The sequence below is a fragment of the Homo sapiens genome, chromosome 9 (genome assembly GCF_000001405.40).
Source record: "Homo sapiens chromosome 9, GRCh38.p14 Primary Assembly".
NCBI lineage: Eukaryota > Metazoa > Chordata > Mammalia > Primates > Hominidae > Homo > Homo sapiens.
Window position 1 is genome coordinate 25,772,960 of NC_000009.12, and position 72,089 is coordinate 25,845,048.

The window sequence follows — 72,089 nt, forward strand, 5'->3', positions numbered from 1 at the left end:
TTTAGACCCAAGGGTGGAAAATATGTTTTGTTCATTTTTAAATTCCCACTTCCAAGCAGAGTGCTTGGAATGTAATTCAATTGCTGTTGCTTGAAGGCCTTAATGCCTTCATGATTTAACATAATTGAGGGTCACAATACCAATTTAGTAATTTTAATTCACCAAATTTGTGCAATAAGAATCTGGCATCTGCAGAGTTATTTAGACAGTATATGAAAACACAACATAGGCTGTATTTGGTAAAGGATCCCATGTTCAGGGAAATATGATAATATTTACATGAGTCTTTCATTTGCAAAACATTTTATACTCTTTCTAAAATTGCTCAACTTTATTCTTTGTTTAATAATTACTGCCAGGATTTGAGGTAGGACCACTTATGTAAGAGAAGCATAAAGTTTTATAAACTTTGAACAAAGTTACAGGAACTTAGATTTATTTGTTGTAGACATATGTGTTCATTCAAAAATATATACATATTGAACACCTATGTTTCTGGCACTCATGCATGTTTTAGTTATAGCGATGAACAAAACAGTGAGACATCCTTTTTCTAGTGAAGCTTATATAGTAACGGTGTTGACAGCTGTTGTGAGACCTCGGTTCTTGTCTCCTAAGCTTAAAAGAACTTAATTAAGAGATACATGGCAAAGCAGATGCAACATAACTTATCGTGAAAGAAAAAGAGTACTTTGAAAGTTAAGTGCAGAGTAGACAGTACACCCCGAGAGAGTTCAGGGTGGGCTACTCGTAAGGATGAGACAGCAAAGACTGGCACTAGGGAGACTCCTTTTGTGGAAGTCTTACATGATTAATCATAAGGAGGTGGGAAGAGGTGGGTGCACATGCGCAGTAGCTGTACATGCTTGTTTATACATTGCATGTCTCATTAGCATCTTAAATCTCCACCCAGGGGTGTGTTTTTTACCATCATGATGAGCAAAGGGTCAGTCTGAGGACAGGTAAAATCAAAGTGTGCATGCTGTCTACAGGGGAAATTCCCTACTGAAGATAGCTTTGCTTGAATGCACATAACTACGATGAGAATGCTGAGGCTCACTGTGTTGATTGTAGGGTCCCACGGTTGCCATGTCCCAACGACATGGTCACTTCCTTGACTACCTGTCCTGCCTCAATAGTAGTAGAGGCACAATGAAAAAAATCAGCAAAATATATAGCATATTGAATTGTTATAAAATTTATGGAGAAAACTAAAGCAGGAGAGGTGGAAAATGTTCCTGAAAAGTTGGCATTTGAGTAAAACCCAAACTTGATAGTGAGGGAAGAGTACTCCCAAAAGAGTCAACAGCAAGTGCAAAAGCCATAAAGTGCTACAGGTTTTGTATTTTTGGAGAATTAAAAGAAGAGAAGTTTGACCTATGTACGATGTGAGTAGGGAAAAGTAGAAGTTAAGTAAGATAGATGATAGGGAAACAAAGTGTAAAAAACTTCTCGGGGGCCATTAAAGGGACTTTGGCTTTTACTATAAGTGACATAAAAAACTAATGAGGATTTTGAGTAGGGCAGTAAAAGCTCAAAAGGAATTCCTTTTTTCTGAGTTCACTACACGTTCTAATAAAAATATTCAGTGACTAAATAAAAGTTAGTATCCATTTTAGCTGTTCTTATACATGTTTGAAGCTAAGCTTCTATTATTATCATTAAATGTATACTGTAAAAGATAAATGGCATTTGTGGCATCAAAAATTTTAATCCAGCCTATATCCTATCCCTTTACCATATAAACTTACATGGCTTCCCAAAGTAACACTGCGTGTGACCACATAGTTTCCTTTTGGCCACATGGTCAAAAAAGTTCACTTACTTTTAAAATCTATTAATACGATACATAAAATTAAAATGTCAAATGAGAAAAAACAATGCTGTCATCTCAAAAGTTCCCCAAATGAACATAATAAAATACAAACAATGTTTTGTTTAACAAAATCCTTCAGAAAATAGATGAATATAAATATGGATATTTCCCAACATAGTAAAGGATATTAAATTTAAGCCAAGAATTTATATTATAAACTTACTGTTGCTTTCTTATTAAAATTACAATGAGTTGAGTGTCCCTGGCAGTCAGAATTCTACAATGGCCTTCAAGTTTCATGCCCCCGCTACACCCAGTACACACACACACACACACACACACACACACACACAAAATCTCTTGTATAATCCCCTTCCATTGAGTACAGATCTAATTTATGAAAATGATGAAATATCACTCCCATGATTAGTTTACTAATCAGTTGACCTTGGGTTAATAAAAAGGGGTATTAACCTGGCGAGTCTGAGCAATAGGATTTATGACCTATTGAAACCATGAGATAATAATTGCCTGTTGTTTTAAGTTGCTATTCTGTGGTAATTTGTTATGCAGAAAGAGAAAACTGAAACAGACTGCAAAATATCACCATTGTGGTATTACACAAAAGAAAGCATATTTATCTAAGGAAAATTCTGTGGTAATTAAGTGAAGACTATTTGAACTAATATAAATTAATGTATATATACATGTATACACAGGTATAAAAAAATAAGCTCGAAAATGGACTCATTTCTTGGTAGTAATAAGATAATTCTAAAAACCTAAAACAAGCTAACAAAAAATACATTGGGTCCGTATGTTTAAATGCATGCGGCATTTCCTCTTTCAGTACCACATACTCCTCCTACAACCTCTCAAGCTTCATTTCATCAGAGACGCCTTCCCTAAATTTTATTAGATTGAAGTCAGTCTCTATATGCTCCTGGTGCTTAACATACCTCTTTCGTTTTATCAATTATGATATTAAAATTATATCTTTATATTGCTTGTTCTTTTATTATTATTTTCTCCAATGGATGACATGAAAATCTCTCTTTGGCTCAGTGTTTTTCTTCAGGACTTCTGTAGAGGTTAGCCCTCAAAAATTGTTATGAATATTTATTAAATGATGAGATAGAACATAAATGTTAATTATTCCTAAGTTAGTTTATAGGTTTGGTAAAGTATCAGTTAATGAATAGCACAGGTAGCCCGTAACAGAGACCCTTCATTATGTAGTGAAAATAGTCAACAAAAGATGAAGTAAAAGAGATGTTTAAATGTGTGTACCTGTGTGTGTTTCTGCATTTATTGTATGCCAAGTTAATTTCTGAATTATTGCACGTTACTTTTTTGTTGGCAAAATAAAGGCAGTGTGGTAAAGAAAAAATTGTCATGAATTTGATCAACCTCTATTTGAAGATAAGAAAATATATAAGTATTTAGTCATTCCCATCTAATGTAGAGTCTCAAAGGTAGGGCAATACCTTTGATTAGCTTTAAATCAATATCAATGATTTTATTCTACTGGAGTTAATAGGTATTTATGCAATCAAATAAACCAAGTATATGAACTCTCAAAATGATTATCACCCTTTTATAATTACAGGTAATTACTTATTAGTGTTAATTCTCACTATAGTTAATAATTTATTCAACAAACAGAGCAGACCAATAAGGCAGGACTTATGATGACATATAAAATCAACCCTAGGACACTTGATTAAGGAAAATGACCTTTTAAGGACTGAGAGATCAGTAGTGCCACCTGCAATATCTATGAAGGGGACCATAGTGTAGAGCCAATGAATGAAAAAGCAGGAAATGATGATAAAGAGGATATTTTTTCATAAGAATAGAGAGCAATAAAGGTAAGGTAAATGAACAAGAAAACAAAGAAAGTAAAAGCAAAATTAGCAACTGAGAAAAATGTGGGAGATGAAAATATTAATCACGGGGAAAAAAAGAAAGAGAAACATTCAAATATGAGGAAAGGAACAATGTCCATTATAGGAGAAACAGAAACTTATCATAGAAGGGAGAAAAATAACTGAGTAAAAAAATGAGAGGATAAAGATAAATATAAAGGCAATAAAAAAGTGATAGGCAAGAGGTAATGTAACCGAACGGTACAGACAGTAGAAAAGATGGTTAGAAAACTGATAATATTGGAATGCAAGAGGTAATGTAACCGAACGGTACAGACAGTAGAAAAGATGGTTAGAAAAGACTGATAATATTGGAATGCAAGGGAAACACACAGAGGAGACAGACTGAGAGAGGAAGAATGAAAGTGAGAAGGCCCGGGATACAGTAAGTCAATTTAAGAGAGAAAGAAAACGGAATGAGAAGAAAAATGAAAGTGGATGAATATAAAAGACAGTAGGGGGATATCTGAACATCAACAGGATTAATATTTCCAAGCAATTATTGTAGAAGCAAACAAATGTTCTTAAAATTCTTATTCTACTATAAGTCATAGGTATTCAAGTAATTAAATAAACTAAGAACATTACCCATAAATATAATCACCCGCTTTTACAATTACATGTAATTACACATTAGTGTCAATTCTGATGGTACTTAGTCACTTATTGAACATATAGAGCAGGCCAATAAATGAATGTAAGAAACGACAAAATCAATTCTGTGTGTGCTTGTGCACAGTTGTGCTTGCGAGTGTGTGGTGCTGTCTCTCCTCACCTTCCTTTCCAGCCCTGTTAGGAGGAACTCATTGTAGAGCCTACATCACAGTGTGAGGAACTGATGATTAATGAGGGAGAGTGTTTTCAAATCTAAGGTTCTTCGTGATCGCTAAACAGTAAAACCACAGGGAACAACAGCACACCTGTGCCAGTACTACCTAAAAATGAAAAATGAGAAGAGTGTTGCTTTTTCCTCCTTTGTCTTTCCATAGGAGAGAAAAATCTTTCAAAAGTTGATGGAGATTTTGACATCTGGTGCTAAGCCAAAGTCCCATAACTATTTCATAAATATGCTTCAAAATTTAACATGCTCTCTAGCTGGGTGCCTGGGAACTTTCCTGCATCAAAGTATTTATGAGTGATAGATAAACTACAGTTGTCAAGATGTTTATGGGTGTTTTCAAAAATGGTTTCATGTCCCCCTGCCAGATTTCTATGGGTAGCTTGAACATACTTGGTGCTGCATAGCAACCTGTACTACTAAATAAAAATAAAATTCTGAAATGTTGTTTCAAACATTCACTGAAGTCCATGTTATTTCTGTTAATGCCTTTGTCTTTTTAATGCAGCCCTTAGATTTCCCAATCAATTTTCACCGACTTTCTAATTTGGACTTCAGTAATATGCAGCAATCTCATCAGAAAATACATTTAGCACATGGCTAAATTACTGGGTTGGTATTTGATTTTCTTTGGCATTTTAAGATAGTCTGAGTAAACTGATAGTAAATGCTTTGGGGACAATAGACCTCTTTTATCAGTGTACAGCTTTCCACTCAGTGTTAAATTATTTCTTGAAATGGGTAGTTGGAGAGAATAATACTGAGAAGAGAAACATTAAATATGTTTGACTAAGCTAAGAGCCCCAGAATATATTTTAAATTAGTAGGTTCAGTATTATCACCCTTAATTTAGTTCAGTCACAAATATACTGTGTTGTGGGATAGCACATTTTTCAAATAAACAGGGACCAGAGTAGCAGAATTAGCTGACACTAACTGAATGGCAATTTTAAGGATTTATTTTTCTGTTGAAATGAGCTCCTAGCGATAAATGTAGAAGAGTCTGGAAATGGACTGGTACAATTCAGAAATCTACAGAAGCTCCTTCACTTATGATGAGGGTGCATCCTGATAAACACATCATAACTTGAAAAGACCCTAAGTTAAAAATGCGTGTAATGCCCCTAACCTATTGAACATCATAGCTTAGCCTAGCCTACCTTAAAAGTGATCAGAACAGTTACTGTAGCCCACAGTTGGGCAAAATAATCTAACACAGAGCCTATTTTACAATACAGTGTTGAATATCTCTTGTAATTTATTGGACGGTGAGCTGAAAGTGAAAAGCAGAATGGTTGTATGGGTACTCCAAGTGTGGCTTCTAATGAATGGGTATTGCTTCCACACTATTGCAGTAAAAAAATTGTGAGCCAAATAATAGTAAGTTGGAGGTCATCTGCATTTTTCTATATTTTGGTGACAAATTCTTGGTTTAAAAATAAAAACATCTAGGTGCAGAATTAGAGTGAAATATCAGGGTTGGAAGGGCAGTAGGGCATGGGGGTGACATACACCCAAGGACACATCTTTGAAACCTCACATTCTACTTTAATCTAGCCTTTCCTTTTTATTCCTCTTCTTCTCCTATGTGAAAGATGAAACAGTCCCTAAAGCCAATTTCAGCCCCTCCTCATGTTAGTTCTCAGTACTTCATGATTGTTTAAAATGTGTGATCTTTTCCCATCATTTCTAAAACCTCCTAGATATCTCGCCTTTTCACTGTTATTGCAATCTCTCCAGAACATTGCTGCTGACTTGCAACCCATTCTTCCCCTTTTTTTTTGTCTTTCCATTGGCAAAGTCACATGGTATAGTTGTGAGTCAATACCATAAAGGAACTTTAACATACATATGCATATCAGGATATCAGAGAAAATATGAAGAATAAAGCAACTGTACAAATTTGCAGCACCATCCAAAAAGTGGTAAAATTTCCACCACTGCTGTCTTACATAAATATATTTTTAAAGATTAAAAGCATGTGGGAAGATAAACTAAACCAATCTGTTTCATCTAAATCAGTATGATTTACTTTGTCTACATATTTATAGCCAATTTTTTGTCAAAGTTATTTATACATACACAAACACACACACATATATATATAAAATACACACACACACACACAAACGAATTCCTCAGCTAAGCATATTGCTATATAGATATAGTGTAATGGGTTTTGAAGGATAAACAGTTGTTCCTTTAGGAAACAGAAGAAATAGCCCAATTTTCAATCTACTGCATATATTTTAAGTGAAATTAGTGGGATGTCTTCGTGCAAGAAAGATCCACTAAGAAGGGCGATGGTTGATATTTGGTCTTCATTCAAAAAAGTTGCTTTGACCTCAAGTGAAAGTACTGAGAAGAACAGAAAACAATACTGTATGTTATATTGAGGAGCTGAAGCACATTTATTGTGACACTTGATGATAATATAATAATATGCCTTGGTACCATATTATTTGGTGTGCCATTCTTAGATCTTATGTTGCCATAACGACAGAATATGTGTGTGTGTTTAGTAGAAAGACAATCCTTTTTTCTTCCAGTCAATTTTTTCTTTGATCTACAGAACTTGCTTCTTTTCTCTGAAGTTTTCACAATACAGCATGATAGAAGGAGCACAGGTAATAATTACAGAAACTTCAAGAGAAAAAGAATACATGTTTTAAATGAAAGCGTTAAGCCCCTTGCCTTATGTCCTAAGACACTTAAAGATGATTGAAGTGATTCCTGTCTGTATCTATCATAATGCCCCTTTCCCCTTAACAGGGACAAACTAAAGATACAAAGGTTATGGCTTTCTTGATTAATCTATGTGACAGGGGCAAATTGCCTGTTTTCTTTTATTCCTTTTTTTTTTTTTTCCTATAGAGTGCCAGAGGCAGGGAATTCCTATGCTTCACTAGTGACTCATAAGAAAACTTAATAGAAGGTCTCTACTGCCTGCTGGCCCTGCAGTACCTGATTGATGTGGTCCCAAACTAAAGTAGGCTAACCTTCATTGAACCAAGCACTTCAGAGCCATGGGAAGAAGTATGGGGGAAGGAGTCCTTGTACTCTGGCAATGAGGAAAGTAAGTCTGCTATTTTGCTGTTAGTTGTGTTATCTATATTTTTGAAGACAACCTTTTGTTATCATTGTTACCTGTAGAGTTACTGTATTTTTGTAGTAAGTGTATTATCTGTAGTAACTGTATATTGTTGTTACTGTATTATCTTAGTAGTTAAAAAATATAGGTCTCTGTGAAACCCTCAGTTTTCTAGATTGTAACATGGATTTAATAACATATAATATTTTTGGTGAGAATTATGTTAAATAATCTATGCAAACGTTTAAAAGACTACCTACAAAAAACTTTGAGTATAATCAATGATAATTACCATAATTACATGAAGGGACGTGGAAAACACTGAAGGGGCTCTTTAGGCTACTGCTGAGCTGATGACATATACTCTTTACCCCTGAAGTCACTGTGCCCCTTTTCCTTCAGTACAGAAGAGTTCATCAAGTTTGCATTTGTTAATCCAGTTCACATTTGATAATCTTCTTGCTAACTATCACCCATGACCCCAAGCCAACACAGTAAGCTGTTAAGAGGCACTATGCTAGGTATTTAATACTTCGTAGCATTTACCATGGTGATGTTGGGCAGGGAGTTACTTATAAAACCATTATTTTAGATATTTTACAATTTCAAAGAAACATCACATGTATTTTCAGTAGCAAATATGTACACATATTTAATATTAGATATGAATATCTTATCAGTGGTCCTCAAATCCAGCTGTGCATCAGAATCACCATGGAGAGTATTACAAATGTAGGTTTATGGGTACCCCAACACTGATGTTATGATTTGGTAGGAAAAAAGTAGGGCCACAAAACCTACATCTTGACAACTTCTAAGACTAATCTGATATAAAATCCAGTTTGAGAATTAGAGTTCTGTAGTAGTTACAGTACTTAAACTTATATTAACTTTGTGGTAAACACACACACACTCAAACACATACACACTATTTGCTACTTTTATTTTCCTTCTCCTCATGTATTTACAGCAATGCTAAGAAAGAGACAATATGATACCCTACATAATAAAACATAGGATGTACTGTATTTGCTTTTAGCACAATTGAAAGACATGCCAGAAAAAAGTAGACCTGAGAGAAAAATATTCTACAATGCTTTGCAAAATTATCATTATTTTAATCATGTAAAAAGGACTGAATTTAATTTTTGCAAGTTTTTCTTTTCTTTGCATGTTAAGTATTGAAATATCTTCAATATTGTGATCTCTTCCAATGTATCTCAGGAAAAAGCAAGGGCTATATTCTATCATTGTGGCCTATCTTTGTATTTCTATTTATGAGGTAGGCCATCATTACAACGTTAAGTAATTAATGAGATATGACCAGTGAAATTATTATGGGGCTTTAAATCATTTAAAGTTTATTCAGTATTATTACATCTTTGACAAAGGAAAATAAAATTCATGATGAAAATGAGAATTACAACCTCATCTAAGCTAATCTAACTGTGGTTTTAAAATATCACTTGGATCAATTCATTAGCTCTCCCTGATAACTGTCAGTCTCAATATATAGGTGACTGACCCAACTTTATAGTATTCACCATAACTCCTTAGCTACAGCTGACAGTACTGAAAATTGTGTGGGATTATTTCTCCTGTGTGTAACGTGGTCCTGCATATTAACATTGGCTAGTTGAATGCATGTTCCCTAAAAGCATCCCTCCTTCAAATTTGAGCTCCATGTAATGTGTTTACATTTTATTTTCTTCAGTTTCAATTAACTGGCCAAATCCAACCTAACCTTGTAGAGGAAACAACTAGTAACAGTGTTATCAAAGGACTCAAACAGGCATGCGTGTTTAGACATTTGGTATATTCTGTTCTGCTTATGTACAGGAGATGGTTCATGAAGCCATTTGAAAAAGTTGCTTTCCCACTTACAAGCTAAACTCTGTGTGACAATTTTTTAAGCTATCCCCATGCATTCGAAGCACTTGGGGCTTTTCTTGCATTCTACATTTTTCAGTATGTGTGCCAGCTTGTCCTCTATCCTCTGAATTCACCCAGTTCAAGTCCTGGTTTTAAAAATTTTATTAATTATACTCTTTTAAAAGCAAATGTCATAAATTCTATGTAAGAATAAATACACAGTTGTGACTGCCCATTTTATTACAGTAACTGTGATACTAAGAAATAGAGAACAAAAGTATGCAAACTTGGGAATTAAAATGACTTAGATTTTACTCCATAAATCTGTGGTAATCTTGGGCCAGTTCTTATTACACTAAGCCTTTGTTCCCTCATATGTAAATGGGAATAAATATGCTTATCTTCTGCTTCACAATGTGGTTATGAGTTTAAAATAAGGCAATTTATGTGAGGATGCTTTGGAATTGTGAAGCATTATATAGAAAAATTATGTTATTAAAATAAGTAACTTCCAATTTAATATCTCAGTTGTATAGAGTAAAAGATTGAATAGGTTTTTGTATATAGCAGATTTGGCCAGGAATCAGTACCATGACTTCTGTGAAATATGGTTAATAATGTCTAAAAGTTAGGACTTCTCTGAAGATTAATAAGATCAAGTTTATCTCTTGACTGCCTCTCCCCTCCAATCTCTACTTCCTAAAACCCTGTTTTCCAAATCCATACATCTCAGGCTTTTGCCACAAAAGTTTGATTTTATAAGCATATATCTGTAAAAACACACACACACACACACACACACACATACACACATACACACATATATATAACAAGCCAACAAAAATCCTCCTCTCTGGTTTCCCATGGAAGCTATGTATCTCCATCATGAAATGTCACCATGATGATTTTATGTTTTTCACTGACTACTAGGTTATACCGTAAATTCCTTGAAATATAGGACAATTGACTTAATTTGCTTTATATTTTCATGATCTGACACCTCATATACTTAACACTCAATAAACATTTTTAGAATTAAAGTAAGTAGCTCAGCAATGGGCATTCAATTTCACATGAATTCATGTGAATTTGAATGCCCATTACTGAGCTACTGACTACAGAAACTGCGTTGTAATTCTTACTTATTAGATTAAATCCAACTTCTTCTCTGTTATTTGGAAATAATAAAAAAAACCCTGATGTTATACTGAGTGTTATAGTAAGATACATTTTATTCAGAGAAAGTGTTTTTCTGTAATAAGCTGTTTATTACAGTAAAATTCCGTTTAAAACTTCTGCTATGTATTAAGAATGATAACACTATTTATCCTTAAGATGTTTGTCCTACACCCAGAGGACATACAGTCATATATTATATTGGAAATATTATTCATGCCATTTAAGTTCCAGAACAACTGCAAGTCCCACCCAAGCAATTAATACATCTTTTTATACAATAGTCATACAATCCATTAAGTGTGTTTACCCACAGTGGAATTGTAACTGGGATGGACGATATGAAATCAACCTTATAACTTCTCAGAAACTCATAGTTGCACAATAGCAAGAATGAATAAAAAGGGAAGAGTCTCACTCTGCCCTCCTTTTTTTAATCTGTGAAATTTGAAACTAAAAAATTAATCGTTTTCTTCAAGTACAAGTAGGGTTTGGAGCTCCCATGGAGTGGCTTGCCCAGCAGCCTTTCATCCCCTTATTGAATCTCTGAAGATACATGCAATGCACAGTGAAAGCACTACCCTCCACTTTCTGCATTTTCTTGGTCTTTCCTTTCCATTCCCCTCAAAAGTATATAAAAGCAGATATCAGGGATTGAGGGAGGTAATGATCATGATTGGTAACTGAGGTGGGAAGCACTGCCTATGATCCTAAGAAATGTTACTTTCCCCCAGACAAACATTAACAGTGCAAGACACAGTGAGAGTCACAGATCCATGGATGGACGATCCTTTTGAGGACAATAGAGGGGGAATTTGGATAAGTTTCCTGAGTGAGAAACCTTCCAGATGGCAATCTGAAAGTTAGCTGTTCCTTCTCAAAACACAGAGCTTTCTCAAGAGAAAGATAACACCCTCTTTCATCAGAGCGAGCGAGGTAAGTTTTCAACAGAGTTATTCCGGAATTGGAAAACAAAATGTGTGCAAGGAGTTTGTTGTTGTTGTTGTTTGTTTGTTTGCTTACACAACATAGTAGAAATACCTGATGTTTTGCAGTTGAGGCAAAACATCCTCTAACACAAGAATACAATGTTTACAAGGCATCCGAGGACCTTTCCAATCAGGAATAACAGCACAGAACTCAAAGAGGTCAACACAGACTAGAGTACGAAGCAAACCAGAAGGGGTTATGAGTCTCATGCTCTACCAACTGAGCTAGTCAGGTGACCATAGAAGAGAAACAGGACACAGAAGTGACCCAATTACTTCCCAGTCCTCAAACTGGAGTTAGGACTCATCACTAATAAGGAAAATTGCTGATTATTGTTCATACTTGAATATGGTATGTAGGTGATTATGTATACATTTAAGTTAATCAGTCACTGCATTCATTTAACCATTTTGAAATTCAGTTGTTTTTAATACATTTATTTGATTGAAAAGTTAAGATTAAAACAAATTAAAAACCCAAATGTACATCAGCAATGGATCATTCTTACAATTCTATACAATTGAATACTAATAAACAATAAAAAGAAGAAGCTATAGTTACACTAAATAAGGATCTTCAGTAAAAGAAGTCAAACACAAGTTTATCTAATATTTTATTTATATTAAGTTCCAAACAAAAAAACTACTATACTGTGATACAATGGTACATATAAAAATGGATAATGATTTTTATGGGGTGTGTGTGACTAAAAGAGGCTATGGAGGTTGGGGGGCCTCTGGATGACGGTAATATGATTCTTTGATCTAGATGCTGGTTACTGGGATTTTATCACTTTGGGGAAATTTTACCAAGTTACAGAGAATGACCATTCATATGTCATCTTTCATTTGAAAGAGTTCAAAATAAATAAACACACAGGTCATGAATGTAATATATCGAAGAAATACATGGCAGGACAATTTTCTTGTCAACAGCTCTCACATTTGACATCCCAACCAGCATACTCCACACGTCAATGAACAATTTGCCAAATCCAAATATCCTAATATTTCAAATTTGATGCTTTGGTTCATTTTGTTCCCCCAGCTTGGATGATCTACCTTTTCTCTCCCCTGGAGAAACCAAGTTCAAGCCACAAAGCCCATATAATATTTCTCTGAACTTAAGAGCTCTTGATCTGAACATCTTTACATCTTTGATTATCTCTAAATGAACTTTTTTTTTTTTTGAGACAGAGTCTTGCTCCTTCACCCAGGCTGAAGTGCAGTGCTGCAATCTCAGCTCACTGCAACATCTGCCTCCCAGGTTCAAGCAATTCTCCTGCCTCAGCCTCCTGAGTAGCTAGGATTACAGGCACACGCCACCATGCCTGGCTAATTTTTGTATTTTTTTAGTAGAGGTGGGGTTTCACCATGTTGGCCAGGCTGCTCTCAAACTCCTGACCTTGTGGTCCGCCTGCCTCAGCCTCCCAAAGTGCTGGGATTACAGGCATGAGCCACCACACCCGGCCTGAATGAACTTTTTTTGGTGCCTATTCCAGTTTGTGTGCTTGTCCTACTCTTTCTCTTAAACATGAAGTTTCCTTAAGTCAGGGGCTATGCTTGCCATCTTTGTATTTCCATCTAAAGTACTTGGCATAGCTCCTGGCCTATATTAGGTACCATAGTCTGTAAATATTTGTACAATGGAATGATACTTACAGCCATTTTTGACGGCAATATCTTTATATTCCAAACAATTTTTGAGGTCATTCTGCAGTTCCTCAGAAGGCTATGATCTTTTAATCTATGGTCAAGGATAAGATTATTTGCGGTACTTCATCACAGTATAACATAACAGCAAACTTTAATTGTTTAATATTTCATTCTGCAAGATCTGCCTAATAGACGGAAAAAATGGTTCCTTTCTTATCGGAGTGAATGTTCCAGGGAGACTACTATATATATATGTGTATATATATATATATATATATATATACACATATATATATATGTATGTATATATGTGTGTGTATATATGTATATATGTGTATATATGTGTGTATATATATGTGTGTATATATGTGTGTATATATGTGTGTATATATATGTGTATATATATGTGTATATGTGTGTGTGTGTGTGTGTGTATGTATGTGTGTATATATATATATATATATATATATATATATATATATATATATATCCTGTAACTATATTGCAACAAAACAAATTATCAACTCCACTCACGCTGGGGCTGAAACTTTCTACCTTGATTTGCATTCACTAAACAACTCGGGCTAAGCCTAGCTCTAAGAATCAAATCATTACTATAAATGTAATGATCTGTTATGCTGCTCTCTCTCTCTCTTCATGATTGCTGTTTTTCTTCCTTGAACCTGGAACGCAAAGAATTAGGAGAAAGTTGCAAGTCTAGAAGGTGAAATCAAGGATATATTCTTCATACTATCACACAAAATTAAGGAAGCTGTGACAAATTTTTAATCAGAAGGGGCTCTATCTGCACTAGACAATACTATTCTCTTTAGGTCTGTTTAGATAGAGACCAGTTCTGTCTCTTGGTTGAGGGGATTATCATAATTTTCATTTTTTATTTCAGAAGGCTCAATGTCTCTACAATTTCTTTTTGTACCTCAGCAGTCAACTAAGTCATGCAGACAGTTTTTTACATAACCTTCCCACCTGCCACTTGTTTGGCACATTATACTGCTTGGGAGAACAGTGAACCAGCTGTAAACAGGTCCTGCAGAGAAGCTTCCAGATTGCAGCAGTTTAAGTTCTGATTGCTTGCTTCCCTCCTGGCTATGACATTGTTTTTCCCTAACATTGAAATACCATTATTTTCTTGATACAAACTTTGTTTACTGCTTGTGATCGTGTTGCCTAGGGTTTCGAAAAATTAGTGCCCCTTAAATAATCCAAGAAGAAAAAAGATCATCTAAGAGAAAGCACAGTTACCATGCAGTATCTTTCAAGGCTTGAAGCTGCACCGATTAGAATGCTTTTCTGTGGTTACATATCTTCATCTGCCATATTGGCTGGAGACAAAAAAAAATGCCTTCTCTCCATTTTACTCACACAGATTTCTAGAAACTGACTTTTGCTCTCAAATATGCAGTATGCAGAACTCCTTGAGAAATAACATTTATCTAAGATTGAGCCTTCACAATTGTAAAAATTAGTGCACTCATCATCTTGCAAAAGAGCTTTCAAATGAAACATAACAAACCTAACTGGAGAGCAGGAAAAAAAAAAAGGGGGTCAGGGAGACGGGACTGGATTACAGCAGCAGATAAATATTTTTCATTAAACATCAAAAACAACATCTGTTACTCTCTTTAATAGTGTGAAGATTTCACTTTATTAAGTTTGGGGTGGTTAATGACTTTCAAAGTAATTTGCAATTTAAACATGCCTCTATCTAGTGACTAATTCATGACAGTCTTCAGCATTAACTATCAATTTTATTAACGGTTTCTCTCTCAAAAGTGAAAAAGTGGTACATCATTTCCTTGAATTGTGATAATAAGAAATAAATGGATATTCTAAAAATATTTAGTCTGTGACTTTTCTCAATGTTTCCCATTTCTAAACTTTCCCCTTTTTATCCGAGAAAGGAATATCTGGGAACTAAAGAACAATTGATTAGTAAAAGCAAGAATCTCTTCTTTTCTCCTATATTATTTGTCTCCAAATTGCCAGCTGATGGTGGTCATTACATTTCTTGTAATGACGACTTTATTCACAGAGCCAGGCTCCGCCTAAGTTCTTCAGTGAATGCAGATCAAAGTAGAAAGTTTTAACCCCACAGTAATGCAGTTGACAACTTGTTTTGTTGCAATATACCTAGAGCATGGGTGAGATGATGAGAACTCAGAGTATGCTGAAGCCACAGTGCTTGCCTGTACATTCCCAACCTTCACTGTGAGTTTCAGCTTCAGCTTCTTATCACCCACTGGGGCTGTGCTCTCAACTCCAATGTGATTAGCTGATGCTCTTAGTAATGTCTTACCCTCAAAAAGGCTGGAAATTATTTCTTATTTTCAACCAATACTTGAAGTCAATACAACAGAAACATCAGTCCATTTCAAATTTGTGCTTATGATGTTCCTCAGGAAGACATGATACCACTGATAACCTCACCTTGGTAGTCAACCTGTTCTCTCCCTAGTTTTGCCTAATGTTAATGAGAGAATATTAACATTCTCTCTTTATCCACTTACCTATGTCAGTTAAGTCCCAGCAGGTTCCAAGTCAGCTTAGTGTATCAGTAATTTGAAATATATATTTCATTAAATATGAATATATATATATAAAATCAATTGTATCCTTTATTTCTTTATCCAAAACCAATTTTTTTTTTTTGGAATTCAGAGGAAACATGATTCCACATTTAGAAAAGGTAAGAGAAAGAAGAAAAAGAAGAAAAGAAAGCATTTTCTTTCACATGGAATATTGTATAATTGCCCCTCTTGGTACTGTTTATTTTTAAACTTAACTAAGTACGTTCAAATAGACCTCAGTTCCTAAATTTTTTACAAAATGATAATTATATTTCCCTTCAAAAGATCTATAAGATATTCAAATGAGGGAATTACTAAAGTCTTCTTTTACAGTATCCCCTAAAGATAGAATTGGTAGAGTCTGATGGGTGAAGAAAATAGTCTAAATCAATCCTGGTATTTCTTTGCAACCTCATATTTTATTTGAAAGATTCATGAAGATTTTGTATTTGACTCCCTAATGTAGGTGAGTAGGTCTTCTGTGTCTGCATTTAAGATTTTTCTTTTTTTGCATTAGCACAAGTTTTGAGCAACTTACAATATGCACTGTTACAGTTTTCTTCACGTTTCCAATACTTGGGTTTTGCTTAATCTCTTTGTTCTTTGAGTTTATAGTCTTCTCTGAAATTTGAAAATATGTTGGACATTATTTCTTTGCTTGACTTCTTTTGTATGTAGTTTAAAGAAGATACCACAAACTTGGCATTTAAAGTGGCAACCCTTTATTTGTTCACAGCTCTATAGGTCAGAAATCCAATAAGGCATAGAGAGGTCTTCTGCTTAAACTGTTGTGTCTGACTGGGTTCTCTTTTTTTTCCTCTTTCTTTTGGAGGCTCTGGGAACAAAATCTTCTAAAATCCTTTTTGTTGGCAGAATTTAGTTCCTTATGATTTTAGGACTGCTTTCCCCATTTCCTGCTGGCTATAAGCCAGGAGGTGCTTTTCCTCGATGCTGCCTGCTTTCCATGACACTTGGCCCCTTCTATCCTTGGGCCAGCATTGATATGCTGAAGCTTTCTTATGCATCAGATCTCTGACTTTCTCTTCTGCAACTGGCTAGAGAAAGCTCTCTTCTTTCCAACACTTTATGTGATTAGGCGAGGCCCACACAAATAATCTTCCCATTTAAAGGATAGTTGTGCCTTATAACCGAATCAAGAAAGTAAAATCTACTGTATTCACTGTCCTGGGGATTATATAGGGTGAATACACCAGGGGCTGAAAAATGTTGGGGCCATATTAGAATTCTATCTACCACCTTAGCTATTATTTTGTGCCCATCCTCTCTCTCATTGAGGGATTCTCATTACGTGCATATTCAGACTGCGATGCGGTCCTGCAGCTCGCTGATGCTCTGTTAATTTTTTTTAGTCTATTTTCTCTCTGAATTTCATTTCCAACTATTGCTGCTGCTATATCTTCAAGTTAACTACTCTTTTCTTCTACCATGTGAAATCTGTTAATTACAACCAGTGTATGTCTCACATGTTGTAGTTGTATTCCTAGAAGTTTGAATGGGGTTTTAAATATCTTCCATGTCTCTAACTTTTTGAATGTATGTAATACAATTATAATTGCTATGTTTAAGTCTTGACTATTAATTCTAAGGCATGTGTCCTCTCTGAGATGGTTTCAATTGATTATTTTCATAATTATATTCTGTATTCTCCTGCTTATTTGTAAGCCTGGTAATTTTTGCTTGGATATTAAGCATTATAAATTTTATTTTGTTGTGCCTAGATATTTTTGTGTTTTTATAACATCATTGATTTTTTTGTTTTGGTTTTTGTATTCTCTGGGACACAGTTAAGTTACTTGTAAAATACCTCATCCATTTGGACCTTGCTTTTAAGATTTGCTCTATAGGACTAGAGCAGTAAACAGTCTAGAACCAGAGAGGTGACAGAAATTAAGAGTTCAATTTTGGATGTCTTAAGCTTTAGGTGCTTGTTAGACATATGAATGATGCTACAGAATAGGTAGTTGAATATATGCGTCTAGTTTCAGAGCATAGATTAGTGATGGGAATATAAATTATCTTAATAATGCAAACAAGCAATTTAACACACACATAACTGTGTGTTATTTAACTGAAGGAGTCTAATCGATAGGACTGGCAGAAAAAGGACACTCTGACTTTTTATGTCGTTGTTGTACCATGGTTCAGTATTTTTTCAAAGTGTGGCCTCTGGATCAGCAGCATTACCACCTGGAAATTTGTTAATAATGCAAATTTGTGACTCTACCTCAGGCCTACTGAATCAGAAGTTTCAGGAGTGGGGCCAGCCATCTTTTTAAATAAACCCTCTGGATAAATCTGATAAACTTAAGTTTGAGAGCCACCCATTTTGCCAATAAATGCTAGAGAGTACTTTGTGGATTACTGTACTGTCATCTTAGCTGCCAGGTCTCAAAAAAAGCAGATGTTTCTAGATGAGGAATAGAGAAAGGACATTCTATGTCAGAGGAGCAACCCGTGAAAAGGCATTGGGTCTAAATGGCATTCACATCAATCCCTCACTATTTAGAGTAATTTATATAATCTTTTTTAATTGAAAGAGGCACTCTGAGCATCCCTAAGTGTCAGTTTCTAATCAGGGAATTCAGTGAAAATCCTTTTCCTCCTAAAAATTTTATCTGAGCTTTCTAGAAAATACAATGTTTCAAAATACAATGTCAAAATACAATGTTTAAAAAATCCCAATTTTACAAATGTTTGTACGGTTGAAATGTGTAAATTGAAGTAATAATTATTCAATTTCTAACCCTATATTTACTTTGAGACTATGGACAAATCAGAAATTCAATTTTCCAGATATTTTTACTACTCTAACTTTTCCTACAAGAGCTTAACACATGCCTAATACATGATAAGTATTTAACGAATACTAGCAAATATAATTTGTATTATTTCAAAAGCACTGACCGTTCCCTTGGTGCATTTTGAAGAGTGTCACAGGGGCTCAGTGATTCATAGCTAGTGTTCTAAGTAATCTCTTCCATTTAGGTAGTACGCATTTGCATACCATAAAAGTAGAGCATGATTAATTGCATTTATAGCCCTAAGAAAGTGCTATTTTGGAATAAATATGGCCTGCCTGTAAAGGTATTATTAAATACCACACTTTCTTCTTTCTCAAAAGTAAAAGATAGATATTACCTGTCTAACTTCTCCCTAGATGGGCTGGATCAGACACTTATAAGGGGAGCATAGTGCTGAGACAAGGTCTACGAGGCCAGAAATGTTAAATTGGCTGTCAGGTACAGGGATATAAGTTCAAGATTAGAAATAAAATATGAAGGCAAATGAAGACAGGAAATGGGGGTAGACGAAGAGTTAAGTAGGACCAAGCTGAGCCAGCCCAAGATTAGGTGAACTGACCTGGACCACTCCTCTCACCTTCCCAGAACTCCACCTTGATGACTGGTTTTGACAAAATGCTTTACTTAGGATCTGGTGCACACTCTCTTCCACTTCTTAAATAGATGCCTGTTTAATTCATGTTTCAAGCAATTTCAAAACAAAAATTTCTTACTTCAATACAGGTAGGTAATCCTGAAATGGATTAAAGGTTACTATTTCTGTCAAAAGCATCATTCCACTTATGCCTGGGCTCAATATTTTACAGTTATACTATTAATTCTCTTTCATTAGCCACATCTCCCTTCTCACTACTTTTTATTTTATTATTTATTTATTGAGATGGAGTCTCACTCTGTTGCCCAGGCTGGAGTGCAGTGGTGTGATCTCAGCTCACTGCAACCTCTGCCTCCCAGGTTCTAGCGATTCTCCTGCCTCAGCCTCCCAAGTAGAGACAGGGTTTCGCCACATTGGCCAGGCTAGTCTCAAACTCCTGACCTCAGCTGATCTGCCCGCCTCGACTTCCCAAAGTGCTGGGATTGCAGGTGTGAGCCACCGCGCCTGGCCTCCATTTTGTTTTTAATGTGGTGGAATACATTACATTTTTGAGTACAATACAAGACACTAAAAAAAGTGTAAAAAACTTATGATGCAGTTACATTACTCAGGCACCAGGCTTGGACCCACCCATGGTCTAGGAAGTTGAGTGGTAACCACCTACCATTAAAGTTTTTCATGCCAAAATGATATTTTTCATAAAGTGCTATACAGAAATCTGGGGTTTCAATTTGTTTACTCTTCAAAAACTTTAACAGATTGAAAACTCTGTTGTGGAGAAAACTGTGGATTGGTTGCAAATATCCTTGGAGGCTACCTCTGTGAAAAAGGGTGACTGCCCTCGGTCTGGGCAAGAAAGAAAATCAGCCTGTCAACTTTGACAGTAAAATGCCCAATGCAACTTCTTGTTCAGCTTGTTTCTAAAACATATAAATCCCTTGTTAATCAATAATACAGCACTCAGTCACTAATTTCAGAATAGAATTATGAATAAGCTGTGACCCAGCATTTCTCAAAGACTGCTTGGAACATCTAATACTTAAGAAAGATAGCTTAATAGGCATGTAAATCTTTTAATTCTCTAGGTTCAATAAATTATATCCTGACATTTAGATAACCAGAAATAAGGTACTAGAGTAATATTGCCTCAACTGTTCTTAGGAATCTCTTTGTTCATGAGAACATCAATTATGCACTGAATGATGCAAAATGCGGGAGATACTATTTTGGGTACTTTGGAATATCACAGGAAAAGGAAACACAAACCATTTAAGATGGCATTTTCTGACTGCAACTCTTAGAGAGGGTTAATAGCAAAAATTTTCATACATAGAATATTTGTGTATTTTTAAAAATCAGTATTAATTAATACTATTAATTAACATGTATTTTATAATCGATGTTGAGAAAAAAAGCAAAATAGTTCTTATTTTTATCCCACAGACTAATTTAATAAATATTTATTGATTGACTTCCATGTATAATAGAAATATGACGGGAAACCAGGCAGACATAATCCCCATCTCGAAGAAAAATATACTAAAGAAAGCTTGGGAAAATTACAATTAAAGACATAGCCATATTAAAGCTTTAAGACCGTTTGAAAAATTGTAAAATAATCAATTATAGGTAATGAAGCCTGAATAAAATAATGGGAAATTCATTACACCTAAAAACTTAGCCTATCGGAAGCTATTCTTTTTAAGGACATAATTTATCTTTTATCTTCCTGATACTAATATTTACTCTGAAAAAGACTGAAAAGTTCATATAATTCCTTCTTATTGGCAATGATGATGACTTTATTTCTCCAAATACAACCGTTTACTTTAAAAAAGTCAAATGACGAGAAATCCTTTACTAGTCCTATTTCTTATTAAGTCACATAAAGTGCAGAACTCGTTGTACATAATTATCTCATCGGATCACCTTTATTTCTCTACTCCTATTTTTTGTTGTGATTTTATATTGTCCATTTTTAGGTTACCTTCTTTACTGTATGTGGTTTCAAACTTGCAAAGACAGTTTTTGGAAGAAGCAAAGCATAGCAAACTTTATTAAAGATGTGCAAACACGTTGAAAATACATTCCACATATTAGGTAGAAATTCTCCATTCCATATTAAGTGTAGTTTATTTCTTAATTCCATATGAAGGGCAGTTATTTCCATATTAAGTGTAGTGGCCACCTACAACATTCACAGAGTGTATTACTTATGCCCTTTAAGAGCAAGCACCACCCATTATATATGCGTGTATATTTTTGTGTGACCTGTGAAAAACTCTATTAGGACCAACATCAGTTTTCCACTTTCTCTTTGTTAACGAAGAGACTTGATCATGATTTGGTGAAGTAGGTTTTGTGAGTGGCAATGCACAGAGGCCAGGGCAGTGTATCATGTATATTGTGTCCTCATTCTCTATATTCATAGCCTTCATTTCAGCTGGGGCTGGACATGTGGTCCAGTTTTTGCCAATGATGACAGAGAAAATCTGATGAGAGGATTTCTAAAAAACTTTTTCTTTCTTATAAAAAGTTCACAGAATTGTCAGGCACTGCCTTTTCCCCTACCTTCATTGATTAAGAGGCCACGTCAAAGATATGACATATATTTTGTGACTGTGAGACATTACCCAAGATGGAAGCCAACAGCCTCAGAATGTTGGAGAAAAGTTCAAGATCCCAGATGTCAGTGGGTAGAGGAAATGGGGAGATGTCAAAGGGTATAAACTTCCAGTTATAAGAGGAGTTAAGTTCTGGGAATCTAATGTACAGTAAGGTGACGATAGTTAATAATAATATATTGTATACTTGAAATTTGTCAAGAGAGTAGATTTTAAGTACTCTTATCACATATGCATAAAAGAAAATTATGTGATGTGACAGATATGTTAATTAGCTTGATTATGGATAACATTTCACAATGAATATGTATATGAAAAAATCATGTTGTACACATTGAATATATGCAATTTTTATTTGTCAATTATACCTCAATAAAGCTCAAAACAAAATACTGATGTTATGTCATTTTTAAGAAGCTGAACCAGCACTAGCAATATCTGCTATGGTCTTCTTACCATGTAAAAGAGATGAACAACCATATATTTAGAAAAGTATTAGTTGGGGTTTCAGTTTATGGCAGCTGAATGCGTTCTTAACTTATGCACTTTCATACCTTTTCATTAGTAGTACTCAATAAATAATTTTTCAAATTGTTCTTTAATCAAGATGTCATGTATGTTACTTGTCACCCTCCCACTCGAGTGATCTAAATTTGTTGCTCACTAATTTTTGCCAGAGCTAGTCAGTAGACCTTTAATAACTATTTATCAAATGAAAATGAATAAAATTTTTATAATACTCATTTATGTTTTCTTGCTACATAAATTTCCTTCTCTTTCCTGTAATCTTGAGGTCAATTTATTTTTCCAGATCATAATTTTGATCATGCCTTTTTTCCTGTTTATGTATGTTAAATGGCTCCCCAGAGTCTACAGAAATCCAAATTTGTTACTCCATTATTTGAAATCATTCAAAATCTACCCTTAATATTTCTTTTCAATCTAATTTCACATTATTGATTATAATCCAAACAAATGGCTGTCACTTTTTCTTACACAGCTTACCAACTTTGGGGAGGGGATACTAATTATTTTGCTGAAATGACTGACCACTCCTCATTTGTGCCTAGCAATCACTTGTTTCTCTTTTCAGTTCCATCTCACATTTTATCTCCCCCAGAAAACCTTTCTTTACTCCTCAATTTAATCTACCTCCACCAAAGTGGAAACAATATTCTCCTACTCTGAACTATGAAACAGTAACTTATTTGTGATTTCCTAATAACTTATAAATGCTGCTGAATATTATAGGTTTCTAAGTACAAGGCTTTTCTACTCTACTATATTTGGGATACTGTCTGTGCTTTTCTGAATTTTGTTGCGGTGTAAAACACAAAGAGGTAATGCAATATATGTATTGTAATATATATACAGAAACTATAAAAATCACAAATATAGAATCTGATGAATATTTAGGCACATGAATACTGTTATATAACTCCCACTTAAATGAAGATATAGAACAAAACCAGTATATCCAGAATCCTTTCTAATGTTTCTTCCCAGTGACCATCCCCTGTGAAAGGTAATCACTCCCCTGATTTCCATCATCATATATTAGTATTGCCTGTTCTTGAACTATATGTAAGTGTTATCATTTGTTATGGATTCTTTTGTGTTTGGCTTCTTGTGTTTATGAGCTATATTCATGTTGTTCATATGAATGTAGTTTGTTCCATTTCATGAATATAGTATTTTGTGTGAATGTACCATAATTTTTATCCATACATTTATTTTATTCAAACATAACTTTTATGTTTATTGGTAAACATTTGGTTTGCTTCCAGTTTTTCACTATTATAAATAATGTTGCTATAAACATTCTTATACAAGAGTTTTGGGAGCACATTAGATACATTTCCACTGAGTATATATCTGAGTGTAGAATTTCTGGTAATAGTGTGCGTGTAAGTCCAGATACTCTGCTTTGCAAAGTAAAAAGAAAAAAATTCTCCACTTGCATCACAGATGACTGTATATATGTGGATCTATTTCTGAGCTCTCCATTCTGTTTAATCATTTTCTTTGCCTGTTTTTATGCCAAACATCACACTGTTTCAATAACTATAGCTTTATAATAAATCTGAAAGTCTGATAGGGTAAATCTTCCATTTTTTTATTTCTTAATTTTCTCTACCATTCTTGTCAATAGATTAAAAACAATATAACTGTTATAAGTACATGGAACTATTTATTACAGATTAACTTAGGAACATCTGGCATTGTTAAAATTCTGAGTTTTCTAATTTATGGAAATAGTATATCCCTTCATTTGTTTAGGTCTTCTTACATTTTTTGTCATAATTATCTTGTAGTTTTCTACGTTGAGGTTTTGCACCTCTTTTCCTTAGAATTGTTGTTTTGTTTTTGTTTTTGTTTTGTTTTTTTTTGAGACGGAGTCTCGCTCTGTTGCCCAGGCTGGAGTGCAGTGGCGCGATCTCGGCTCACTGCAAGCTCCGCCTCCCGGGTTCACGCCATTCTCCTGCCTCAGCCTCCCGAGTAGCTGGGACTACAGGCGCCCGCCACCACGCCCGGCTAGTCTTTTGTATTTTTAGTGGAGACGGGGTTTCACCGTCTTAGCCAGGATGGTCTTGATCTCCTGACCTCATGATCCGCCCGCCTCAGCCTCCCAAAGTGCTGGGATTACAGGCGTGAGCCACTGCGCCCAGCCAGAATTGTTTTTATTTCTTTTACTTGCCTTATTGAACTTGCAAAAAACTCCAAATGATAATAAATTGAAGCAATTATAGCTGGAATCCTTGTCCTGCTCTCTTTCCCAACCTCTGTCGTTCAATATTTTATTGCTAATGTGACTTTTGCTGGAGGATTTTTGCATATATGCTTTATCGGATTTTTTTAGACTACGATTTCTGGTTTAATAACAGTTTTTAACATGAATAGGAAGGATTAACCTTCTAATCATAAGTATCTGGTACAGAAGTTATATATCCACACTAAACAAATTAAAAGCTGGTCAAAATATATGAAATGACTGTTTTTAGCTATTGAGACAAGTAGTGTTGGGCTGTGATTCCTCATAAACGGGAAACAAATTAGATGGTCCCTATTGAATTTTCAGCTTTCTTCATGGTGGCAATTTCCAGTCTCCAGTGCAAGGAGGGGAAACTGAAGGAGAATAAGGCGGTTACATTCAGTTAGAGCCTGAGAGCAGAATTTGGTTAGGCTGAAGCAGCTGGAAACTGTGGAATGTAATACCAGAGAGGAGACTGCCACACAAAGAACTCTAAAAATGTGAGCAAAGATCCCCTGTACTCTGTTGTCAAATACTAAGCTGTGCATCAACAATGTTGCTGCATTATATGTGGATATGGCCAACACCCCAAAATATGGTGCTTCTGTCTCTCCCAAAGCATAGAATGAAGTTGTTCTCCAGAGTCTCCTTAACTACCTAAAGTCTGGACCTGTCACAGAAGAAAACAATGACCTCTGGTCACTTTCCTAAATTTTCATTAACTGAACTCTTATCACAGGATGAGAGACTGAAGTCTGGCCACATACCTGGGCACACTTTTGTCACTAACCACTGTCTCTTCTGTGAGCCCAAAAGACTTCCCTCCAGCCATCGTATGTTCTTCAAGCTCATTGAATTTCCCTAACAATCATTTACTACCCCGCGAAAATCATCCACACTTCCCCATCTCACTTTTCCCTAAGAAGGAGAGCATGTAACCATTCGTATCCCATTGCATAGTAATCACTCTGTGATTCTCCCCCAGGTACATTAGTAACTTTGTATGTCTTTTCTCCTATCAATCTTCCTTTTTTTCAGTTTGATTTTCAGCAAACCTTCAGAAGGCAAAAGGGAAAGTTTTCCCATGGGCCAACGTGGATATGTTTCTGTAATAGTCTGCTCAGCCTTCTACAACAAGATGTCGCAGACTGGGTGACTTAAACCAGGGATCCTCAAACCCTGGCAATGGATCGGTACGGGTCAGTGGCCTGTTAGGAATCAGGCCACGTAGCAGGAGGTGAGTGGCCAAGCAAGCATTACAGCCTGAGCTCCGCCTCCTATCAGATCAGCGGTGGCATTAGATTCTCATAGGAGCACAAACCCTATTGCTAACTGTACTTGCAAGGGATCTAGACTGCATTTTCCTTATGAGAATCTAATGCCTGATGATCTGAGGTGGAATAGTCGCATCCAAAAACCGTCCTCCACAGTCCCCTCCATGAAAAAAATTGTCTTCCGCAAAGCTGGTCCCTGGTGCCAAAAAAGTTGGGGACCGTTGGCTTGGACAACAGAAATTGGTTACTCACAGATTTGGAAACTGGGAAGTCCAAGATCAAGGTACTTACTGATTTGGTTCCAGGGCTCTTTTCCTGGTTTGTAGATGGCCATATTTTCACTGTATACTCATATGACCTCAACTTTGTGTACGTGTGGGGGAGAGAGAAAAAAGCTCTCTGATATCTCTTCTTAGAAGGGCACTTAATCTAATAGGATCAAGGCTCCACCTTTAAAACTTATAGGCCCTGTCTCCAAAAAGTAGTCAAATTAGGGGTTAGAGCATCAACATATAAATCCGGTGAGGGGGTTGGCAGGAGGTCCCAATTTTGTCCATAGGAGTTTCTGTTATTTGTTGCCCTCCCCTTTCATGTGTCTTACTGTACCTGGTAATTATCGCCTGAATGACAGAAATTATACATATATAATTGTTATCTCTGGGCCATATTCTCTTCTACCACCAATGATTCATCTTCCTCTAGGAGGCAGCTGGAGTATGAAACAGATTACCTTAATGCAATCAAGACCAATCAGATTTACGGTTGGTTTATTGGGGTCATAAGGCTCAGATGCTTTTTAATTTGCCTCCACTCCTAAGGCATAGCTCTGCAGGGTCTCTAGCTGGAGACCTAACTACCGTTATTGTTTGATCAGATACTTGTGTATGCTGAAACTCTTCTCTCACTAGCAGCAGCTTTCTGTTTTGCTTCTTAGCCTCTTTCCATGTTCACCTTAAAGTATTAGGATATTCCTCAAAAGAAAATACCCAGAGTGTTCCCTTTTCCCCATCTCTGAAAACTCTGAGACCATTGTCCCCAAGTCTTACTTCTTGTGTCCTAAACAAAAATTATTCGCCAGCCCCATGCAATTACCAAAACCTGCTCAGCTTATCTGTTTTGGTTATGGTCCTTTGTCCTGTTTTTCAGATTCTCACTTTCCCAAGACCATAACCTGGCAGATTCCCTGAGGGGAAAATGTCTTCTTATCCTCTGTTTTTGATTTTCTGCTTCCTCATTTGCCTTAGCAGCAATATGGTCTTTTCAATTTGATTTTTAAACATTTTATCCAGCTTTTCTAAATGTATTGACTGAAGTACTGGTCTGCCATGAGCTGCTGCATCAGAGCCAGAAGTGAAAGTATGACTCTGACATGTCACTTAGTACCTAATATATAATAAATGTTAGCTAAATCTAAATATTTAGTGACTGAAAACAAGAATAAACAAATGAACAGATTAAAAATACTTTTTTTATTTAGTAAAGAGACCTTGATCAAAGTGCTGAATCTAATATTAAATTTTCTTGGAAATTATAACAATGTTCAAACTATCCTATCAACTGTTGCATTTTTTTTTCTTTTTTGTGGGGGGGTGCAGGGGTGTTATGTTACAGAGGTTATAGTAGAAAGAAATTCTGGGGACAGGATATATACGAATATTTCACATTTTCTTCTTCCACCAATGTAATAATTGAGAACTGGAAATATTAGTTAAATTAGTGTAAGAATACGTAGAGAAGCTTAATCTGTTCTGCTAGTTACTATAATTTACAAAAGGACAAGAAGTATATTAGGTTAAAATTTCTTAATGTTGGGTTAATTGTAATAAATAAGAGTTCTTTAATTTTAGAGCACCTGATTAGCTTTATTTAACATATGAAATGCTAGTCAATGAAAATTAAAAAGGGTTAATGTTTTGACATGCATATTTCATTATTTAGCCTTATATTTCTAATATTTTCAATGCATATTAATAAAATGCGTTGAGTACTTGGCATTTCTCCTACAAAGAATAAGAAGGTAGACAGTACATGAAGATTATGACCTCCTATTCTAGTTTTCCTCCAATTTAAATTTAGCAAATCTCAGTTTAATATTTATAGATAAATGATGGACTACAGGTAACTTCTAGCTACTGTGGAGTTAACATGATTTTCAGATGCCTATTTAAGCCATGATAAATGGAAAATGTCTAAACCTTAATTTCTTTCTTCTTCTTTTTTTTTTTTTTTTTTTGAGACAGGGTCTTGCTCTGTCACCCAGGCTGGAGTGCAATGGCACGATCTCAGCTGACTGCAACCTCCACCTTCCAGGCTCAAGTGATTCTCCCACTTCAGCTTCTCAAGTAGGTGGGACTATAGGCACATGCCACCACACCCAGCTAATTTTTGAATTTTTTATAGAGACAGGGTCTTGCTATGTTGCCCAGGCTGGCCTCAAACTCCTGAGCTCCAACGATCTGCCTGCCTTTGCCTCCCAAACTGGTGGTATTACAGGTGCAAGCTACCGCCCCCAGCCTAAACCTTAATGTTAAATCTACTCTCTTACTTTAATTTACAATTGAGCCTAAAGAATCAAGATTAAGTATAGAAAAGTGCTGATGGTCTTTGATTTGAAGAGGCTATAAATGTAAAAGAAAAATTGCACTGGACAGAGTTAAACAAGAAGACTTTATTCAAGACGACTGCAGTAGGGAAGACAGATTGAACTCAATCCCAATGAAACAAAAGGCAGGAGAGTTTTTAAGCACTGGGATGAGCTAATGAAAAAGAACCAGAGAACTATAGGCTGATGTGGTCCACTGTGTTTGCTAATTGGTGCTTATGGAAGTTAGGTTCCTAGCCTCCCATCTAGACTGGGAGATAGGAGTCCTATCTTCTTTGATGATTACATTTCAAAGGAATAGTTCCCAGGTCCTTGAAAAAGAAATGCCTAGATTGTAAAACTGGAAAGAGGTTGGGAGAAGATTTACATCTCAAAAAGTCAGGAAATTATTTACAATAAAAAATTGTCTGAGGTAGGCTGGGAGCAGTGGCTCACTCCTGTAATCCCAGCACTTTGGGAGGCCGTGGCAGGTAGATCACTTGAGGTCAGGAGTTCTAGTCCAGCCTGGCCAACATGATGAAACCCCATTTCTACTAAAAATACAAAATTAGGTGGGTGTGGTGGCAGGAGCCTGTAATCCCAGCTACTCTGGAGGTGGAGGTGGCAGTTAGCCAAGACCGCGCCACTGAACTCCAGTCTGGGTGACAGAGCAAGACTCCATCTCAAAAATAAATAAATTAAAAAAAAATTGTCTAAGGTAAATTAGGATGTCAGGGCCCCTAATATCAAGAAGAAACCTATTTAATGTTTAGTCAAGCTGAGGGTAACATTAAGGCCTTCTTGGTCACAATGTACACAAAACCTGTGGGATCCCATATAGAAACTCTGTCTCTCTTTTTTCCTCAGTCCATATTTGGAATAACAACAATATAACACTCCTTTGGTAGTTATATTTTCTCACCTTCTTTACAGAAGAAGAAATCCTTACTTAGAAAGGGTAAGTAACTTGACCCTAATGACCTAGCTGGAAGTGACAGGTCTCTGTGAGATTCAAGAGTCTATTTTCCTAACCATTGTGTTACAGAGATGAAGTAGACCTAATTGTGACATCCTTTTCCTCTTTTATGCCCTTTTTATTTATCCTTATGTTGCATTTATCCAAATTAATTCAATGGGGCAGTCTAACAAATCTAGTTTACATTTCATTAATTATGGGCATGTTAATAACAACTCTTAACCCCAAACATTACCACAGTTCAGGGACAAAGGTTATTAAGGAGGATATAAATTCTCTATATGTACTGGATGGCTCCCAAGGAAACAGGATTGGCATGTTTTACTATCAGTGTTATCAGAGTCATGTTGTAGGCAGCTCCCTTCTATCAAGTCAACAAATAAAATAATGGTAACTACCTTTTTTGATGGATAACATGTTAGCCTCTGTGCTAAGAGATTTGCATAACTTTTTTCATTTAGCTGACCTAGGATCTAGAGAGATAGCAATGTTCTCCATTTTAAAAGTGAGAAACCTGAGTTTTAGAGAAGCTAAGTAACTTGCACAAGGAGAAGTCACTTTAGCAATATTCATAGTTATTACAGTTTCAATCTGGAATTGAATTTGCATTAGCTCATTCCCGTGGCTGTGCTCAAGGGCTACCCTCTACTGCTCTGGTTCTGGGCAGTATGTCAGCTTCTTCCCTCTTTTCTTTCTGAAGGAGACCGCAGAATGTCATCCCAAAATATGGCACCCTAGTATGCTTAAGTATTTTGAAATGAAGGCCCTTGGAGATCAGCAGGTGCTAGGAGAGGCTTTTCCCCTATCTGCAGAGGGACTGGGCACACCCAAAAAGAAAACAATTACCTTCTGTCCCTTCCCTGAGTTTTCATTAAGTAAACTCATATTGTAGGGAGTGGGGAATGTAACTACACATGGACAAATTTATTTCATCAGGAGCCACTGTCTATTCCCCTAGACCCATTCAGTTTCCAAAGAAACTAACCATTGGTTAGGAACCATTGTCTGAGCATTGGGCCTATTCATTTCCCCTAACATTGTTTACTCTAGATTTCCTAATCTCCCTTCCCCTGTGAAGAAGGTTTTAAAAGTATATGCACTTCATTTGGTTTTGGATAATCATTCTACGGTGATTTTTTTTTTTTACCCACGCATATTAAAATAAATTTGTATGCCTTTTTCTCCTGTTAATGTGACTTTTGTCAGTTTATTTTCAGCAAATCTTGACTGCAAAGGGGAAGTCTTCCCTCTTCACTCCTATGCTTCTTTCTTTTCTTCATTTTTTTTTCTGCCTTCCAATTTACCTTGACTACCTTTTTTTCAATTATCTCACAATCTTGAATAAATCAACGTTTAGTAGTTATGTAGTTAAGCACTTTTACATTTGAGCAACGTGAATAATGTAATATAGTTGACTTCTTAAATGGAAGGCCTTCCCTTGGGCTTTTACAGTAATTTTAAAAAGAGAAAAAAATAAATTTTTATAAATGGAAACAAATTAAAAATATTTTCTGTCACAGGTGTAAATTTATACTAAATTTCAATTAAAATACAACTACTTATATATTTCATAAATTTGTGGTAGAGGGCATTGATAATCAAATATATTGATGTTCAGAAAAGAATACCTCGAAATTTGTCACTTTGGACTTCAAACAGAGCAGCTGAAGAGCAGCAAAGGCAGGGAAAGGGCTTTCTCTGATCTACCCTTAACCGACTAAGGTAAGTTCCTCCAGAAGACATACAATTATCAATCAGGGAAGGTTAAATCAGGAAAAGAGACTACAAGTCTGACACCTCCATTGAGAGACTTTAACCACAGCTACCATCAATTCCTCTGAGGGTTGCTTCTGAGAAACTTTATCTGCATAGTAAGACAGCCTTGTTCCCAGTGCAGTTTCTCCCCTGACCCTCCCATGGCTTGTCACCATCTCCCCCTGAAAAGCCCCCAGACCCTATTCTTTCTCTAGGATATAAAACTTCAGTCATTTGAGGGCATAAAGGTATAAAATCCTTAATCATCGAGTCTTTCTTTGAGTCTCACATTTTATGGGATGCCCATGCATGTGGACATAAAGAATTTGTTTGCCTTTTTACCTCTTAATCTGTCTACTGTCAAGTTTATTCCAGAAATCTAACTTTCAGGGGGTAGAAGAGAATTTTCTTTCACTCCTACAAGTGCATTCTTTAAATTGTACTTTTACACCTTCAATAAAATGCTTAGGAATTCCTACGTCAGTACTTTTTAAATCCCGGCTAAAGAACTGCCTAAGTAGTTAAAAAAAAAAAAAAAGAAAAAAGAAAAATACATTCAAACCCTACCATATAGCCACTCTAAAGTGTCAGGTGTCTGTGATTAAAAACATCCCCACTATTGATTGTGATATATAGCCTGGGATTGAGAATCTCTGCCCAATTTGTTTTTATTAACATTTTAACACATTGATCAGTTTAGCTTAAAAATGATTTAAGAAGTATTTGTTTTGCTTCTGTGCTATATAAATAGCCATGTTAATGTTTCTGGATGTTCACCAAATATTTTCAGTTCTGTCTTCTGGGTATCTGATTGGATTGTACTTCCCAGCTGTCTTGTTGTTGAGAGGAGCAGTGTGTCTAATGAAATTGTGCTTCTGGGGCAGAATACTTAATTGCTAGTTTAGTTAGGCCTGAGCTACTGAACATACACTAGGCAGTGCAGCAGCAGCACCATCAATTGAACTCTTCTTAGAAATGTAGATTTTTCAGGGTCTGCCCTGATGTACTGAATCAGAATCAACATTTTCATAAGATCCCCAGGTGACCTCATGCAAGTTAAAATGTGAGAAGCCTTTCCCTAGAGTCCTAGCTTTCCCTAGAGTTCTAGCTTTCCCTTGTACTATGGCCAGCAATATTTGAGGTGGTAGCTGATTTCTTGGCCTGGAACTCTGAGTGACTATGGTGGGCAGGACTCCCTGCCAACCAGCAATGGGCATGTAGCATGAGCTAAACCTTTATGTTTTCAGATGTTTGTGTAACTTGCCTTTGTAGCATAACATATCCCATACTAACTAGATACCTTGGATGTACAGGATTTCCTTGCCTTTCTCTTCAAACTCACTTATAAAATATACAGTGTCAAATCTAAACCAAAAATCTGTAAAAATGTTCAATTTAAACACAGATTTTTATCACAAAAGGCAAAGATTTAGATTGATAGGAAAATAAATTCAAGACCAGAAAGAGATAGGACAGGACAGGAAAGGTTCCTTCAGATTGTTGAGGAAATAGCTGAATTGAGCTTATAAGCAGCCAAGAAGAATGGCTGCCTATGTTTTGGTATTTGAAACTCTTTGGTATTAAAACCAAGGCCAAATGTGTGAGTGACGGGTTGAGGGGTATTTTCACAATTTGTCAGATGGGCAACTCTGTTTACTAAGCAAAGGAAAAAGCAGGTGGATTAAAAAAGAGAGAGCAGGAAATGGAGAGAAGAGAGAGGAATACAAATAGTAACAAAGGTTTCCAGCTTACCACAGCTTGCTCTTTATTTCAAACCCAGAAAATAGCTCTGGGCACGTTAGCCTTGATGAACTGGAAAAGTTCCACACATTAAGGTCAGCAACCCTGACATAAGGCCATATCGAGAATGAATACATCTTTTCGATGAAGGGCTAATCTTGTACAAACACATTGCAGGGTGTTTTCAGGTCCTCTAATGACCCCCCGACTCTCTCTCGCACCATATTGTTAATGGAGAAGATATTTGTGTTAAACATTGTGCAGATTAAACTGGTGGATTATTTTCCCTGCATTTAAAAATATCACTGTGCCCCGTGGCCAGACCATTCCTAACTGAGAAATACAAAATGCAACTGAATTTTTCTTTGCTTCATTAAAGGAAGCTTGAGAAAATTTAAAGGGACTGTTCAAATGTCTTCCTTAAAATATGCCTATTTCTAGGGCACCCTATGATACCAGTGGCTTCAGAATAGGAGTGAGATTATTATAGACTAGATGACAAATTTATTTAATCATTGTGGTATCCATTTATTTAAAAACTGTGCATGCTCTCTTTGTACCAGACACTGTATTAGGATCTGGTGACATAGTGGGATAGAAGGACAAAGCCACGCTCTTATGAAGCTTACATTCTAGGATAATTCTTTGCCATAAACATAAACCAAACACTTCCACTAGAAATGCTGACCAATGCCTGGATTCTCTGGTAAGTTTCATGAACTCACCCTGCTTGGTAGCATGACATCATTTTATGATATACTAACTTCTACCTTGCTTGACATATCAATGTCTCTATTTTTTTACTTACTCAATCTTTTAACAGACCATTTATTTAGCACTTCCTGTCATAAAACTTAATCTTCTGACAGTGCTGCTTTCCCAATGCATCTTTATCAATACTGTTTCCAACGAAGTGGGTAAAACAACACAGTGACAAAAGAAATTTGCATATCAGTTCTCGGCTCACACTAAAAATCTATGCTACATCCACAAAGGATGCCAACTATTGACAATACCCAGGAGGCAATCCTGGGACCAAACCAAATGGGCCCATTACCAAGAGTGCTGTTAAAATCAAGCTCCAGGCTAGTAGGAAGGAATAATGTATTGATGGAGAAATTAAGCAAGTGGATCATGTATGGATGATTTGTGGATGGGAGAAAGATAAAGAAAATAGACATTGGGGTGGAGTGAGCTAAGATAATACATGTGACTTGGCCAAGTGCCCGTTTGAAATTAATGTTGCAAAGATTGAGTGTTCATGCATCAAACGATTTTTGTACACAGTTTTATTGATTGCTCTAGGCCTGGATGTTTCCTTAAAGCCATGAAACTAGATTATAGAAATTAGCAAGTGCAAGAGTACAGATGGGTAGGATTGCAATGCCAAATAATTTGCCAGCGTATCCACAACTGTTGCTTCTCTTATAGTGCTGTTGAAAGAATCAAAGGAGAAGATATCTATGAAAGTGTTTTACAAACCAGAAAGCACTTTACTTACGAGAAGTGGTGCTATTGTTTGCTATTGTTATTATTACTGTGCTTGTTTTAATGTAACCTAGACACTGTGGTAGTGTGTCCAGAATTGGTTCCTTCCGGTGGGTTCTTGGTCTCACTGACCTCACGAATGAAGCTGCAGACCCTTGCAGTGAGTGTTACAGTTCTTAAAGATGGTGTGTGCGGAGTTGGTTCCTTCAAATGTTTGTGGCCTCGCTGACTTCAGGAGTGAAGCTGCATACCCTTGCAGTGAGTGTTACACAGCTCTTAAAGGTGGCCCATCCAGAGTTGCTCATTCCTCTTGCTGGGTTCGTGGTCTCGCTGACTTCAGGAGTGAAGCTGCAGACCTTCACAGTGAGTGTTACAGCTCTTAAAGGTGGCACGTCTGGAGTTGTTTGTTCCTCCGTGTGGGTTCGTGGTCTTTCTGGCTTCAAGAGTGCAGCTGCAGACCTTCATGGTGAGTGTTGCAGCTCATAAAGGTAGTGTTGACCTGAAGAGTGGGCAGCAAGATTTATTGTGAAGAGCAAAAGAACAAAGCTTCCACATCGTGGAAGGGGACCCCAGCAAGTTGCCCCTGCTGGCTCCGTGGCCTGTTTTTATTCCCTTATTTGGCCCCACACGCATCCTGCTGATTGGTCCATTTTACAGAGTACTGATTGGTCCGTTTTACAGAGGGCTGATTGGTCCGTTTTTACAGAGTGCTGATTGGTGCGTTTACAAACCTTTAGCTAGACACAGAGCACTGATTGATGCATTTACAATCCTTTAGCTATACACAAAAGTTCTCCAAGTCCCCTACCCGATTAGCTAGACACAGAGTGCTGATTGGTGCATTTACAAACCTTTAGCTAGACACAGAGCATTGATTGGTGCATTTACAATCCTTTAGCTAGACAGAAAAGTTCTCCAAGTCCCCACCCAACCCAGAAGCCCAACCGGCTTCACCTCTCAGTAGCGTGGCTTTTATGTCACAAGGTCACTGTTTCCTGGAAAAACTCATTCTGATTTTGTTGATGCTATCATTCAGATATATTTGTGATAGGTAACTCTGAACTTTCATTGTTCTTAATGCTCTTGCCCTGCTGAGCTAAAATAGGGCAGTGTGCCTTCTGCCCTGCTTCTCAATGAAACTGCAAACGTGGGTTATAAATTGAGACCTATTTATGATGAAGAAAATAGGAGGATGAAAATACAGTGCTTATCAACCTGTCACAATAGGAGGAGGCTGGAAAGTAAAGTGTCATTCTCATGCTTTTCTCAGGAAGAAAACTGATTTTCCTTTCAAAAAATGTCAAAAGGAAAACTTTCAGGCTGTCACTTATGGCCTGTATTTCTAGAACCTGGCCCAATTTGGCTACTGCAAGGCTTTGTGAACACAGCCATCCAGAGGATGCTGTTTAGAGGGAAGGAGGTAAGATATTACCAGGATAGAATGGTGATACGCAAATGCAGGACCAGAGGACAAGAAAGCAGATATACAGAGAAAACAATTTTGGTTGTCAAATCATTATGTTAAGTTAACCCATGAATACTTATACTAACTGGAAATACATAGGGCTACTTCTCTGTCTTTGTGTGTCCACACTCCTGCTTGCAGATACATGCACTCATGCATTCTGCCCTAAATTAGATTTCTCTAGAAGGAGGTCCTGTAAGTAGAATCATGTAAAAGAAGTTTATCTGGAAAGTGGTCCTAGAAATTACCAGTAGTGGAGTAGGAAGACAAGAAAACCTAATCAAGATATGTTTGTCGGCTGGTCACTGCTGCAGGCAACTCAGACTCTATTTCTGGCAGGGACTCCATATCTTGCACACCTCTGGACAAAAGTGCAAAACACACATATAATCCTACATGAGGGGCAAAGAAACCAGGACATTTATTTATCGATTTCTATTTATCTTTGGTTAAAGGCTATCCTTTTTTTTTTTTTTTCATTTTTATTATACTTTAAGTTCTGGGATACATGTACAGAACATGAAGATTTGTTACATGGGCCATGGTGGTTTGCTGCACCCATCAATCCATCATCTACATTAGATATTTCTCCTAATGCTATCCCTCCCCTTGCCCCCCACCCCTCAACAAGCCCCAGTGTGTGATATTCCCCTCCTTGTGCCCATATGTTCTCATTGTTCAATTTCCACTTATAAGTGAGAACATGCAGTGTTTGGTTTTCCATTCCTGTGTTAGTTTGCTGAGAATGATGGTTTCCAGCATCATCTATGTCCCTGCAAAGGACATGAACTCATTCTTTTTTATGGCTGCATAATATTCCATGGTGTATATGTGTCACATTTTCTTTACCCAGTCTAACATTGATGGACATTTGGGTTGGTTCCAAGTCTTTGCTATTGTGAATAGTGCTGTGATAAACATATGTGTGGATGTGTCTTTATAATAGGATGATTTATAACCCTTTGGGTATATATCCAGTAATGGGATTGCTGGGTGAAATGGTATTTCTAGTTCTACATCCTTGAGGAATCACCACACTGTCTTCCACAATGGTTGAACTAATTTAAACTCCCACCAACGGTGTAAAAATGTTCCTATTTCTCCACATCCTCTCTAGCATGTTGTTTCCTGACTTTTTAATAATCACCATTTTAACTGGCATGAGATAGTATCTCATTGTGGTTTTGATTTGTATTTCTCTAACAACCAGTGATGATGAGCTTTTCTTTCATATGTTTGTTGGCCGCATAAATGTCTTTTTTTTTTTTTGAAAAGTGTCTGTTCATATCCTTCTCCCACTTTTTGATGGGGTTGTTTGGTTTTTTCTTGTAAATCTGTTTAAGTTCCTTGTAGATTCTGGATATTAGCCCTTTGTCAGATGGATAGATTGCAAAAATTTTCTCCCATTCTGTAGGTTGCCAGTTCACTCTAATGGTAGTTTCTTTTGCTGTGCAGAAGCTCTTTAGTTTAATTAGATCCATTTGACAATTTTGGATTTTGTTGAAATTGCTTTTAGCGTTTTATTAATGAAGTCTTTGCCCATGCCTATGTCCTGAATGATATTGCCTAGGTTTTCTTCTAGGGTTTTTTGTCTTAGGTCTTACGCTTAAATCCTTAATCCATCTTGAGTTGATTTTTTTTTTTTTTTTAAGACGGAGTCTCCCTCTGTCACCCAGGATGGAGTGCAGTGGCATGATCTCTGCTCACTGCAAGCTCTTCTTCCCGGGTTCCCGCCATTCTCCTGCTTCAGCCTCCCAAGTAGCTGGGACTACAGGCACCTGCCACCATGCCCGGCTAATTCTTTGTATTTTTAGTAGAGATGGGGTTTCACTGTGTTAGCCAGGATGGTCTCGATCTCTTGACCTCATGATCTGCCTGCCTTGGCCTCCCAAAGTGCTGGGATTATAGGTGTGAGCCAACGCACCCGGTCCTTGAGTTGATTTTTGTATAAGGTGTAAGGAAGGGGCCCAGTTTCAGTTTTCTGCATATTCGTAGCCAGTTTTCCCAACACCATTTATTAAATAGGGTATGCTTTCCCCATTGCTTGTTTTTGTCAGGTTTGTCAAAGATCAGATGGTTGTAGATCAGATGGTGTTATTTCTGAGGCCTCTGTTCTGTTTCATTGGTCTATATATCTGTTTTGGTACCAGTACCATGCTGTTTAGGTTACTGTAGCCTTGTAGTATAGTTTGAAGTCAGATACCGTGATGCCTCCTGCTTTGTCTTTTTTTTCTTAGGATTGTCTTGGCTATAGGGGCTCTTTTTTTTTGTTCCATATAAAACTTAAAGTAGTTTTTTTCCAATTCTGTGAAGAAAGTCAATGGCAGCTTGATGGGAATAGCATTGAATCTATAAATTACTTTGGGTTGTATGGCCATTTTCATGATATTGATTATTTCTGTCCATGAGCATGAAATGTTTTTCCATTTGTTTGGGTTCTCTCTTATTTCAGTTAAAGGCTATTCTTTGAGACAATAATATCCAGGCCCCTTCATCTTCTGTCCTGCTGGGTTGGAGATACTCTTGCTATTAGAATAATCTTGAGGAACTGTCTGAGTGTTTTCAGGAGGAAGCAGGCAGTGTTTACTGAATAATGAATGAGAGGAAATATGGGGAAGTTATTGAAAGTTTCTGCTATGCACACCATTGTTCTCAGACTCTATGATATTTACCTGTGATTTTTCCTGAAGTCAATCTTTATTATTCACTTTCACCAAATATCACCTGTGGAAGGGCACTTCACACTCCTGTATTGGATAGGGAGGCTTTTCCTCTATATTGCTACTTTCCATTCAAGAAGCACTGTCTAATAGAAATGTAAGCCACCAATGCAAGCTATTTAAGTATTTTTTCCAATAGATTTTTTTAAAAAATAAATACAAAACAGCTAACATTAAAGTAACTTAACACTACATTTTATTTAATCCAACATAACTAAAACACTGTTTCAATATGTAATCAATACAGAAATACTAATTAGATATTTTACTTTTTTCCTGCAAAGCCTTTAAAATAGATGTGTATTTTACACTTAACAGCACATTTCAATTCTGACTACTGCATTTCTATTACTCAATAGCCATGTAAGGCTAGTAGCTATCATATTGGACAGTGAAGACCTGGGTCCATCTCACTCTCCATCTGAAATATGGGGAACTTATGAGTATCTTAATACTTTGGGGGAATGAAAGATGGCATTCCTGCTGGACATTAAGCGAGAGATGTACTGACAATGTCCATGAGAATTTGTCATCAGTTTTCAAGGTGGCTATATAATAATGCCCAAAATCAGATATACGTGCCCTTTTAGACATCCTCTCTCTTCCAAAACGAAACAAAACAAGAAAACAACAACCAAACCTGGACTTGGTACTACATAAGGATTCACACACAGCTCCAGGAATGAGTGTTGAGGAAAACCTTACATTCATTGTAATTATGTTTCCACACTTTGGCAAACTGAGAAGGGAAAATACATGTGTCCTCTCCATGACCTATCTTTCCTATTTACACTCTTGTGTAGTCCCCTCTTATATTGTATCAGGATTGGTCTGTGTGAACAGAATAAAGCATAAGTAATAGTCATTTCTAAGGTCAGATTGTAAAGAAAAACCTTCTTGCTGTCACTCCCACAGCTCATTCTAGGGGAAACCAGCTGCCATATTAAGAAAACAGTCCTATGGAAAGGGCCATGGAACAAAGAAGTGACTTCTGCCAACAACCTCATGAGTGAACCTAGAAGTGGCTCATCTAGTCCTGGTCAAATCTTATGGACTGTGGCTCCAACTGATAGTGTGACTGTAACTTCATAAGAGACGCTGAACCAGACCACCCAATAAGACACTCCCAGATTCCCTACTCTCAAAAGTTGTGTGAAATAATCACCCCCAGTTGTATTAAACTGCTAAGTTTTGGGGTAGTGTGTTACACAGCAATAAATCATAAATACAACATCCAAGCAATAAATTTCTATGATAAATACATATGAAGAGTAGATCTCTGTTTATAGGCTGAGATTTGTGTTCATTACAGTCCTATTGAAAGGAATAAACATGAACCCGAGGTTAGAAGATGAGGCCACACTGTGACAGGAAGAGAGAAGAATGTGAAAAACATTATAGAAAGAAAAAATATTTTCCAGAATTTCTTTAAACAGAACAAAAATACCAAAAAAAAAAAAAAGACCCACACTTATTTTCATTGTTTCCTAAGCTCTTGTAAATCACAGGGTCAGGATTGATTTATTACAAGGAAGTTCTAGGTCTAGAAGTCATCCCAGTGTTATCCAGATCATCAGCAATTAAGAGAATAAAAGGAAAATGGGGGAAAAAGTTCTTCCTCATAGGGCTGAGGACATATTCTGAGACTATATAGCAGAGTCAACTGAAAGTAGCATTGTAACCCCTGACTAGAATTTCACCTAGTATTAAAGGAGGCTTTGGTTCTCCCTGGGGCCTACATTCCAGAAATGTCAACTGCAATTCTAAGGAATATTAACTACATTTCTTAGGAAGCCATGCCATTGGACTTAGTGTACAGAATGCTTTATGTGAGCTTTATTAATCTTATTAAATAACATGTCTTTGCCATTCATTGATTAGACATACAAATCATTCATCCCCAGAAGGAATTGCAAAGGAATCTAAAGTCACTCAAAACCCAGGCTTGTGCTGTCTGTGGTTGTCAAGGTAACAAACGTCTGACAATTCCAAGCTACCAGACCTCGGCAGACTATTTTGAAGCCACCATAGGTATTAGCCAGCCTTCCACCTTCCACTTCATATAACAGTTTCCAGAGGCATTCTCAGGAGAACTAATCAAGATATTAAGTTTATCCACAGACAACTAGAGTGCCAACACCCTGTAGCAAGTTAGAAGAAATAAATAGGATATTCTTTATGTTCAACCTTGGATGCTCAGTTCTTCAGCACTGAACCAGAGCCCCCTATGCTATCAGTGCTTATTATAGCAGCTGTATTCAGAGGAATAACTAAAAAGAAGTGAACAAAGTCTGGAGATGCTAATTCTACTTGCTCCTTTATATTGAGCACAGCTATAATTATAGATGGTATTATTTCTTAAATGTTTAAAATAGGGCCAGATACTTTAAATATTACCTCCTGTTTTAAATATTACCCTATGCAAAATGGGTATTCTCATGCTGGTTTTAAAGATGAGAAAATTGAGGCTCAGTGTGTGGTTAAGTTCTTACCAATAACACACAACTACCCAGTGACAGAGCCTAGATGTGAACTGAACACTGACTTCAATGGGAGTTCTCATATTCACTGTGCTTTTTCTCACTTCCACTTTGCTTCTTCCTGAAATTGAATCTATCTCTTCCTATTTCCTTTTTAAGACCACATTGATTACTAAACATTTTCTCCCCATGTCTGCAAATATGCTATTAAAGACAGGTAAGAATTGGTGTGGCATGGGTGAAACCCCGTCTCTACTAAAAATACAAAAAATTAGCTGGGCGTGGTGGCGGGCGCCTGTAGTCCCAGCCACTCGGGAGGCTGAGGCAGGAGAATGGCGTGAACCCGGGAGGCGGAGCTTGCAGTGAGCCAATATCACGCTACTGCACTCCAGGCTGGGTGACAGCGAGACTCCGTCTCAAAATAAATAAATAGAATTGGTGTGGCATAAGGGTTGAACAATCAGCATAGATCCCTTATATCTTAGTACAGGAAAAGGTGCCAGAAGACACTGAAATGCCACGGGTTGGCATTCAGTCTCAGAACTGAAGGGTCCTGAGGGAACCATGGAGAGGAAAGCAGGATTCTCAAGGGCTCAGGACAGTCTTTTTCTATTTTAATAGGGGGTGTGGTCTTATCACTGCAGGATGGCTGAATGTAAGCACTGACTGCCTGAACAAATTAATAATCGCAAGACAGAATTCTGACCTTATGAACAAGCATTTTGCTCCAGAATTCCTACCAGAAAAAAAAATGTGGAAGAATTTGTGCATTCTGTGGGAATATGTATTTAGTTTCTCACAAAGAGACTGGTCATATTAGTACTAAGAATATAACACAGCTGAAAAGACAGCTAGTGGTTTTAGCTACATAACCTCAGATTCCTCAGAGATGAAAAATTCTGTATTGGATACTAGAAACTTATAAATAAGTTGCTTTCATTGTTAGTTTCTTATGTTGTATGTATTTTTTTTTTTTTATTTACTTTTGAGACAGAATCTCACTCTGTCACCCAGGCTGGAGTGCAGTGGTGCAATCACAGCTCACTGCAGACTCGACCTACTGGTTCAAGTGATCCTTCTGCCTCAGCCTCCTGATTAGCTGAGACTACAGGCACACGCCACCACACCCGGAGAATTTTTGGATTTTTCGTAGAGACAGGGTTTCGCCATGTTGCCCAGGCTGGTTTCACACTCCTGGGCTCAAGTGATCCTCCTGCCTTGGCCTCCCAAAGTGCTGGGATTTTAGGCAGGAGCCACCCCACCCTTCCCTATGTTGCAAGTGTTTTTAAAGATAACGTCACATGTATTTTTAAAGATAATATTCACTGAAGAATTTTTAAAAAATAAATAGAATTTGGTCTTTTAAAATGAGTTTCACATTTTGAGAATAAATATATTAGTATACTACTTTGCTCATTCAACAAAAGTCAGGTCACTTTGTCATGATCTTCTTTGATAAGCAAGTAGTACAATAATGCTGCATTTGAGATAGTTGGCAACTACATGGGAAGAGGAAGAAGAAGGAGAGAATATTCCAAATGTCTGCAGTGAGATGCACTGAGAAATGTTGTTGAAACTAACCTATACTCTCAGGCAAATGAACACCACTTCTTGGGAAAGTCCATTAGTGGGGCAAAAACTATGAGAATCTGTGTCAGTGTATTTCCTTAAATGATGCAAACAGAAAGTCCTACATCATTAGTAATATCCTAAAAAACCTTTATTAGATCTAACTTACTATTAAAAATATCTTTAAAAACATTTTATATCTGATTATACAGCTGTGAAAGGATAAACAAATAAGCTATAAACAGGTGAAAATAACTTAGAAATACCTTTAAATAAAGTAATAAAAACCATACTCGCCCTTTAAATATTTCTGTGCAATTGAATACATTTTAGTGTCCAACATGAAGCATTTCTCTTGCAGGACTTTGCTGGTTACTAGACATTTCGAGCTGACCAAGGGAATAAAAGTAAGCATTATTTCTTCTGGGCCCAGTCGTCTCCATTTAATAGAAACACACCCATTGACGAACAATAGTTAATACTATCTTAGGCATTTTGCTAACTGATTTCTAAATTTTTGGTTAAGCCATTATTAATTTTAACATTTGAATTATTTTTTATACAGTGAATCTTATATCATCTTGTCACTGCTGCTGCTCCTGCCATTGTACCCGAAGAACCTTGGATAGCCATGATTTTAATGGAAAACTGCCTTGGACACTGTGGCTGCTAGCTATTATTGTCTCTTCTCATTTTCTTTTCCATGCAACTTTGTGGTCCTCTCACAAAAATACAGTTTGTACATACTTGACCTTTGATCTCAGCCACACACTTGCTTCGGTCAAAGGCATGTGGGCATAGGGACAGTGTGCCAGTTCCAAGTTTAGCTTTTGAGAGGCCTCACTTGCTTCCAATCTGCTTCTCATGCTCCTGTCACTGCCATGGAAACAACTTCCTCTGTCTTCATCATGGCCGCCAGACTGAGCACACATGGAGAAGAGCTGCCTTAGCAAACCCAGTCAGCCCCACAGCCATAGTTGAGCTGCCCAGGCAAATCCAGCCTACATGAGCAGACCCGGCACACTTACAAGTGAGAGAGATGAATTCTTATTGTCAAATGACTCTAAGATTTTGCATTTGCTTGTTACACAAAATTTCTGGCAATAGTTGACAGATACAATAGAGGTGGCTTTTTTGGAAGGAATTAATTAGAAGTGGTATGGTAGTGATCCAAATGACCTTATTTTCTTCCTGATGTAATCCTGCCAGTTTTGCTCTCTGTTCAAATTTTGTAAACTTTATCTTATTTATTTATTTATTTATTTAAGACAGAGTATCACTCTGTCGCCCAGGCTGGAGTGCAGTGGTGTCATCGTGACTCACTGCAATCCCCGCCTCCCAGGTTCAAGCAATTCTCCTGCTTCAGCCTCCCAAGTAGCTAGGATTACAGGCACACACCACCATGTCCAGCTAATTTTTGTATTTTTAGTAGAGACAGAGTTTCACCATGTTGGCCAGGCTGGTCTCGAACTCCTGACCTCAGGTGATCCGCCCACCTCGCAAATTATGGAAACTTTAAACTCCTTAAATGACAGTAATAGAAAGGTAACTTAATTCAATCTACAAAAGAAAATAAAAATAATTTTAAAACTATAGATTTAATGTTGTCAACCAAATATATAATAGCTAATTTAACTGATTTTTATTATCGTTTCAGTTTTTTGGGTAACAGAAATACTATCACACTATTTTAAAGAGAAATGTCTAGATTTAAAAGGAGAAGACCACTGGAATTCAGTAATTATAGAGGGCTTCAAAACTTACATATTCATATTCTTCAATTTGATTCTATCAAAATATTTACACATTTTCTTGAGAGAGTGCATTTGGGGGATAAAAAGTAAGTGTAAGTTTCCCTCTCTAAATATTAAATGTATCCAGTTTACTACAACAATGCAATGATACACCTTACTAATTCACAAGCCTTATTTGAGAAAATCATGGAAATTTGCTTTGGGTCTAAATATTTTAAATGGTCCTTCTTTCATATTATATTTTGGGTTACACAAACTGTAGCTTTATATATTACACGCAGATGTAGACATGACTCTCTCTTCTCAGCACAAGCCTGGAAATAACGCAACCTGCCAAAAAAAAAAATAATGCTTTGCGTCTCAGTGTAAGTTTCTAAAGAAGAAAAATAGCAGAGCTCTCAAATTTCTTCACTGTAGAAAAAGGTTAATGCAGTTCCAGACAGAGGTCAATGCATTGATCAGTGTAGCTTCAAATAAGGAGGCAGGTCTTTTCATAGTGTTTACAGTATGTCTCAAAATTATCAAAACATTGTCCATTTTACCGTGGATTTTTAATTCATTAAGCAAAAATTTCTATTGAAAAATCTTCTGCAGAACAGTAATTGCTGCTAAATAATTCCATGTGTAGCTACATAAGATATATTTATTTTAATGGCACCTTAGAACTTTTGTTTTATAAATGCCATATAAAATACGTTAATTTTATTGTTATGATATAAAAATGAAGGACTGTGAACACAATCAGTTGGAACTGAAACTTAATAGAAATCTAAGAATTTGTGGGAAGTTAAGACATTTTTCTTCCCCATCTCCCACCTTCTGTCTTTTAGTGACTCTTAGAATGCCACCATTCTGCTTTTTTGCAACTCAACAAACAAAGGAACCAAACTCTTATCATTAGTTCACATTATTGAAATATCTCTGGATCAGTACCAATGTCTTTTTTTAAAAAACATGTTTCTACCCATCACTTACTGCCTCTGCTTTCACTAATCACTTTTTCATTAATTTTTCATTCAACAGCTATTTATTAAACACATATTCTTTTCTAGGCACTGCCTATAAAGCAGTTTATAAAGAAAGACATGGGCTTAGCACTCTTGGAGTTTACAGTATAATAGAGGAGATAGATGCTAAGTGCATATATATGGAGATAAAGAAATAACTTCAAATAGCAATTAATGCAGTGAAGACAAAGAAATTGGGTTCTCTGAAAAAGAATTAAAAAATCGAAACTTAAAATTTAGATTGGATGCTCAATCTATAAAGAATTAACATTTAAGCTGAGACCTGAAGTGTACAAAAGAACTGGCCACATGGAGACATTTCCAGGCAGTGGAGAAGGTGCATGCAAGAATCCTGTAGCAAGAGACAGATCTGTGCTATGTCTCTGAAATTTTGGACAGAGTTCCTTCATACCTTCATTTGACTTTTAGGTCATGGTACTTTATATTTTTATTTTCTCTTAAGGTGTATGTTCTGTTTTCAAAGCTGCTTAAGGGCAAAGTAATTGTTTAGAGCTATTTTTATCATCCACCGTGAAACGACCCTGCTTTCCAGCATCACAAACTAAAATGCCTCCAGAGTTAAGACTGGAGGAAAGTTGATGAAGAATAAGCATTTTATTCTTAATTGGGAGGAGGAGATTTTTATTTTCTCACTGAATCAGTCCAGTTTTCAGTCAGGAAAACAGAAGTCATTCTGTGTATTCTGGGTATATAATACAGCTGCTTTGAACCTCACACCAGCTCAAGATCTACCCAAACATCTATCTCGCCTTTCTGGAGATGTTGCTCTTCTTTCTTCTAACTCTGATTCCGATACCTCTCTTTAACAGACCAGAATCTGCATTTCACAGGAAAGTAGGTTCTGGGAAATATAGTTCTCAACTTCTCTTCTTCAGTGCACCTTTTCCACTTAGCATTTATATTTACCTTTGTAGCTGTTTGTAGGCTTCCAGATTGCAGTGATTAAAACAACACTCTGATTCTATCCAGCATGGTGTGATTATGCTTTAATCAACCAAAAACATGCCTACCTCTTCTCAAAAATTAGAGATGCAGATTCCATGATGCCTATTATGTATTCTTCTTTGGATAATTTTCTGCTTTTTTTATCTCAGTAATAATTTCTCTTTGATATCCTTTAATTTAAAGATTAAATTTACAGTATTAATTGCTGTTAACATCTTTAACAAACCTTGTAATAGTATGGGAAAGAGAAAGTGGGAAAATGGTTGATATAAAAATATGCACATAACCAAATAAGCAAGAAAAATACCCTGTTATTTCCCACCACAATCCCTATTTTTCATGTGGTAACATGTCATAATTTCTTCCACTACTGCCCACTCCATGTTCCCTTTGTCCTGAGCTAGTACCTCAATGTATCGGGGTTCTTTATATGGTGACCCAAATAACCATTCAAGAAAGATCTGAAGTACAGTCATGCACTGTAGAATGATATTTCTGTCCATGATGGACCACATATGTGAGGGTTGTCCCATAAAATTGTAATACTGTATTTTAATGTACCTTTTCTATGATTAGATACATAAATACATACCATTGCTACCATTGCATTACAGTTGCCTACAGTATTAAGTACAGTAGTATGCTGTATAGGTTTGTAGCCCAAGAGCAATAGGCTATACCATATAGCCTAGGTGTATAGTAGGCTATACCATCTAGGTTTGTATAAGTACATTCTATGATGCTGACACAATGACAAAAACACCTAATAATGAATTTCTCAGAATGCATCCCTGTTGTTAAACAATACACGATTGTGTTAGTGTTCTTGCCTAAAATGGGTTTTTGTATTTAATGTTCTATTAAATGTTATTACTGGACATAACAATACCATGAAGTGTCTTGAGGAAACCTCTGACCTCCACACCATCTCCTCCATGCCTCTGTTTTGTAGATAATCAGAATCAATTATTCAAGTCAGAATAGTAATCCACTACTTTGCCTATTAGTTTGGTGGCAGAAAAAATTCAATGACCAGGTGGAATTCTCAGCTTCCAATTCAGTGGAACAATTGTTCTGTCTCCAGATGAAAGCATCATTGTTATTAAGTCCTTTATGCAGGTAGAAACTGAAGGTTTGGGGACAAGAAGCGAAAATATTGTGACTGAGTTATAAGGGGAAATAAAGAGAGAAGCCACTTCCAGTTCCACACCTTTGTTCCAGATCCTGTGTATTCTGACAGTGGGAAAAATGTCACCATTTAAACATTAGTCAGAAGTTGAGAAAGTATGCCTCATCTTGTAGCAGAATACTTCATCTCAGGTGGTTACTCAGGTATTGCCATAACTAAACCTTCAATACACTGTCTTGCCTGCTTCCACTAGGCCACTGTTTTAGATGTGATAAAGTCAGTGAATGAATTCCAGCGGTGTAAGTGCATTATCTTATTTCTTTTGTTGTTAAATGAGTACATTGTTCAAAAGCAGTGTTTTGTGGAATACCTTGATTGTAACAAAGCATTCAGTAAATGCTGGTAGTGGCATTTGAGACAGAGAAGGCTAATCTACATACAGAATAAGAATCCATTCCAGTAAGGACAAATTGCTGCTATGTCCGTGATTGAAGAGGTCCAATGTAATTGACTTGTTCTCATGTGGTTGGTCCTTAACTGCCATGGGGATTAAATCTATATCAGGAGTCTAGTCTTGGTTTCTGCTATTGGCAGGTGGGCAATGCAACTGTAGTGGTAGCTAGAAAATTCGTATCAAGGTAAGTTTGTTATGAAAAAAAACTCCATCCCTGCCATCACAGTCACTTTGTGCATGAATGCATTAAACATACACAAGCTGGACGTTTTTTTCCACATTGACAGAGAACGTTTTGTGGAAAAAATTCACGTAAGAGACAGGTATCTTTATTCTCGCTTCCCCTGACAGGTACATTGACATCTGTCTTCACCAGTATTCAAATTATGTTTCTTTAAAATGCATACTATTGCCCATAAATAAAAAAATAAATGAAGTTTATTTTTGTGACTTCAGGTTGGTCTTTCTTCTTCCTTATTCTTTTTTAAAATTAATTATCTTTCCCAGCTTTATTAAGGTAAATTTAACAAATAAAAATTGCCTATATTTATGGTGCACAGTGTGATGTTTTGATATATGTATACATTGTGAAATGAAATGATAAAGAAAAAATAATATATCTATCACCTAAGACTTATAAATTTGTTATAGTGAGAATATTTAAGGTCTACTCTCTTGATAATTTCAAGAATGTAGTAACTGTAGTCATCATGGGTACAATAGCTCTCCAGAACTTACTGCTTTTAATTGAAACTTTTTATCTTTTGACCAACATCTCCCCAGTACCCTTGTAACCCCCATTAGACTCTCAGTTTATATAAGGTCAATTTTTTAAAATTCCATGTATAAGTGAGATCATGCGGTATTGATCTTTCTGTGCACATCTTAGCATAATGTCCTCCAGGTTTACTCATGTTGTCCTAGATGACAGGATTTCCATCTTTTTTTTAGGCCTTAATGGCATCCCATTGTGTTTTTTTAATTTTTAATTTTTGTGGGTACACCGTCAGTATATATATTTATGGGGTACATGAGATATTTTGGTATAGACATTCAATGCCTAATAATCACATCATAGAAAATTGGGTATCCATCCCCTCAAGCATTTATTTTTGTGTTACAAGCAACCCAATTATACATTTTTTAGCATTTTAAAATGTACAATTAAATTATTATTGGCTACAGTCTCCCTATTGTACTGTCAAATACTAGGTGCTGTTCATTCCTTTTTTTTTAAATACCAAATAACCATCTCCACCTTCCCCTCCTCAGTCCTTCTACTACCCTTCCCAGCTCTGTTAACTATCCTTCCATTCCCTGTCTCCATGAGTTCAATTATTTTGCTTTTCAGACACCACAAATAAGTGAGAACATGTAATGTTATGTCTTTCTGTGCATGGCTTACTTAATTTAACATAATGACCTCCAGTTCCATCCATGTTGTTGCAAATGAGAGAATTTCATTCTTTTTTATGGCTGACTAGTATTCCATTGTGTATATATACCACATTTTCTATATCCATTCATCTGTTCATGAACATTTAGATTGCTCCCAAATCTTGGTTATTACAAATAGTGCTGCAACAAACATGGGAATGCAGATATCTCTTTGAAATACCGATTTCCTTTTTTATCGGTATATACCCAGCAGTGGGATTGCTGGATCACAGGGTAGCTCTATTTTTAGATTTTTGAGGAACCTCCAAATTGTTCTCCCTGGTGGTTATAGTGTACAATGGTTTCCTTTTCTCCACATCCTCGTCAGCATTTGTTATTGCCTGTCTTTTGGATATAAAACATTTTAACTGGGGTGAGATGATATCTCATTGTAGTTTTGATTTGCATTTCTCTGAGTTTCAGTGATGTTGAGCATCTTTTCATATGCCTGTCTGCCTCTATTCTTTTGAAAAACATCGATGCAAACATTTTGTCTATTTTTTGAATCGGATTATTAGTTTTTTTCTATAGAGTTGTTTGAGCTCCTTATATACTTTAGTTATTAACCCCTTGTCAAATGAAAAGTTTGCAAATATTTTTCTCCCATTGTGTGTGTTGTCTCTTCAATGATAATTGTTTCCTTTGCCGTGCAGAAGCTTTTTAACCAGGTGTGATCTTATTTCTCAGTTTTTGCTTTGGTTGCTTGTGCTTGTGGGGTATTACTTAAGACATTTTTTTTTTTCCCAGATCAACGTTCTGGAGAGTTTCCACACTGTTTTCTTGCAGTAGTTTCATAGTTGGAGGTATGAGATTTAAGTCTTTAATCCATTTTGATATTTTTGTGTGTGTATGGTGAGAGACAAGAATCTAGTTTCATTCTTCTGCATACGGGATATCCAGTTTTTCCAGAACCATTTATTGAAGATATTGTTTTCTCCTCATTGTATGTTCTTGGCATTTTTGTCATAAATGAGTTCGCTGTAGGTGTGTGTGAATTTGTTTTTTTATTTCAATTTCATTTATCTCTTCTCTGATTCTTACTTATATTCTTCTTCTGATTTTAAGTTTTATTTGCTCTTTCTTTTCTAGTTCTTTAATATGCATCACTAGGTTATTTATTTGAAGATTTTCTTTTTTTCAATAAGGGTACTTATAGCTGTAAACTTTTCTTAGTGCTGCTTTCACTGTATCTCATAGGTTTCGGTATGTTGTGTTTTCAGTTTCATTTATTTCAAGAAATTTTCCTTTTTTAGATAAGAAATACTGTATTTGTTTCCTTCTTTATTTTAACTTTTATTTTAAGTTTGGGGATACAAGTGTAGGTTTGTTACACAGGTAAACTTGTGTCATAGAGGTTTGTTATACAGATTATCTCATCATCCAAGTATTAAGCCTAATACGCATTACTTATTTTTCTTAATGCTCTCCCCCTTCCCATCTTTTGTCCTTCAAAAGGCCCCAACGTGTGTTGGTCCCCTCTATGTGGATCTTTTAGCTCCCACTTATAGGTGAAAATATGTGGTATTTGGTTTTCTGTTCCTGGGTTCGTTTGCTAAGGATAATGAATGGACTTCGGCTCCATCCATGTCTTTGCAAAGGATATTGTCTTGTTCTTCTTTATGGCTGCATAGTATTCCATGGTGTATATGTACCACATTTTCTTTATTTATCCAGTCTATCATTGATGAGAATTTAGGCTGATTCTATGTCTTCGCTATTGTGCATTCTGCTGCGTGAAAATATGCTTGCATGTGTCTAAATACCATGCAACCCAGCAATCCCATTACTGGGTATATACCCAAAGAAATATAAATCATTCTACTATAAAGACACATTCACACTATGTTCACTGCAGCATTATTCACGATAGCAAAGCAATTTTTCAATTTTCTTCTTAATTTCTTCATTGACCCACTGGTCATTCAGGAGCACATTGTTTAATTTCCATGTTTTTTTATGGTCTCCAAAATTCCTTTTGTTATTGAGTTGTAGTTTTATTTTATTGTTATCAGAGAAGATGTCTGATATTATTTTAATTTTTTGAAGGTTTAGGGTGTGTTTCATGACCTAACATATGATCTATCCTTGAGAATGAACCATGTGCTGAGAAGAATGTGTATTCTGCAGCTGTTGGATGAAATTTTCTGTAAATATTGATTACGTCCATTTCATCTGTAGTGTAAATTAAATCTGATGTTTGTTGATTTTCTGTCTGAGAGATCGGTCCAACGATGAAAGCTGGGTGTTGAAGTCTCTGGCTATAATTGTATTGAGGTCTATGTCTCCCTTTACCTCTAATAATATTTGCTTTATTTATCTGGGTGCTCCAGTGTTGGGTGATGTATGTTTATAATCATTACATTCTCTTGCTGAGTTGACCCCTATATCATTTTATAATGACTTTCTTTGTCTCTTCTGGCAGTTTGTGGCTTAAAATCTATTTTGTCTGATGTAAGTATAGTTACTCTTGCTCTTCTTCGGTAACATCATGAAATATATTTTTTGGATCCCTTTATTTTTAGTCTATATATATCTTTATAGGTGATGTGTGTTTCTTGTAGGTAACAGATCAATGGGTCTTGGTTTTTGATCCCTTCAGTTACTCTACATCTTTTGATTGGAGAGTTTAGTTCACTTACATTCAACGTTGTTAAAATTCATAAGTAGGGGCTTACTCCTGCTATTTTGTTATTTGCTTTCTGGTTGTTTTGCAGTCTTCTCTTCCTTCTTTCTTCCCTCCTATGTATCTTTTAGTGAGGGTGAGGATGATTTTCTTGATTAGTATATTTTAGCTTCTTGATTTTTATTTTTTGTGTATCCATTGCATGTTTTCTGATTTGAGGTTACCAAGAGGTTTGCAAATACTATGTTACAACTCATAATTTTAAAGTGATGACAAAACTTAACTCTGATTGCATATAGAAACAAGCAAGCAGACACACAGAAAGAAAACTAATAAAAACTCTAAACTTTAACGTCATCCCCTGCTTTTTAACATTTTACTGTTTATGTTTCATTGTCCATGCCTTGAAAAGTCATTGTAGTTATTGTTTATGAATGGGTCATCATTTAGTCTTTCTACTTAAGACAAGAGTGGTTTACATACCATCATTGCCGTGTTATACTATTCTGTGTTTTTCTATGTTTACTATTATCAGTGAGTTTTCAACCTTCAGATGATTTCTTCTTGCTCATTAACCTCTTTTTATTTCAGATTGAATAACTCTTTTTGGCATTTCTTATAGGACAAGTCTGGTATTGATGAAATCCCTTAGCTTTTGTTTGTCCTTCACGAATGGAACATATTTCACTAGATATACTATTCAAGTTTTTTTTTTTTCCTTTAGCACTTTAAATATGCCATGTCGCTCTCTCCTGGCCTGTAAGATTTCCACTGAAAAGTGTGCTGCCAGATGCATTGGAGCTCCATTGTATGTTATTTCTTACTTTTCACTTGATGCTTTTAGGATCCTTTCTTTGTCCCTAGCCTTTGGAAGTTTGATTATTAAATGTCTTGAGGTAGTCTACTTCGGGTTAAATTTGCTTAGTGTTCCACAACCCTTTTGTACTTGAATATTGATATCTCTCTATAGATTTGAGAAGCCCTTTAAAAAAACTTCTGCTGGGTGCAGTGGCTCACACCTGTAATCTCAGCACTTTGGGATGTTGAGGCGGGTGGATCACCTGAGGTCAGGAGTTTGAGACCAGCCTGGCCAACATGGTGAAACCTTGTGTCTACTAAAAATACAAACATTAGCTGGGCATGGTCGTGGGCGCCTGTAATCCCAGCTACTCAGAAGGCTGAGGCAGGAGAATCGAACCCAGGAGGCACAGGTTGCAGTGAGCCAAGATTGTGCCAACACACTCTAGCCTGTGCGACAGAGCAAGACTCAAACAAAATAAAAAGATCTACCCCTACCTCATTATCTACCTCCTCTTAGTTTGCTCTTTTGAGGTTTTTTCTTATAAGTGTATTCATTGTATTTTTTTTCTTTTATCTCCTGTGACTGTGTATTTTTAAATAGCCTGTCTTCAAGCTCACTAACTTCTTCTTCTGTTTGATTGATTCTGTTATTAGGAGACTCTGATCCTTTCTTCAATATGTCCATTGCATTTTCTAACTCTAGGATTTCTGCTTGGTTCCTGAATCTTTTTGTTAAATTTATCAGATAGAATTCTGAATTATTTCTCTGTGTTATCTTGAATTTCCTTGAGTTTCCTCAACATGGCTATTTTGAATTCTCTGTCTGAAAGGTCATATATCTCTTTCTCCAGGATTATTCCCTGTTGTCTTATATAGTTCATTTGATGAGGCCATATTTTTCTGGGTGGTGTTCATGCTTGTAGATGTTGGTTGGTGTCTGGGCATTGAAGAGTTATACATTTATTGCAGTCTTCACAGTCTAGGCTTATTTGTACCTGTCCTTCTTGGGAAGGCTTTGCAGGTATTCAAAGGCACTTGGGCCTCAAGCCCATCAATGATGTGGTGTTTTTTGCAGACTCAAGGAGGTACCCCCTTGGTGGTCTTAGAGAAGATCCAGAATAATCTCTGGATTACCAGGAAGCTGATCCAGAGATTACCATTTTCTTTTTCCCTTACATTTTCTTTTTCCTTACTTTTTCCCAGACAAATGCTGTCTCTCTCTCTGTGCTCATCTACCTAGAGCTGGGAGTGTTATGATGCAAGCTCTTCTGTAGTCACCACCACCGGGACTGTGCTGGGTCAGACTTGAAGCCACAGTAGCACTGGGTCTTGCCCAAGGCCCTTGCCTTCAGGATGGCAAGTTCCCCCAGGCCCTTTGGCATGTCCAGAGATGCTGTCTGGGAGCAAAGACTTAGAGCCAAAAGCCTTAGCAGTTTACCTGATGTATTCTACTGCAGCTAAGCTGGCACCCACACCACAATACAAAGTCCTTCCTACTCTTCTCTCTCCTCTCCACAGGCAGAGAGGCCTCCCCCTGTGGCCACCACCACCACTGGTCCATGGTGGTGACTGGTTTTTGCCAGGCCACCATGATGTTCGCTTAAAGCCCAAGGGCTCTTCTGTCAGCTTGTGGTCAATGCTGCAAGGCCTGGAACTCACCTGTAAGGGTAGTGGGATCCCTTCTGGCCCAGGTAAGGTTCAGAACTGCTGTTCAAGATCCTAGGCCTGAATGTGGGTACTCCAAGATCATGACTATTGCTCCACCTTACTGTGGCCAAGCTGGTTTTTAAGGTTCAAGACAAAGTTCCCTTTACTTTTCTCTCCACTTTTCTTAAGCAAGAGTTTTTCACCATAGCCACCACAGCTGGGAATGTGCTGGATCACCCACGAAGCCAGCATGTCTCAGAGCCCAAGGCCTACAGCATACTTCCTGGGAATTGCTGTTAATTATTCAGGGCCCAAGGGCTCTTAAGTCAGCAGGTGATGAATCCTGCCAGGACTGGGTTCTTCCCTTCAAGGCAGTGGATTTTATCTTTGTTTTTTTTTTTTTTTTGGCCCAGAGTGAGTACAGAAATGTCATAAAGGAGTTAGTGCCTGGAATAGAGGCCTCACGGCTCAGCCCAGTGCCCTATCCTACTGTGGCTGAGCTGGTATTCAAGATCCAAGTCAAGGTCCTCTTTACTCTTCACTCCCCTCTCCTTAAGCAGAAGTAAGGAGTCACTTTCATTGCTGCAAGCTGTACTGCCTGGGGTTGGGAGAGTGATGGCCCCACACTCCCTTAAGCCATGGCAGCTGGTGTCTCGCTAGGTCATGTGCCACTCTAGTCCACTGGCTCTAAGCCCAGTCTAGCATGCGGAATTGCCTAGAAATTGCAATCCATGTGTCCTAGGCTTCAAGTTTACCTGAGAACCCAGATCACTTCAGTCCACAGTGGCAAGGCTTACTGAGAAACTCAAGTTCCAACCATTGCTGTGAGCGATTCCCTTCTGGCTAGGGCTGGTCCAAATGCTTTCTCTGTTCATGGGTGCTGGCTGACCTCAGCACAGCTTTATTCTCTGCTGTGACACAGCAGCACTGAGTTCAATGTAAAGTACTCAATCACTGGTCTCTCCCTCCCCAAAGTGCACAGATTCTCTCTCCATGCCACATGGCAGCTGCTCATAAGGGAGAGGTGGTGTTGGAGATTCAAGGCTGTCTTTCCATTCCTCTTCAATGCTTCTTGTAGTGATATGAAGTCAAAAATGAGGTACTGTGATTGCTTGCCTGATTTTTGTTCTTGTGATGGTGCTTTTCTGTGTGCATAGTTGTTAAAATCTGGTGTTGCCACAGTGAGGTCTGGGGGTGTGTACAATGGTGTGGGCTTCTATTCCACCAGCTTGCTCCACCCCTCCATTGTGTTTAAAATCTTCAATGTATATAAAACCACATTTTCTTTATCCATGTGTCCATCAGTGGACACTTAAGTCAATTCCATGTCTTGGCTACTGTGAACAATGCTGCAATAAACATGGGAGTGCAAACATCTCTTTGACAAACTGACTTCATTTATTTTGGATATATATCCATAAATGGGTTTCTTGAATCATATGGTAGTCCCACTTTTTATTCTTTGAGGAACCTCTGTATTGTTTTCCATAATGACAGCATCCCTTTACATTTCCAACAACAGTATACGAGGGTTCCTCTTTCTCCACATCCTTGCCAACACTTATCTTTTGTCTTTTTGATAATAGCCATTTTAACATGTGTGAGGTGATGTATCACTGTGGTTTTAGTTTACATTTCCTAATGATTAATAATGCTGAACATTTTTAATATACTTTTTAGCCATTTGAATGTCTTCTTTTGAGCAATTTCTATTCAGATCCTATCCCATTTTTTAAATTGGCTTTTGTTTTGCTATTGCTTGAGCTTCTTATATACGTTGGATATTAACCCCGTATCAGATGTACATTTTGAAAATATTTTCTCCCATCCTGTAGGTTGTCTCTTACCTCTGTTGATTGTCTCCTTTGCTGTGTAGAAATTTTTCAGTTTGATGCAATCCCTTTGCCTATCTGTTTTTTTGTTTTTGTTTTTGTTTTTTGGCTGTGCTTTTAGAGTAATATCCCCAAATCCCTTACCCAGCCTAATGAATTAAGGCAATTTCTCATGACTTCTTTTAGTAGTTTTATACTTTTAGGTCTTATATTTAAGTTCTTAAACCATTTTGAGTTGATTTTTGTATGTGGTAACAGATATGGTCCAATATTTTTTCTTTCCCAGCATGACTTATTGAAAAGACTGTTCCCTTTCCATTGTGTATTCTTGGCACCTTTGTCAAAGATAAATTAACAGTACATATGTAGGTTTATTTCCAGGCTTTCTACTCTGTTCCGTTAGTCCATGTGTCTGTTTTTATGCCAATACCATGCTGTTTTTACTACCATAGCTTTGTATTATATTTTAAAATTAAGTAGTTTGGTGCTTCCAGGTTTATTTTGGCTCAGCTTTCTTTGGCTATTTGGGGTCTTTTACAGTTTTATATAAATTTTTGAATTGATTTTTCTATTTCTCTGAAAAATGTTCCTGAAAATTTGATAGGAATTGCATTAAATATGTAGGTCACTTTGGGTATTATGAACATTTTAACAATTTTCACAATTCAGGAACATGGAATATGTTTTCATTTACTTGTGTCTTCTTCCTTATTTTTTGAGATGGAGTCTCATTCTGTCACCCAGGTTGGATGCAATGGTGCAATCTCAGCTCATTGCGACCTCCACTACACAGGTTCAAGTGATTATGCTGCCTCAGCCTCCTGAGTCACTGGGATTACAGGCACCCACTATCACGCCCAGCTAATACTTTGTGTTTTTAGTAGAGATGGGGTTTAACCATGTTGGCCAGGCTGGTTGCAAACTCCTGACTTCAAGTGACTCACCCTCCTTAGGCTCCCAAAATTCTGGGATTAAAGGCGTGAGCCACTGCGCCCAGCTTTCTTCCTTTTTTTTAACCACAAATTGATTTTCGACGATATTTTTCGCCATATGTTGGATTATGTAAGTGAATGAATAGACGTATGGCACGATTCTGCCCATTTGAATTTTTATTTCATTGCTTTTTCCATACTTGAGTGAAGCTTTTTTACTGCAATTCTCTAATTTAATGCTGTGTCAGCATATCATTCATGGCTATCTGCCAAACAGGCCATTTTGTCCTCTTTCACATTCAAATAGTGCTATGGAGGTGAGGCCATAATGTGGAGGTACATGGAGACATGTTAATGTAGTAGTATGTGCTATGGAAGATTAAGCTATGTGTTTTAAAACTTACTTAAGGGCTTATGTACAACTTGAATCACACTTACACACACACACATCACACTTGGCCCTTGAACAAATAGGAGTTTAGGGGTACTGATCCCCCCAACACAATTGAAAAATCCATGTGTAACTTTTAACACCCCCCAAATTTACCAATAGCTAACTGTTGACTGGAAACTTTACCAATAACACAAAGTCAACAAATATTTGGTATGTTACATGCATTATATACTATATTCTTACAATATAGTAAGCTAGATAAAAGAAACTGTTAAGAAAGAGAAAATGTATTTACTTCATTAAGTGGAAGTGAATCATTTTAAAAGCCTTTATCCTTATCTTCATGTTGAGTAGGCTGAGGAGGAAGAAGAAGAGGAGGGGTTAGTCTTGCTTTCTGGGGGTGACAACAGTACAAGAGGTGGAGGAGGTGGAAGGGGAGGCAGGAGAGACAGGCACACACTTGATGTAACTTTACAGAAAGACATAATTTCTGTCTGGCTTTCTTTTCTTTTTTTTTTTGACTTTTCATTTCTGTAAAAATGTTTCTATATGGTGCCAATCTTTCATCCACTGTTTGCTTTCATTTCAGTGCCTGTATCATAGAAGGGTCCATGCCATAAAATAAGTCTAAAGCAATCTTGACTAATCAAAACACTTCTTCCAAATTGTCTAATGTCAATTTGTTTTCTGTCACTGCTTTTTCTACATCTTCCTCACCATTTGGCACTGGATCAGAAGCACTCATCTCTATCAAGTCATCCTCTGTTAATTTCTCTGGTGTGGTTTTTATTAGCTCTTGAATTTTCTCCAAGGCTCATGTCTTAAAACTCTCCACCACCCTCATTTTGTTGTTGCCATTTTCACAGTTTCTTTCATGATTTCCTTGACTTGCTCTGTTGTAAATCCTGGAAAGTCATGCACCACATCTGGACACAGTTTCCTCCAGCAGAAATTTATTGTGTCAGGCTTGGTGATTTTCACAGCTTTTTCTATAACAATGGCAATTTCAGTGGTGCAATCCTTCTAGACTTTTATGATGTTCTCTCAATGAGATATCTCTTCCATAGCATTGATAATCTTTTCCGTAGAGTACCATGTGTAATGAGCCTTAAATGTCATGGATCCCTGACCTGGAGGCTGAATTAAAGATGTTGTATAAAGGGTCAAGTAGATTACTTTAATGCCTTCAGTGCTGAACTTACGGAGTTCTGGGTGGTCACAGGCATTCCTCAACATGAAAATAACTTAAAAATACAGACCCTCACTGGTAAGGTCCTTCCTGACTTCAAGGACAAAGCATCAATAGAACTAATCCAGGAAACAGATTATTCTTATTTTCCAGGCTTTCTTGTTTTACAATCAAAATATTGGTAGCTGGTGTTAGATAAGGGCAGTCCTGATCATAAACCCAACTGCATTTGCACAAAACAGTAGAGTTGGCCTATCCCTTCCTGCCTTAAATTCTGGTGCTTGTTTCCCTTCCTTACTAATAAATGTCCTTTGTGGTATTGGTTTCCAAAACAGGACATTTTCATCTGTATTAAAAATCCATCCATGCAGATCTCCTTTCTCCTCAGTGATTTTTTTCATTTGGGAAGTTATCTGCTGCCTCTTGGTCAGCAGAAACTGCTTCTTCTGTTATTTTGACATTTTTTAATCCAAATCTCTTTCTAAAATTATCAAACTATCCTTTGCTGTTGTTAAATTCTTCAGCTTAGATTCTTTACTTTCCTTTTGCTTTAAATTGTCATATAATGACTTCACTTCTTTTCAAAACATATTACATTCTATAGGTATGCCTTTCCTATAGCAATTTTTCACCAACGTAAAGGTTGTATTTTCAATGCAAAATAAAAAGGTAATCACAAATATACAATGTTTTTGCACTTGCTGGTGTAGTTACAGCTATGGCTTCATAAATGTTCTCTTTTTCTTTTTAATGGTCCTTAGGCTGGATTTATTTATCTTAAAATGGTGGGCCACTACCGCTGCAAACCTCAATCTACAATACATATTAAGCAATTCAACATTTTTAAATAATGCCATGACTTTGCTTCTTGGGACCACTTGTAGCATCACTAACAGTATTTCGTAAGGGTGTCACCTTGTTATTCAGGGTTTATGATATTGCACCAAACACAATGAAAAATATGTGACAGCCATGAGATCTTAGTCTTTACTTCATTGTGTGATATGTGATTTTCTAGAGACAGGATCTGCTCCACACAGACATGATTAATGTCAGACAGCATTTTAAGCAGATATTCACAACACTTGAGGTCACCACAATAGCAACAGGATGTCACTACAAAATTATTACAGTAGTACCATATGTACTACAGTTAATTTTATGTAGTTATAATTTAGTATGACATATTCATGTTTGTTTACATTTTTCTGGACTGTGAGTGGCATAGTGTATGGTCTATAAGTGTGTTTGTAAGCTTTGATAAATTTTGACTCTTTACAATAGATATATGTATATTTCATGGTAGTAAATTACAAAATTTCCTAGTAACTACATATATTTTATGCACGTGTGACATGTCTAAATCTTATATATATATTTCTCAGCGATGCAGTTCATCTGCAAGTTTTATGAAATTGTCTCAAACCTCCAAAAAGTTTTAAATATATTTGTTGAAAAATATTCACATATAAGTTGACCCATGCAATTCCAACCTGTGTTGTCCAAGGGTCACCTCTCTCCATATATGTAACTATAAAATTATATATATGATATAAAGTTATAAATATTATATATATACATACACCTATATATAACTTTCAATTGATAATTGCTACTTTGCATTCCTGAATTTATGCCTTAGATTCACCTGCTAAATTACAAGCACGTTGGGTCATATGTTTTCCATTTTTAGAAATTCAGTCCACAGTAGGGTTCAGTAGCAAGCCAGGAACTGTTTCTCTAAAGGAGAATATTTTTCTGCATAAGAGAACATAACTTTTTTCCAAAACTCTAGGGAACTGCATTGTGCTGTGATTGCATTAGGACCAACCAGAAGTTCCAATCTGCATTTATAAGCAAGTACCAGGGATAGGGAACTTCAAGCACTATTGAATCTATTGGATGATACTGCCCAAATGGGAAACTTTAATAACAAATTAGACTGGTTGCAAAGCCTTGTTCTGTTCTGAGACCCACTCAAAACTGACCTCAGTTAAAACTACAGAATTATGAGTTATTTTATAAAATGGTTGAAGGAACAAACCCAAATATAGCATATATTGCCTTTGAAATACAGACAGACCTGCTAGGTTTTGTGCCTTTATGTTGGTGGTAGATGATATAAAAAGAAAGAATTTTTTTGAAAATTTTTGAGATGACATTGACAAGCCCCTGTTCAATAGTCTACTAGAAACTTACTAAAGTGTCAGTCTTTGATTTTTCATGCTGTTTCTCTCTCACATTCTAGTGTGCAGGTGTCTTAATAAAGCAATTATATAGTTGCTACCTGTTGATAACCAAGTAGATAAAACCACCTTTGCTAAGTCAATGATAGTGCTAGATTCTCCTCCTGCAAGCCATTCTCATTTCTTCTTTTCTCCCAACCCTAGCAAAGCTTCCAGGGTTTATTTTATAAGAATAGTGAGTGTCTTAAGATGATATGTATCCTAAAAATGAAAACAAAAGGCACTCCACTTCTTTTCCAGTTAATTCAATGCTTGTCTGTTTTGTACATGGCTATTCAAGGCAGTTTCTTCTCACCATAAAAATTTGCCTAAATAAATTTATGTAGTTCAGATAGATTTGGAATTTTTTCCCAATTTATTAACAAATTTCAAATTGTTACTGAAATGTAAAAACAAATAGAAATAACTTAGTTTTTATTAGAAACTTATATTTTCTATTGAAGGAACTCATATAATTAAAGCAAGAGTTAATATTTACGAAGTTTTTGAAGGAAAGAGAAGAAAAAAAGATACTACTGAACAATAGGTACAGGTAATTATGTGACATAAGGAGGCATGGCCTGAGATTGCAGATTAGTAGCAAGGACAGTTTTTTCCTTGCGTTCTTTAAATGCTATTTAAATAGATGCCCTCTAAATGTCTGCCCTCATCATTTTCCTTACCCCCACCATTACCACATATTCAAGCCAAAGAAACCAACATTCATTACTCCTAATGGAATATAATCTGGAAATGCTGAAAAATGAAACAAAACAAACCTCAAATTATTGGAACACAGATTATTGGTCATGCCTAGCAACATCTACAAATGAGTCTCTTGGAAGATGCGAAGAGAATAGGTAGAGAACAACATTTTGGGTAGACACAGTTGACATTTACATTAAATGTCTGTGGTCTCAAAGAGTAAAACTAGTGATGTAAAAGCCAGAAGGCCAGGACTACAGCTAGTTGGGCTGAGAATCAGTTTTCTAGAACAAAACCAAATGTATGTAGGAAACAAGTCTGGAAAGCTGCCTTGCTGATAGTTAGAAGGCCATATTTATGAGAGGAGGTGCCAAAGGAAGGCAAGGTGCCAAGCACTTAATGCAGCAAGCTAAAAAGGAAATCAGACTTTTGGGGTGAACCATGGTAAGTGAATCTCTATGGGGTAACATTCATTTATTCTTTCACTCAATGAACCACAGTTAAGCACTAATTGTGTTCCAGGTTCTGCTGTGTGCCTCAGTACAGTGAGTACAAGAGACAAACTGATCCTCAGGCCAGGTGGATTGCCCTGTAGCTTTTTTTTTCTATTTCCTTCTGTCTATGGGATGTTCTGGATCCAAAGGCAGGCTAAAAAAAAATTCAACCAGCTAGAATAAAGAGTTTTCGTTATTAAAACTGTACGAATCAAAGAAGGAAATAAGAGTACTCTTAGATATCCCCTTACCCCCCTCAATAGGTACCTAATTTTGAGATATAAACAATAACATATATAAAGTACTGGTGCAAAATTTGGCTTCCAGTAGGTAGACAAAGTACGTGAATTCACATCCATTCCATTCTGTTCCCTGGTTTTACATATCTGCAGAAAAGTAGACTCAGTGTGCAAAAATACACTTAGGTGTGTGTTTTTTTCCTAAAATGTTTGAATTCTTTAAGTCATGAAATCATCTGTAGTGCAGATTGAAAATTTGCAAAGGAGCTCCTAAAATGCTGTTCTTTCTCTTTGAGTTCTGTTTCAGTAGGCAGCTTGACTAGATGTCACTCTTGCTTTAAAACCACCTCTCTGGCTGGGCGCAGTGGCTCACGCCTGTAATCCCAGCACTTTGGGAGGCCAAGGCGGGTGGATCACGAGGTCAGGAGATAGAGACCACCGTGGCTAACACGATGAAACCCCGTCTCTACTAAAAATAAACAAAAATTAGCCGGGCGTGGTGGCAGGGGCTTGTAGTCCCAGCTACTCAAGAGGCTGAGGCAGGAGACTGGCATGAACCCGGGAGGCGGAGCTTGCAGAGTCGAGATCACGCCACTGCACTCCAGCCTGGGTGACAGAGCGAGACTCTGTCTCAAAAAAATAAATAAATAAAATAAAATAAAACCACCTCTCAGATGTTTCTTTTAAACAAATTAGACAGTAACGTAACTTCTATCTAACAAGAGTTAACAACATAATTAAGAATTCTCTTAGTGTATAAACCACTTTAAGGGGAAACTGTATAACTTTTGAGAAACACACATACATATATACTTACATATGCAAACCACTTTAAGGCTACTAGGAAATCTAATGACTCAATTTAAATTGTCTCAAATGTCTAACATCTGCATGGAAGGAACCTGGTTTAAACTGTGTATACAACACCTAGACAAATGGCAGAAGACCAAAAATGTAATAATAATAGTAATGGTAACAATAATACTAAAAAGTATTCTGTAAATGACTAATGTTACTATTCCCTCTACTGGTGTTATATTATTAGCTTATTTACTTTAAAGTGATTTTATATAGATGCTCATTTGGAGCAGTATTGAACAAATTTCAAAATTATTACAAATGTAATTAAACTATGACATATTAAATATTAAATTAATTTTAAACTATTTTCACATTATTTGGTAATTTAACCTTACCCAAAGTGCAAATCTATAAGGCAATTTAGCTACTATCATTAATTCTTTATGAATTAGCTGTGACTATCTTCTTTGCTCAGGAAGGCTCTTATACATCTAATTAGTGCTAACAGCAAATGCCTTTAAAATGTTCAAATTAAGACAAAAAATATGACGGCAGTTATTCTTATCAGGAAAATGTGCAGACTCTAAGGCATCTTATTAAGGGAGATAATATAGTAATCAGTTGAAAGATGCCAAGGAGTGTATTCATTTATATGTGTGATTTACTTGTTCATTCTATATACCTATGCAAATCAGCATCTTCAAAACTCCCATACACTTCTAAACAGGGAGATAAACTGGAATTTTTTAAACCTTCAATTGAAAAGAAAGGAATTACAGGATTGAAGGAAAGAGGAAGGAAGGGAAGATAAAAATAGATAGCTAATACCCACTCCCATCCCCAAAAAGCAGATAATCTGTTGTTGAGCCCTTAAAAGAGGTTGATTCATTCATTTGTTAATTTGTTCAGGAACTATTTGGGGGTATCTACTGTGTTTCAGTTATTATGCAAAATGTTGAGAATACTTCAGTGTAAAGATGCTGTTCCTGGTCTCAAGCAGTTCACAATTCAATGGGGGACAGACAGGTCCAAATACAGGATTATAATTGCCAATATGGCTGTGTGTAGAGGGTTCAGTGGAAGCCTGGGGGCAGTGTAGTTATGTCTTACTAGGGGAGTCAGAGAAAGCTTTATGACACAGAATATAAGAATTGTCTCTTGCAGGAGAAGTAGGAGTTTGCAAGTGTCTAGGAAACAAAAAATAAAAGATGTCAGCACAGGAATGGGCATATGCAAAAGCCTAGAAACAGCCTGCTCAGTTAAAGAACTGTAAGATCTTTGCTATGACATAAGTACAAGCTCCAGTTAAGCAATGGTCATTTTAGGTTTATTACCAGAAAAAAAGTGAAAGTTAGATTATTTGTTTCCTGAGAGCACAATTCTCCTAACCCATGATAGTTTAAATAAAGTTTGAGTAAAACGAAATTTATTCAACCACCAAGTGGAAAGTTATAGCCATAGCTCCATTAACGGTATAGTGGGTTCAATAGAAGGTTGCCCAAAACCCAGAGCTCAATGAGAGACCTCATCATCTTGGAAGGAAACATACATAGGTGAAGTCCTTTAGGCCTCCAGCCAGAGTAATTAGCAGGTGATAATTTACATTGTGGAGAGGAAGTCCAATGCTAGGTATTGCTCGTGGGCAATAGAATAAGGGCAGTATCTGAGCACAGGTGTCTGGGGGTGCTAGTCTCTGGTTCTCCAGCACATTAAAAGAAAAGGAAAATATTAAAGTTTGATTGAACTACATTGCCTTTTGTGATCTGTAAAAATGACCATGTCATACGGTTTAATTTAATATTTGCTGAGTGCTTACCCAGGACACGTCACGGTCTTAAAGACTTTACATACACTACCTAATTGAATGAAAACTTACAAGCACCCCACAAGATAAATTTGTTTCTCCAATCTGCTGAGCCAAAGACCAAAGTGGTCCAAGACAGAAAACTACTGCGAAATTGCATACCAATCTCTTTGGTTTCAAGGTCAGATAATTTTCTAATTTGCTAGGGTCTTAATCTGTACATTGAGAGATTCAAGTAGACGATGTACAATTTGAAATCAGATAACAAATAGAGGTGGTCTGCATCAGGAGAGCTAGTAAACTGAGACCCAAACCCCAAATCAATAGAGCTTACCGTCTCACTATTCTCTCTGCTTCTGCACTCTACCATCTACCTGTCTCGTCTTCTCGTCACTCTCTTTTTCATTCATTCTGGTTCCTACACTCCTTCCCTACCTTTATTTCCCTCTTTCTGCAATTAATGAAGAAGTAGGCACATAAATGTTAGTGCAGCACAAGTAAAATGCAGGATTTACAATCATTTTGTGGAATCATATTTAAGATATGGAAAGCATTCATGATTTATTAAGTGAAAAAATAAAAATTTACAAAGAAATACAAGTAGTGATCAAAATATCTGTCCTCTTTCTATTTACCTGGTTAGTTATTCATCCAGGGGAAAATAGTATTCCAACAGTTGTCTCGGAAAAAAGATGCTTCTGCTGATCTGATTATTTTCCTTAGTTTTCTACTGTTACCTTGATTAATAATCAATCAAAAATACAATACTGTTATTTTCATGTCACATAATTTTATACCCCTAGTTCTGAAAGCAACATCTCCTCAGAAATACAGTTGCCGCCAAAGGAGGCATTTTCAAAGTCTTCATGAGCAACTTTATCCCAGTCAGTGTTCCTTATTTTAGAAGGCTATGTTTTTTATTAAATAATACTATATTATAATGTTTCCATTCTCTATCTTAAAAATAAAACCAAAAAATAACAATCAGCTTTTTTCATTGCCTAAAAAATCTTCCAGTATTTTTTAAACTGCTGTATTTTCTTCTTCCCTCTCCTGTCCCTCCTCCACCAACCAAAATATTTTTCTTTATATCATTCACTGTGATCCTTGGCTGTCTCAGAAAGGGAGACTTGAGCCTGGACATGGTTTATAAGCCCAGTTAGCACAATGATTTCTTGAGTAGGACCATTAGGCCTGCCCTTTCAGGTGCCACTGTCTTCGTTAACAAGCTATTGATTTCCCAAAGAAAGTGAAGATAGAAATCAAAATGCATCTAAGAAAATGAAAAAAGCAGAAGAAAATAAACTAGTAAGTAAAGCAGACCTAGGGCAGTATTAATGTGGTAGGGAAAATAAAATGCTTAGAATAATAGACTTGTAAGAGATCTTGGGAGGTCACAGCATCCAAAGATGTCTTTTAAGGAGACAAATATCCTGTAGTGGCCACTCCTGCAATCTGCCTTGGCTCATATATTGTTGCTGTAATGCCTTATTCTATTCTTGACCTTAGCATGAACAATTTTTTTCTAGCCCTATCCCATCAATAATTTAGTGAACAAGGTGGTTTTTATTCACCAAGAACAAAATTTCCGTGTCCTTTTAATGATCAGAAGACAGAATCTGAGTATTCTATCCCAATGCCAACCCTTGAGGAAGTTTCCCTCCATGGGTTTGCAAGCATTTGACCATCCAGTGTCAGGTTAACAAATCAGGCTGCTAACTTTTACGTTGATCCCTTCCTTCACAGCAGAGAACTCTCATTCATCAGCAACAGCACAGGGAAGATTAGTATGCAGGTTTTCTGGTCTCTGGTCATGTGTACTATTCAGACAACATCTTTGGGTTAATCTTGAAATCTTGCTGTAACTCACTTAGTTGTTGAATGAAATTGTGTGTGGAGTTCATGATTTGAGCTGCCATTCCTTGCTAGAAAAACTGCTCTATTTTATGAAGTAAAAAATAAACTTTTCTTGAAATGAGTGGATCTTACCTAGGAGACATCACCCTATCATAGGCAATTTGTGATAACATCATAAATATAAAATAAAGATTTTAGTAACTTTAAGATATGCTACAAGTTAAAACCTATAAAACATAAAACAGTTTAAATTCAGACTCCTAGATTTTCTGAAATTTGAAGTTATTTTATTCAATGATTTCAGTGAAATCAAGGTGCCCTGTAGTAATAGATCACATGGCCATTTATCTACCATCTCTCTATTTATCTATATAACCTATATTTTACCTCATTTTGAAAAGAGCACTTCTGACAGCTAACTAACCAATGTAATTATCTCATCCAGGCACATATTGGAGTTCAACATAATACATGTTATACATCTTAAAAATTCTACAAAATATGTTTCAGAAGATAATTCAGGAGAAATGCATGAACATACAGCTGTATTTTTACCTTGGGGCTTTTTCATATCTTATAAATAACAAGCATGAATTACTTAATTCCCTTAACAGAAATACAACCTCACAATGGTACACTTGTCATGAATTATCCTTCATGCAATTCTCATCATCATCTAATTAGGGTGGTTTCCATTCATATCAATCATATATACTTTTATAATTAATTTATTGCATCAAAACAATTTTCATGTCCCACTACACTTATAACTCACAAGCTATTGAAGGAGTTGATGTGGAAAAGGGGGTCTCCAAGTGTATTTGTTTCACCCAACTTTATTTTCAGAGACTTTAGAATTATTTTTCTTTTAAATCTTTCCAAAAGGTTCCATAGGACTTCCTGAAAGCCTCAGGATGAGGAAAATGCCCACTGTGTACTGATATCCAAACCTATCTCAGAATACTTAAATCCCTACAACCCCAAGCCCCAACAGACTCCCAGCCAACTCCTAGAAAAACAATTTCCTCAAGAACATCTCTAGACACATATTTACTCAAATCCTTTAGCTTTGTCTTAGTGAATCTAGTTTCTTTTTTATATCAGTGATTATTCATGATAGTAATAATATAATAATATTATATGTGTAAGGCATTATAGGATTTTGAAAAGTTTCATGATTATTCCACCATGAGATACAAGTAAACAATAACAAATACCAAGTCCATTCACTCACACTAAGGTTATAATAATAAAACAAAAGTAGCTACCTAATTCTGGTAAATAGTCATTGAAAGCAAGACTGTTTTCACTACAGTGTGACTAAACTTTGCACTCCCAATCTTAAAGTCAATAAAAATAGGCTCCTACAACTACTGAGTTGGCCTTAGGGAAAAACAAATATAAATTACACTAAATCCCAGCTTCTGGTATCTCAGTCTTAATGGAAGTAGACCAGTTAGAAATAGGTCTAGCGTCTAGTGATAGGAACAGAGAGAAAAATGCTGGAAGGCTGAGCTGTCATCACAGGGTGGCACTGTAGAACTGAACTCCTACATGTTCAGAAAAAGTCCTGAGATGTGACTTTTTGTCTTGGCTGTCCTTGAAACAAATAGGTTTGTTGGGGAACCTATTTGTTTCCTAGCAACAAGGTCCTAGCATGATGGACCTACATGATGGACCTAGCAACAAGGTCCATCATGTAATGTTCTACAGATTATGCAGTGCATAACTCTAGGGGAGCACCATTCACACTAATCTAGAGTTGAGTACCCCACATATGCACAGCATCTCCATTCCACAGAGGGGTCAGTAACATTACGCCTATTGCAAAGCTTTTCTATCTTGAGAAAGTGCTGAGACTGGAAAAGATACTAGGAGAGACTTGGAGGTGGTCACTGGGAAGATGGCTGATTGTATCCAACCCATCAACAGACTTTTGTTATTATCTTGTATTTAAAAATGCCCAATTACTATGAAGAATGTTCAGTGGATTAAAACCTAACATTTTCTCTTACGTTTAATTTTTAAACTAATTTAGAGGCCAACTGAAATAGCTATATGCATGTATTATCTCACTCTCTTCTTTTTTGAAAGATTATTATCTCCAAATTTTACTGAGAAAATTCTGTGAAGAAAAGTGTTTTTTTTTTAAATGGTACCCAGCTAGTAAGATCTAGAGTTGAGAATTTAACTAAGAATGCCCATCTCCAAAGTCATTGTTTTTTTAAGTACTATTCATTTTCTGTTTTCTACCAAAGTTATGCAGGTGTTGAACTCATGCCTGGAATGAAATTCAAAGAGATCTTTTTCAGGGCACTCACTAAAAGTCATGAAGTGTGGAAGATTATTTTAATCTATCTAGCTTTTTCACTCTTAAGTGATTTCTCAGAATCGTCACATGAAACTTAATCAAATCAAAGTGTCAACATAATATTTTAAACTACTGTATAGCATGTGTCATCATTTACTTATATGGAACCTAGGTTCTATTGGAACAGCATTTCAAATTTAGTAAAAATATTTGCTTCAAACATGTATATGACATTCTTCCATTTCATAAATCAAAATTAATGTTATATTTATTTTGAGTCTTTAAAAATAATGTCCTATAGCTGAAAGCCAATTTTAATTAGCATTCCAAAGTTTGATTTATCTTGTGCTTAGCCAAATTATCCTGGAATTCTAGATTATTTAGTGTACGTATAAATTTGGAATAAGGAGGTAATAAAGCAGAATATATAAATGTATAAAATAAAAATTGCCATTTGAATAACGCTTTTATGATCATAGCATCCTTTTACTAAAAACACTCTCTTTATCTATCTATACATGAATTTCTTTTGTTTTCATGGATTCTTTATGTTCCTAAGCAAGCTAGTGAGCACACAGGAACATTCAGATTGTCAAGTCAGGCTAAATCAATCAGTGACTTTACTAAATATAAACTTCAGTAATAAACTCAAGGATACAGGCAATCAAGAGGAACACACAAAGCAGGCAGAGGTCTGGGGACATCCAGGTTGGTTCCCCAGGGCCTTTCTTTCTCCATTGGACACACACTCTTGGGCACACAATAATGGCTGAGTTCTCCTAGTGAGGTTTTCTGAGGTTTCTTCCACAATAGAGAACATTTAAGTTACGAAAAATCTCCATTTAATCCTGCCATTCCTGGCAACATGGATGAACCTGGAGGACATTGTTAAGTGAAATAAGTCAGGCACAGCACAGCAAATACTACATGTTCTCACTCATATATGGGAGCTAAAAAATGTTGAGCTCATAAAAGTAGAGAAGAGAATTGCAGTTATTAGAGACTAGAAAGGGTTGTGGGAAGGAAGGATAGGAAGAACTTGGTTAATGAATACAAAATTATAGCTAGATAGGAGGTATAAGTTCCGGTGTTCTGAAGCATTATAGGATGAATACAGTGAACAATAATTTATTGTATATTTTCAAAAGGCTAGAAGAGAGGATTTTGTATGTTCCCAATACAAAAAAGAGGTAAATAGTTGAAGTGAGGAATATACTAATTACCATGATTTGATTATTATACCTTGAATGTATATCAAAATATCATTCTATATTTCCATAAATATGTGCAATTATTACCTGTCAATTAAAAGTTAAAAAAAAGAAAAATCTCAATTTCATACCTAGAGAATTATATAGCTTAAGTGACATTCTCAAAGGAGCTATGTGTCATAGAATATGTGTTTATTTACTATAAGTTACTATTTAAGCATATACACCCACTAGGCCCTTATATAGATAAGACCCCTTCTTACAGCAAATTGTGTTAGTTTATTTACTAAGAGATACAAATGACAAGGGGATTAGACCCAATCACCTGTGTTTTTCTTTCTCCTGAAAGCATCTCTCTGGTAAAGAGAATTAGTAAGTAGCTTAGCCGCTATAATACCGTCCTCCCACAAGGTATTTAGTAAGGCAGAATTCTTTCTTTTTCAGTTTTTGTTGTCTTTCTCTCTTTCTTTCACAGATAAAGTACTATACAAAAGTTGCCAGCCATATCTATGCCAAGCAGTCCTGTGTATAAGTTACTAAGAGCAGATTTTCTTTCTTTTGTGTGTGTGGAAATTGATCTGAGTGAATCTATGACACTGTAGTGCAAGTAGATATTCAATGCTCTGAGTAAAAAAGTATTGGAAACAAACTTTTTTTTTACTCCTCCTTTAGGGCTTTAAAATGTATTAGTCAAGTTTGCACTCATTATCTTGAAGAAAAAGGGAAAAAGGTCCATTTTTTTTTCTTTTGTAGTATGAATATCTCTGATGAAATGAGACAATGTCCAAGGGAAGCTGGTATCTTCAAGAAGGTACTCATGATAAGAAGAGTGAGGACGCACACCTTTAACTTAATATGCAGCAGAGACAAGACTTTTCTTCAAACCCAAGTGCTCTAGCACCATGCATATTTTGAAAATAGTGACTAAGCACATAAAAGTAAAAGAAAAAATTGCATTCATGGACTCCTACTCTAATGGATGTAAGAGGTGACTCTATCTAAAATAACACTGGGAGAGAGGGCTCTTTCTGCTTCTTCTTTAAATATTGAGCAGCAATGTTAATGTTCCTTCAAAATTTCTACAGCAAAAAAAAAAAAAGTGGCAGCATAAAGTTGAGCAAACCTTAAATTAGCCAGAGCAGCAGCAGTAGTGGCAGTCTCCCTCCATAAGGTATTGGCTAAGGATTGTCCTTTGCATATGTCAGACACTGAAGAACTCCCAGCTTAGAGTGACAGGAGGGTCTCTGCATCCAGAAGACGTACTTGAGACCCAGAACAAGCCACATGGAACAATGAGGATTTGCTGTGAGCATGACCAGGCTGTGGAGAACCAGCAGTGGTAGCTGAGAAGGTAGTAGCTGCAACAGCATCAGAGGGTAAGGCATGCCCTCTGATACTCCAGGCTGTACCTGCCTTAAGCTTCAGCAGGGTCTGGAGGGTCTCTGCATCCAGAACATATACATGAGACCCAGAACAAGCCAC

At 36.5% G+C, this 72,089-nt stretch overlaps 1 long non-coding RNA gene across 1 annotated transcript; it reads left to right on the forward strand.

Annotated features, from left to right (window-relative positions):
- Positions 1–7,096: 7,096 nt before the first annotated feature.
- LINC01241 (long intergenic non-protein coding RNA 1241) lies at positions 7,097–40,009 on the forward strand. The gene is made up of 6 exons (NR_121604.1): positions 7,097–7,209; positions 7,457–7,658; positions 11,456–11,657; positions 25,075–25,247; positions 25,786–25,984; positions 39,662–40,009. It is a non-coding gene; the product is annotated as a long intergenic non-protein coding RNA 1241 (long non-coding RNA).
- The last annotated feature ends 32,080 nt before the right edge of the window (positions 40,010–72,089 follow it).